The sequence below is a fragment of the Mesoplodon densirostris genome, chromosome 19 (assembly GCF_025265405.1).
Source record: "Mesoplodon densirostris isolate mMesDen1 chromosome 19, mMesDen1 primary haplotype, whole genome shotgun sequence".
Classification (NCBI taxonomy): Eukaryota; Metazoa; Chordata; class Mammalia; order Artiodactyla; family Ziphiidae; genus Mesoplodon; species Mesoplodon densirostris.
Window position 1 is genome coordinate 4,686,379 of NC_082679.1, and position 72,089 is coordinate 4,758,467.

General features: G+C 41.3%; 3 protein-coding genes across 5 annotated transcripts in view; all 3 read right to left on the reverse strand.

Annotated features, from left to right (window-relative positions):
- Positions 1-36,142: 36,142 nt before the first annotated feature.
- On the reverse strand, positions 36,143-39,055 carry ZNF525 (zinc finger protein 525). 2 transcript variants are annotated; one of them, XM_060085307.1, is made up of 2 exons: positions 37,867-39,055; positions 36,143-36,229 (listed from the first exon to the last, which is right to left on the reverse strand). In XM_060085307.1, exons 1-2 carry the CDS (start codon positions 39,024-39,026, stop codon positions 36,226-36,228), a joined length of 1,164 nt encoding a protein of 387 aa, XP_059941290.1. In that variant the 5' UTR covers positions 39,027-39,055; the 3' UTR covers positions 36,143-36,225. The 2 variants fall into 2 exon arrangements, with proteins under 2 accessions (XP_059941290.1, XP_059941289.1); XM_060085306.1 differs by lacking the exon at positions 36,143-36,229 and adding an exon at positions 37,321-37,402 and having other exon boundaries at positions 37,855-39,055.
- Positions 36,173-53,339, reverse strand: ZNF761 (zinc finger protein 761). Of its 2 annotated transcripts, none has more exons than XM_060085368.1 (5): positions 53,136-53,339; positions 47,463-47,554; positions 45,974-46,100; positions 39,066-39,157; positions 36,173-36,229 (listed from the first exon to the last, which is right to left on the reverse strand). In XM_060085368.1, exons 2-5 carry the CDS (start codon positions 47,475-47,477, stop codon positions 36,188-36,190), a joined length of 276 nt encoding a protein of 91 aa, XP_059941351.1. In that variant the 5' UTR covers positions 47,478-47,554; positions 53,136-53,339; the 3' UTR covers positions 36,173-36,187. The 2 variants fall into 2 exon arrangements, with proteins under 2 accessions (XP_059941351.1, XP_059941352.1); XM_060085369.1 differs by lacking the exon at positions 36,173-36,229 and adding an exon at positions 37,323-37,402 and having other exon boundaries at positions 53,136-53,314.
- An 8,968-nt stretch (positions 53,340-62,307) lies between these two features.
- The window catches only part of ZNF813 (zinc finger protein 813), a 12,876-nt gene continuing 3,094 nt past the window's right edge, over positions 62,308-72,089 (reverse strand). The window contains exons 2-3 of the mRNA XM_060085250.1: positions 71,518-71,644; positions 62,308-65,042 (exon numbers count right to left, since the gene is read on the reverse strand). Of these exons, the coding sequence (XP_059941233.1) occupies positions 63,325-65,042; positions 71,518-71,644 (1,845 nt within the window). The 3' untranslated portion in view covers positions 62,308-63,324. The remainder of the gene's footprint in view (positions 65,043-71,517; positions 71,645-72,089) is intronic.

Here is a 72,089-nt window from a genome sequence, read left to right on the forward strand (position 1 = left end):
CTTATTAAGGATAAAAAAATTTGGAACTTCATAGTGCAGGAAACTGGCAGAAAGTACCTGAATCAGTGAACCTCAGGTGTAATGGGATAAATTGGTATCAGGTGACTGAAGCACGCAGCAGGACACACTATCACTGCTTAGGTATTTTTGGCAAAAATAAAGAAATCGGAATCTACCAGGGAAAAATATGAGTTTTATGCAAATTCCAATCCATATATACCTCCCTTGTTCTGTATCCCTAACAGTGCATTGAAATAGTAAGTTTTTCTTACAAATAGGATAGCCTCTAATGTTTTCTTCAGAACGTTCTGAGGAATTCTGGACCATTAAAGTCAACCTGTCAATACGTGCATTTTCTTAATCCTGTTCTGAAGAGCTGATGTTGCATCCATATATCAACTAAACACTTCACTCTTCCCTTCTTCACTGAGATCCCCACCCCAGTGGGAATCTTGGCTATCAATGCCTGCCCGTGTTGATCTCTCACAAAGAGTTCTCAGCAGTTGAAAGTCATTAATTCTTGGGGAGAATTCTTCATGCTCTGCAGGGAGCCTTGATGCAGAAACCTGAGAAAAGGCTCTGGGACATGAGGGAGAAGTATTCTAAAGCACTGATTTTGACTATAATAAAAGGAAAAAAAATTAAGTAGTTGAAAATAACCACACTAGGAAACATCAGAAGTAGAGAATTAAAGGTTTGTAAGTTCTTTTTTTTTTTCTTTCTTTCTTTCTTTCTTTTTTTTTTTTTTTTTGCGGTACACCGGGCCCTCACTGTTGTGGCCTCTCCCATTGCGGAGCACAGGCTCCGGACGCGCAGGCTCAGCAGCCATGGCTCAGGGGCCCAGCCGCTCCGAGGCATGTGGGATCTTCCCGGACCGGGGCACGAACCCGTGTCCCCTGCATCAGCAGGGGGACTCTCAACCACTGCGCCACCAGGGAACCCTGGTTTCTAAGTTCCTACCCCATGATAATTCAGGACGAAAAGCAGACACAGCCTCTAATATAGGACTGGATATTTACCTGAGAAACGGCCGTTTCCTCCTCTTTCTCCTCCTGTGCTGGGTCCTTTTCCCATCAATATTATGTGGAGGAATCACATCAGCATCTTGAGAATATGCCTTCAACGGTGTCAGCACGGCTCCTTCACCTGCTCCCAGCACAGCTACAGGAGGAAGGACCTTGAAATGCTAGAAAAGCCAACATCTCCTGTCCTTCGTCTCAGGAGAGACTGGGGAACCATCAGCTCCTACGAGGAAAACAAACTGAGGTTTTTCTTTGTTGTCTACACCTGTTCTCTCCTCACACAGGCACCCAAAACTTCTTCTAACACAGAATACGTGGGCTGCACTGACATTCCCCTTCCAACCCCACGGACAGCCGACCCCGCTTCCTCTCCTAGGACTGGAGCTTGGTCTGAACTCCCACAGATGTAGCCGGGAGCCCACGTATTTCACCCAGGCCTCTCCTTAGAATCACCTGGAGCACTTAATACAAACAACACTGACGCTCCCACAGCACCAATAGCCAGACTCCGTGGGGAGGGCACAGGTGATGTGATTTATTAATATTGGTCATGCGATCCCACCGGGAAACCAGATGAGAATCACTTAGCTAAACGTTTTCTCTGAAGCTTTAAAGTGAATACAAATCCTTTTGGGCTCAGCTCCCCAATCGAAGAAGTTATGAATCAGCAGGTTTGAGGTGAACCCATGAAATGACATGTTTCACAAGTTCTCTGTTGGTGCTGATGTTACTCCCTACAAGACCTGTTTTCCATAGCACTGAGCTAGAGACATCACACACAGCACACCTGAGACCTCTGAGTAGGGTGAGCAATTTGGGGCTGTAACTTCTAGAAGCACTGGCTCTGTCAGCCTGATACCCTGGGGATGGGGCTCTTTGTGTTATGGGCATGGCCCTGTCATAGCCTAGTTCATATGCCCTTGGGGAAGGGGAGGGGAGTGACTGGCAGGAATCACATGATGGCATTGGGACTGTGTGAGACTTTGCTCTCAGAATTCGCTCAAAAGTTACCCTGAAACCTTAGGTCCTTTCACCCACTTCTCTCCCTGAGGCCACATGCATTCACAGAATGATTTGCAGCTGACCTCCTATCTGTAGGTGAGGGAGCCTCCATCTTCAGAGAGGAGGTGCATGAAGGTGTTTATATCACAGCTTTCTTTGAAAAGAAACCAAAGGCAGCAATGGAGGATGGATTAAAATGTATGTTGGAAAGGGACAAAAGCCTTTGGAAATGATGTCATAAATGTGTATTTGGTGATACACAAAGGAAGTAATGATCAATATTAAGTAATAATGCACATTATAACTGAATTAACAGATGATTTTTTTTGGTTTTTGCCCTATTGTATGTGTTTCTATGTTTTAAGAATTGTATGGCTACAGTTAGTTCTCTCCCCACTCCTTACATAATACTTATATTTTATCACATCTATAAAGTGCATTAATTGAGATAAAAATAAAACAAGGGAAACATGTCCATTTTCTAAATATTATTTGAGAGCATTAAATATTTTGAAATATCCTATTAAGTGTGCATGCACCCATGCCAATGTTTTTTTTTTTAAGTTTAAAGAGGGTTTTTTTGTTTTGTTTTGCGGTACGCGGGCTTCTCACTGTTGTGGCCTCTCCAGTTGTGGAGCACAGGCTCCGGACGCGCAGGCTCAGCGGCCATGGCTCACGGGCCCAGCCACTCCGCGGCATGTGGGATCTTCTCGGACCGGGACACGAACCCGTGTCGCCTGCATCGGCAGGCAGACTCGCAACCACTGCGCCACCAGGGAAGCCACGGTTTGTAAGTTCTTAACCCATGATATTTCAGGACGAAAAGCAGACACAACCTCTGATATGGGACTGGATATTTACCTGAGAAACGGCCGTTTCCTCCTCTTTCTCCTCCTGTGCTGGGTCCTTTTCTCATCAATATTATGTGGAGGAATCACACCAGCATCTTGAGAATATGCCTTCAACGGTGTCAGCACAGCTCCTTCACCTGCTCCCAGCACAGCTACAGGAGGAAGGACCTTGAAATGCTGGAAAAGCCAACCTCTCCTGTCCTTCGTCTCAGGAGAGACTGGGGAACCATCAGCTCCTACGAGGAAAACAAACTGAGGTTTTTCTTTGTTGTCTACACCTGTTCTCTCCTCACACAGACACCCAAAACTTCTTCTAACACAGAATACGTGGGCTGCACTGACATTCCCCTTCCAACCCCACGGACAGCCGACCCTGCTTCCTCTCCTAGGACTGGAGCTTGGTCTGAACTCCCACAGATGTAGCCGGGAGCCCACGTATTTCACCCAGGCCTCTCCTTAGAATCACCTGGAGCACTTAACACAAACAACACTGACGCTCCCACAGCACCAATAGCCAGACTCCGTGGGGAGGGCACAGGTGATGTGATTTATTAATATTGGTCATGCGATCCCACCGGGAAACCAGATGAGAATCACTTAGCTAAAGATTGTCTCTGAAGCTTTAAAGTGAATACAAATCCTTTTGGGCTCAGCTCTCCAGTCGAAGAATTTATGAATCAGCAGGTTTGAGGTGAACCCATGAAATGACATGTTTCACAAGTTCTCTGTTGGTGCTGATGTTACTCCCCACAAGACCTGTTTTCCATAGCACTGAGCTAGAGACATCACACACAGCACACCTGAAACCTCTGAGTAGGGTGAGCAATTTGGGGCTGTAACTTCTAGAAGCACTGGCTCTGTCAGCCTGATACCCTGGGGATGGGGCTCTTTGTGTTATGGGCATGGCCCTGTCATAGCCTAGTTCATATGCCCTTGGGGAAGGGGAGGGGAGTGACTGGCAGGAATCACATGATGGCATTGGGACTGTGTGAGACTTTGCTCTCAGAATTCGCTCGAAAGTTACCCTGATGGGCTTCCCTGGTGGCGCAGTGGTTGAGAGTCTGCCTGCCGATGCAGGGGACGCGGGTTCCTGCCCCAGTCCGGGAAGATCCCACATGCCGCGGAGCGGCTGGGCCCGTGAGCCATGGCCGCTGAGCCTGCGCATCCGGAGCCTGTGTTCCGCAGCGGGAGAGGCCACAATAGTGAGCGGCCCGCGTACCGCAAAAAAAAAAAAAAAAAAAAAAAAAAAAGTTACCCTGAGTCCTCAGGTCCTTTCACCCCCTCCTCTCCCTGGGGCCACATGCATTCACAAAATGATTTGCAGCTGACCTCCTATCTGTAGGTGAGGGAGCCTCCATCTTCAGAGAGGAGGTGCATGAAGGTGTTTACATCACAGCTTTCTTTGAAAAGAAACCAAAGGCAGCAATGGAGGATGGATTAAAATGTATGTTGGAAAGGGACAAAAGCCTTTGGAAATGATGATATAAATGTGTATTTGGTGATACACAAAGGAAGTCATGATCAATATTAAGTAACAATGCACATTATAACTGAATTAACAGATGATTTTTTTTGGTTTTTGCCCTATTGTATGTGTTTCTATGTTTTAAGAATTGTATGGCTATAGTTTGTTCTCTCCCCACTCCTTACATAATACTTATATTTTATCGCATCTATAAAGTGCATTAATTGAGATAAAAATAAAACAAGGGAAACATGTCCGTTTTCTAAATATTATTTGAGAGCATTAAATATTTTGAAATATCCTATTAAGTGTGCATGCACCCATACCAATTTTTTCTTTTTTTTTTTTTTTTTTTTTGTTAAGTTTAAAGAGAGTTTTTTTTTGTTTTTTTGTGTTTTTTTGCGGTACACAGGCTTCTCACTGTTGTGGCCTCTCCCGTTGTGGAGCACAGGCTCCGGCCACGCAGGCTCAGCGGCCATGGCTCACGGGCCCAGCCGCTCCGCGGTATGTGGGATCTTCCCGGACCGGGGCACGAACCCGTGTCGCCTGCATCGGCAGGCAGACTCGCAACCACTGCGCCACCAGGGAAGCCCCGGTTTGTAAGTTCTTAACCCATGATATTTCAGGACGAAAAGCAGACACAGCCTCTGATATAGGACTGGATATTTACCTGAGAAACGGCCGTTTCCTCCTCTTTCTCCTCCTGTGCTGGGTCCTTTTCTCATCAATATTATGTTGAGGAATCACACCAGCATCTTGAGAATATGCCTTCAACGGTGTCAGCACGGCTCCTTCACCTGCTCCCAGCACAGCCACAGGCAGAAGGACCTTGAAATGCTGGAAAAGCCAACCTCTCCTGTCCTTCGTCTCAGGAGAGACAGGGGAACAATCAGCTCCTACGAGGAAAGCAAACTGAGGTTTTTCTTTGTTGTCTACACCTGTTCTCTCCTCACACAGACACCCAAAACTTCTTCTAACACAGAATACGTGGGCTGCACTGACATTCCCCTTCCAACCCCACGGACAGCCGACCCCGCTTCCTCTCCTAGGACTGGAGCTTGGTCTGAACTCCCACAGATGTAGCCGGGAGCCCACGTATTTCACCCAGGCCTCTCCTTAGAATCACCTGGAGCACTTAACACAAACAACACTGACGCTCCCACAGCACCAATAGCCAAACTCTGTGGTGAGGGCACAGGTGATGTGATTTGTTAATATTGGTCATGTGATCCCACTGGGAAACCAGATGAGAATCACTTAGCTAAAGATTGTCTCTGAAGCTTTAAAGTGAATACAAATCCTTTTGGGCTCAGCTCCCCAATCGAAGAAGTTATGAATCAGCAGGTTTGAGGTGAACCCATGAAATGACATGTCTCACAAGTTCTCTGTTGGTGCTGATGTTACTCCCTACAAGACCTGTTTTCCATAGCACTGAGCTAGAGACATCACACACAGCACACCTGTGACCTCTGAGTAGGGTGAGCAATTTGGGGCTGTAACTTCTAGAAGCACTGGCTCTGTCAGCCTGATACCCTGGGGATGGGGCTCTTTGTGTTATGGGCATGGCCCTGTCATAGCCTAGTTCATACGCCCTTGGGGAAGTGGAGGGGAGTGACTGGCAGGAGTCACATGATGGCATTGGGACTGTGTGAGACTTTGCTCTCAGAATTCGCTCAAAAGTTACCCTGAGTCCTTAGGTTCTTTCAGCCCCTCCTCTCCCTGGGGCCACATGCATTCACAAAATGATTTGCAGCTGACCTCCTATCTGTAGGTGAGGGAGCCTCCATCTTCAGAGAGGAGGTGCATGAAGGTGTTTACATCACAGCTTTCTTTGAAAAGAAACCAAAGGCAGCAATGGAGGATGGATTAAAATGTATGTTGGAAAGGGACAAAAGCCTTTGGAAATGATGATATAAATGTGTATTTGGTGATACACAAAGGAAGTCATGATCAATATTAAGTAACAATGCACATTATAACTGAATTAACAGATGATTTTTTTTGGTTTTTGCCCTATTGTATGTGTTTCTATGTTTTAAGAATTGTATGGCTATAGTTTGTTCTCTCCCCACTCCTTACATAATACTTATATTTTATCGCATCTATAAAGTGCATTAATTGAGATAAAAATAAAACAAGGGAAACATGTCCGTTTTCTAAATATTATTTGAGAGCATTAAATATTTTGAAATATCCTATTAAGTGTGCATGCACCCATACCAATTTTTTCTTTTTTTTTTTTTTTTTTTTTGTTAAGTTTAAAGAGAGTTTTTTTTTGTTTTTTTGTGTTTTTTTGCGGTACACAGGCTTCTCACTGTTGTGGCCTCTCCCGTTGTGGAGCACAGGCTCCGGCCACGCAGGCTCAGCGGCCATGGCTCACGGGCCCAGCCGCTCCGCGGTATGTGGGATCTTCCCGGACCGGGGCACGAACCCGTGTCGCCTGCATCGGCAGGCAGACTCGCAACCACTGCGCCACCAGGGAAGCCCCGGTTTGTAAGTTCTTAACCCATGATATTTCAGGACGAAAAGCAGACACAGCCTCTGATATAGGACTGGATATTTACCTGAGAAACGGCCGTTTCCTCCTCTTTCTCCTCCTGTGCTGGGTCCTTTTCTCATCAATATTATGTTGAGGAATCACACCAGCATCTTGAGAATATGCCTTCAACGGTGTCAGCACGGCTCCTTCACCTGCTCCCAGCACAGCCACAGGCAGAAGGACCTTGAAATGCTGGAAAAGCCAACCTCTCCTGTCCTTCGTCTCAGGAGAGACAGGGGAACAATCAGCTCCTACGAGGAAAGCAAACTGAGGTTTTTCTTTGTTGTCTACACCTGTTCTCTCCTCACACAGACACCCAAAACTTCTTCTAACACAGAATACGTGGGCTGCACTGACATTCCCCTTCCAACCCCACGGACAGCCGACCCCGCTTCCTCTCCTAGGACTGGAGCTTGGTCTGAACTCCCACAGATGTAGCCGGGAGCCCACGTATTTCACCCAGGCCTCTCCTTAGAATCACCTGGAGCACTTAATACAAACAACACTGACGCTCCCACAGCACCAATAGCCAGACTCCGTGGGGAGGGCACAGGTGATGTGATTTATTAATATTGGTCATGCGATCCCACCGGGAAACCAGATGAGAATCACTTAGCTAAACGTTTTCTCTGAAGCTTTAAAGTGAATACAAATCCTTTTGGGCTCAGCTCCCCAATCGAAGAAGTTATGAATCAGCAGGTTTGAGGTGAACCCATGAAATGACATGTTTCACAAGTTCTCTGTTGGTGCTGATGTTACTCCCTACAAGACCTGTTTTCCATAGCACTGAGCTAGAGACATCACACACAGCACACCTGAGACCTCTGAGTAGGGTGAGCAATTTGGGGCTGTAACTTCTAGAAGCACTGGCTCTGTCAGCCTGATACCCTGGGGATGGGGCTCTTTGTGTTATGGGCATGGCCCTGTCATAGCCTAGTTCATATGCCCTTGGGGAAGGGGAGGGGAGTGACTGGCAGGAATCACATGATGGCATTGGGACTGTGTGAGACTTTGCTCTCAGAATTCGCTCAAAAGTTACCCTGAAACCTTAGGTCCTTTCACCCACTTCTCTCCCTGAGGCCACATGCATTCACAGAATGATTTGCAGCTGACCTCCTATCTGTAGGTGAGGGAGCCTCCATCTTCAGAGAGGAGGTGCATGAAGGTGTTTATATCACAGCTTTCTTTGAAAAGAAACCAAAGGCAGCAATGGAGGATGGATTAAAATGTATGTTGGAAAGGGACAAAAGCCTTTGGAAATGATGTCATAAATGTGTATTTGGTGATACACAAAGGAAGTAATGATCAATATTAAGTAATAATGCACATTATAACTGAATTAACAGATGATTTTTTTTGGTTTTTGCCCTATTGTATGTGTTTCTATGTTTTAAGAATTGTATGGCTACAGTTAGTTCTCTCCCCACTCCTTACATAATACTTATATTTTATCACATCTATAAAGTGCATTAATTGAGATAAAAATAAAACAAGGGAAACATGTCCATTTTCTAAATATTATTTGAGAGCATTAAATATTTTGAAATATCCTATTAAGTGTGCATGCACCCATGCCAATGTTTTTTTTTTTAAGTTTAAAGAGGGTTTTTTTGTTTTGTTTTGCGGTACGCGGGCTTCTCACTGTTGTGGCCTCTCCAGTTGTGGAGCACAGGCTCCGGACGCGCAGGCTCAGCGGCCATGGCTCACGGGCCCAGCCACTCCGCGGCATGTGGGATCTTCTCGGACCGGGACACGAACCCGTGTCGCCTGCATCGGCAGGCAGACTCGCAACCACTGCGCCACCAGGGAAGCCACGGTTTGTAAGTTCTTAACCCATGATATTTCAGGACGAAAAGCAGACACAACCTCTGATATGGGACTGGATATTTACCTGAGAAACGGCCGTTTCCTCCTCTTTCTCCTCCTGTGCTGGGTCCTTTTCTCATCAATATTATGTGGAGGAATCACACCAGCATCTTGAGAATATGCCTTCAACGGTGTCAGCACAGCTCCTTCACCTGCTCCCAGCACAGCTACAGGAGGAAGGACCTTGAAATGCTGGAAAAGCCAACCTCTCCTGTCCTTCGTCTCAGGAGAGACTGGGGAACCATCAGCTCCTACGAGGAAAACAAACTGAGGTTTTTCTTTGTTGTCTACACCTGTTCTCTCCTCACACAGACACCCAAAACTTCTTCTAACACAGAATACGTGGGCTGCACTGACATTCCCCTTCCAACCCCACGGACAGCCGACCCTGCTTCCTCTCCTAGGACTGGAGCTTGGTCTGAACTCCCACAGATGTAGCCGGGAGCCCACGTATTTCACCCAGGCCTCTCCTTAGAATCACCTGGAGCACTTAACACAAACAACACTGACGCTCCCACAGCACCAATAGCCAGACTCCGTGGGGAGGGCACAGGTGATGTGATTTATTAATATTGGTCATGTGATCCCACCGGGAAACCAGATGAGAATCACTTAGCTAAAGATTGTCTCTGAAGCTTTAAAGTGAATACAAATCCTTTTGGGCTCAGCTCTCCAGTCGAAGAATTTATGAATCAGCAGGTTTGAGGTGAACCCATGAAATGACATGTTTCACAAGTTCTCTGTTGGTGCTGATGTTACTCCCCACAAGACCTGTTTTCCATAGCACTGAGCTAGAGACATCACACACAGCACACCTGAGACCTCTGAGTAGGGTGAGCAATTTGGGGCTGTAACTTCTAGAAGCACTGGCTCTGTCAGCCTGATACCCTGGGGATGGGGCTCTTTGTGTTATGGGCATGGCCCTGTCATAGCCTAGTTCATATGCCCTTGGGGAAGGGGAGGGGAGTGACTGGCAGGAATCACATGATGGCATTGGGACTGTGTGAGACTTTGCTCTCAGAATTCGCTCGAAAGTTACCCTGATGGGCTTCCCTGGTGGCGCAGTGGTTGAGAGTCTGCCTGCCGATGCAGGGGACGCGGGTTCCTGCCCCAGTCCGGGAAGATCCCACATGCCACGGAGCGGCTGGGCCCGTGAGCCATGGCCGCTGAGCCTGCGCATCCGGAGCCTGTGTTCCGCAGCGGGAGAGGCCACAATAGTGAGCGGCCCGCGTACCGCAAAAAAAAAAAAAAAAAAAAAAAAAAAGTTACCCTGAGTCCTCAGGTCCTTTCACCCCCTCCTCTCCCTGGGGCCACATGCATTCACAAAATGATTTGCAGCTGACCTCCTATCTGTAGGTGAGGGAGCCTCCATCTTCAGAGAGGAGGTGCATGAAGGTGTTTACATCACAGCTTTCTTTGAAAAGAAACCAAAGGCAGCAATGGAGGATGGATTAAAATGTATGTTGGAAAGGGACAAAAGCCTTTGGAAATGATGATATAAATGTGTATTTGGTGATACACAAAGGAAGTCATGATCAATATTAAGTAACAATGCACATTATAACTGAATTAACAGATGATTTTTTTTGGTTTTTGCCCTATTGTATGTGTTTCTATGTTTTAAGAATTGTATGGCTATAGTTTGTTCTCTCCCCACTCCTTACATAATACTTATATTTTATCGCATCTATAAAGTGCATTAATTGAGATAAAAATAAAACAAGGGAAACATGTCCGTTTTCTAAATATTATTTGAGAGCATTAAATATTTTGAAATATCCTATTAAGTGTGCATGCACCCATACCAATTTTTTCTTTTTTTTTTGTTAAGTTTAAAGAGAGTTTTTTTTTGTTTTTTTGTGTTTTTTTGCGGTACACAGGCTTCTCACTGTTGTGGCCTCTCCCGTTGTGGAGCACAGGCTCCGGCCACGCAGGCTCAGCGGCCATGGCTCACGGGCCCAGCCGCTCCGCGGTATGTGGGATCTTCCCGGACCGGGGCACGAACCCGTGTCGCCTGCATCGGCAGGCAGACTCGCAACCACTGCGCCACCAGGGAAGCCCCGGTTTGTAAGTTCTTAACCCATGATATTTCAGGACGAAAAGCAGACACAGCCTCTGATATAGGACTGGATATTTACCTGAGAAACGGCCGTTTCCTCCTCTTTCTCCTCCTGTGCTGGGTCCTTTTCTCATCAATATTATGTTGAGGAATCACACCAGCATCTTGAGAATATGCCTTCAACGGTGTCAGCACGGCTCCTTCACCTGCTCCCAGCACAGCCACAGGCAGAAGGACCTTGAAATGCTGGAAAAGCCAACCTCTCCTGTCCTTCGTCTCAGGAGAGACAGGGGAACAATCAGCTCCTACGAGGAAAGCAAACTGAGGTTTTTCTTTGTTGTCTACACCTGTTCTCTCCTCACACAGACACCCAAAACTTCTTCTAACACAGAATACGTGGGCTGCACTGACATTCCCCTTCCAACCCCACGGACAGCCGACCCCGCTTCCTCTCCTAGGACTGGAGCTTGGTCTGAACTCCCACAGATGTAGCCGGGAGCCCACGTATTTCACCCAGGCCTCTCCTTAGAATCACCTGGAGCACTTAACACAAACAACACTGACGCTCCCACAGCACCAATAGCCAAACTCTGTGGTGAGGGCACAGGTGATGTGATTTGTTAATATTGGTCATGTGATCCCACTGGGAAACCAGATGAGAATCACTTAGCTAAAGATTGTCTCTGAAGCTTTAAAGTGAATACAAATCCTTTTGGGCTCAGCTCCCCAATCGAAGAAGTTATGAATCAGCAGGTTTGAGGTGAACCCATGAAATGACATGTCTCACAAGTTCTCTGTTGGTGCTGATGTTACTCCCTACAAGACCTGTTTTCCATAGCACTGAGCTAGAGACATCACACACAGCACACCTGTGACCTCTGAGTAGGGTGAGCAATTTGGGGCTGTAACTTCTAGAAGCACTGGCTCTGTCAGCCTGATACCCTGGGGATGGGGCTCTTTGTGTTATGGGCATGGCCCTGTCATAGCCTAGTTCATACGCCCTTGGGGAAGTGGAGGGGAGTGACTGGCAGGAGTCACATGATGGCATTGGGACTGTGTGAGACTTTGCTCTCAGAATTCGCTCAAAAGTTACCCTGAGTCCTTAGGTTCTTTCAGCCCCTCCTCTCCCTGGGGCCACATGCATTCACAAAATGATTTGCAGCTGACCTCCTATCTGTAGGTGAGGGAGCCTCCCTCTTCAGAGAGGAGGTGCATGAAGGTGTTTACATCACAGCTTTCTTTGAAAAGAAACCAAAGGCAGCAATGGAGGATGGATTAAAATGTATGTTGGAAAGGGACAAAAGCCTTTGGAAATGATGATATAAATGTGTATTTGGTGATACACAAAGGAAGTCATGATCAATATTAAGTAACAATGCACATTATAACTGAATTAACAGATGATTTTTTTTGGTTTTTGCCCTATTGTATGTGTTTCTATGTTTTAAGAATTGTATGGCTATAGTTTGTTCTCTCCCCACTCCTTACATAATACTTATATTTTATCGCATCTATAAAGTGCATTAATTGAGATAAAAATAAAACAAGGGAAACATGTCCGTTTTCTAAATATTATTTGAGAGCATTAAATATTTTGAAATATCCTATTAAGTGTGCATGCACCCATACCAATTTTTTCTTTTTTTTTTTTTTTTTTTTTGTTAAGTTTAAAGAGAGTTTTTTTTTGTTTTTTTGTGTTTTTTTGCGGTACACAGGCTTCTCACTGTTGTGGCCTCTCCCGTTGTGGAGCACAGGCTCCGGCCACGCAGGCTCAGCGGCCATGGCTCACGGGCCCAGCCGCTCCGCGGTATGTGGGATCTTCCCGGACCGGGGCACGAACCCGTGTCGCCTGCATCGGCAGGCAGACTCGCAACCACTGCGCCACCAGGGAAGCCCCGGTTTGTAAGTTCTTAACCCATGATATTTCAGGACGAAAAGCAGACACAGCCTCTGATATAGGACTGGATATTTACCTGAGAAACGGCCGTTTCCTCCTCTTTCTCCTCCTGTGCTGGGTCCTTTTCTCATCAATATTATGTTGAGGAATCACACCAGCATCTTGAGAATATGCCTTCAACGGTGTCAGCACGGCTCCTTCACCTGCTCCCAGCACAGCCACAGGCAGAAGGACCTTGAAATGCTGGAAAAGCCAACCTCTCCTGTCCTTCGTCTCAGGAGAGACAGGGGAACAATCAGCTCCTACGAGGAAAGCAAACTGAGGTTTTTCTTTGTTGTCTACACCTGTTCTCTCCTCACACAGACACCCAAAACTTCTTCTAACACAGAATACGTGGGCTGCACTGACATTCCCCTTCCAACCCCACGGACAGCCGACCCCGCTTCCTCTCCTAGGACTGGAGCTTGGTCTGAACTCCCACAGATGTAGCCGGGAGCCCACGTATTTCACCCAGGCCTCTCCTTAGAATCACCTGGAGCACTTAATACAAACAACACTGACGCTCCCACAGCACCAATAGCCAGACTCCGTGGGGAGGGCACAGGTGATGTGATTTATTAATATTGGTCATGTGATCCCACTGGGAAACCAGATGAGAATCACTTAGCTAAACGTTTTCTCTGAAGCTTTAAAGTGAATACAAATCCTTTTGGGCTCAGCTCCCCAATCGAAGAAGTTATGAATCAGAGGTTTGAGGTGAACCCATGAAATGACATGTTTCACAAGTTCTCTGTTGGTGCTGATGTTACTCCCCACAAGACCTGTTTTCCATAGCACTGAGCTAGACATCACACACAGCACACCTGAGACCTCTGAGTAGGGTGAGCAATTTGGGGCTGTAACTTCTAGAAGCACTGGCTCTGTCAGCCTGATACCCTGCGGATGGGGCTCTTTCTGTTATGGGCATGGCCCTGTCATAGCCTAGTTCATATGCCCTTGGGGGACGGGAGTGACTGGCAGGAGTCACATGATGGCATTGGGACTGTGTGAGACTTTGCTCTCAGAATTCACTCAAAAGTTACCCTGAGTCCTTAGGTCCTTTCACCCCCTCCTCTCCCTGGGGCCACATGCATTCACAAAATGATTTGCAGCTGACCTCTTATCTGTAGGTGAGGGAGCCTCCATCTTCAGAGAGGAGGTGCATGAAGGTGTTTACATCACAGCTTTCTTTGAAAAGAAACCAAAGGCAGCAATGGAGGATGGATTAAAATGTATGTTGGAAAGGGACAAAAGCCTTTGGAAATGATTAAATAAATGTGTATTTGGTGATACACAAAGGAAGTCATGATCAATATTAAGTAATAATGCACATTATAACTGAATTAACAGATGATTTTTTTGGTGTTGTTGCCCTATTGTATGTGTGTTTCTATGTTTTAAGAATTGTATGGCTATAGTTTGTTCTCTCCCCACTCCTTACATAATACTTATATTTTATCACATCTATAAAGTGCATTAATTGAGATAAAAATAAAACAAGGGAAACATGTCCGTTTTCTATATATTATTTGAGAGCATTAAATATTTTGAAATATCCTATTAAGTGTGCATGCACCCATACCAGTTTTTTTTTTTTTTTAAGTTTAAAGAGTTTTTGTTTGTTTGGTTTTTTTTTTGCAGTACACGGGCCTCTCACTGTTGTGGCTTCTCCCGTTGCGGAGCGCAGGCTCAGCGGCCATGGCTCATGGGCTCAGCTGCCCCATGGTATGCGGGATCCTCCCGGACCGGAGCACGAACCCGTGTCCCCTGCATCGGCAGGTGGACCCTCAAGCACCGCGCCACCAGGGAAGCCCTAAAGAGTTTTTTTAGAGAAGGTTTAGTTTCACAGCAAAATTGGGAGGAAGGTACAGAAACCTCCATATACCTCTTATTCCCACACATGCGTAACCTCCCTCATTACCATCATCCTCCACCAGAGTGGTACATTTGTTACCATTGATGAATCTATATTGACATCATAAGTAATTAAAGTCCATAGATTACCTTATAGTTCACTTCTAGGGTTGTGCAATTTGTGACATTGGAGAAATATATAATGACATGTATCCATCATTATAGTTTTCCACTTTTTTTTAGTTTTTTAAGGAACGTCCATACTGTTCATAGTGGCTATACAAATTTATATTCCCACCAACAGTGTAGGAGGATTCCCTTTTCTCCACACCCTCTTCAGCATTTATTGCTTGTAGATTTTTTGATGATGGGCATTCTCACTGGTGTGAGGTGATACGTCATTGTAGTTTTGATTTGCATTTCTCTAATAATTAGGGATGTTGAGCATCTTTTCATGTGCTTCTTGGCCGTCTGTATGTCTTCTTTGGAGAAACGTCTATTTAGGACTTCTGCCCATTTTTGGATTGGGTTGTTTGTTTTTTTTGATATTGAGCTGCATGAGCTGCTTGTATATTTTGGAGATTAATTCTTTGTCAGTTGCTTTGTTTGCAAACATTTTCTCCCATTCTGAGGGTTGTCTTTTCGTCTTGTTTGTGGTTTCCTTTGCTGTGCAAAAGCTTTTAAGTTTAATTAGGTCCCAGTTGTTTATTTTTGTTTTTATTTCCATTACTCTGGGAGGCGGGTCAAAAAAAATCTTGCTGCGATTTATGTCAGAGTGTTCTGCCTATGTTTTCCTCTAAGAGTTTTATAGTGTCTGGCCTTACATTCAGGTCTTTAATCCATTTTGAGTTTACAAACAGTGAAACTTTTAATGTCTTACACCTGTGTCTTTAGCAAATATCATATTGTTAAAATCATATATTATGTAGTCTTTTCAGATTGGCTTCTCTCACTTAGTAATATGTGTTTAAGGATCTTCCATATATTTTCATGCCTTGATGCTTACTCATTTTAGCACTAAATAGTATTCCATTCCCAGTATGTACCAGAGTATATTTATCAATTCACTCACTGAAGGACACCTTAGTTGCTTTCAAGTTTTGAATAAAGGTGCTATAAATATCCATGTACAGGTTTCTGTGGAAGTAAATATTCTATTCCTTTCAGTAAATACCAATGAGCAAGACTCCTGGACCGCATGGTATGGGGATGTTTATTATTGTAGAAACTGGCAATCTGTCTTCCAAAGTAGCTGTACAATTTTGCATTTCCACTCACAATGAATGAGATTTCCTATTGCTCCACATCCACCACAGCATTTGATATTGTCTCTGTTCAAATTTTGGTCATTCTAAGGGGTATTTAGTGTTATATCATTGAATTTTTAATTTGTATTTCACTGATGACATGTGATGTGGTCATCTTTCCATATGCTTATATGCCAAGTGTCTATCTTCTTTGGTGAGGTATCTGTTAAGTTTGTTGGCCCATTTTTAATCCAGTTGCTAGTTTTCTTATTTTTTTTCTTTCAATCTATCTTGTATCCAATCTGTATTCATTTTACTTCCTATTCTTGTCTAATTGCATTAACATGGACTTCTTATACAATATTGAAAAGAAATAGTGAAAGGAGACAACGTTGCTTCATACCTGAACTTAGTGAGAAAGCTTCTTGTTTCTTATCAAGTGTGATGTAAGCTGTAAGGTTTTCTGTAGATTTTCCTTATTAACACGAGGAAGCTTCTTTCTATCCCTAGTTTACACAGAGTTTTTAATCAAGAATGGTGTTGAAGTTTGTCAAAATTTTCTTCTGCATATTGATATTATCATACATATTTTCATCATTAGGGTGTTGATGACATGGATACAAGTACGTAATTTTGCAGTATTGAAGCAGCCTTGCTTGACTGGGATAAATCCCTTTTGGTCGATTGCACAATTCTTTTAAAACATTGTTGGATTCAACTTGCTAATACTTAATTGAGGATTTTTGCATCTTTGTTCCTAAGACATATTGGAATATTATTAATGTTTTTGTCTGGATTTGGATATTCTGGTTTGATTTAAGACATTCATTTGGGGAAATTTTCGGTCATTACCATTTCAAATACTTTGTATTCCTTTCTCTCTTTATTCTCCTTCTCATATACCCATTGTACATATGACACACTGTTTTAATTGTTGCACAATCTTTTCATATTCTGTTCTGTTTTTCTTTTCCAGCCCATTTTCTCTTTTGCTTCAGTTTTGGAGGTTTTTACTATGTCTTCAAGCACGGAGATATTTTTCCTCAGTTGTGTCCAGTCTGCTAATAAGCCTCTCAAACACATTCTTTATTTCTGTTAGTTTTTTTCCTATTGTATAGCATTTATTTCAGATTTTTATTAATTTTTTAATCTCTCTGCTTATATTGCCATCTAATCATTCATGCTGTTTATTTTATCCATCACAGCTCTTAGCATATCAATTGTAGTTGTTTAAAATTCCTGGCTATTTTCCCAATTTTTAATTCTACTTCTGTTCTTGTTTTTGTTTTTTTGCAGTACGTGGGCTTCTCACTGTTGTGGCCTCTTCCGTTGCAGAGCACAGGCTCCAGACGCACAGGCCCAGCAGCCATGGCTCACGGGCCCAGCCACTCCACGGCATGTGGGATCTTCCCGGACCAGGGCACGAACCCGTGTCCCCTGCATCGGCAGGCAGACTCTCAACCACTGCGCCACCAGGGAAGCCCTCTACTTCTGTTTTTATTAAGAATTCCATATTTACATTGTTTCCCTCTTCTCCCAGTTTACTATAAGCATTTAAGAGAAAGACGACTCCTTCAACATTTTGCTTAGACACTTCCTCAGTCAAAGTTCCAGTTTCATTACTCACAAAATCTACCTTCCAAAGAACTCTAGGAGAGGACTACAATTCAGCCAATCTATTGCCACATTAAAACAGCAATCACTTTCCTCTAGTTTCCAATAAAATGTTCCACATTTCTGCCTCATCCGATTGTTCTTCAAAGTACAGATTTCTCCCCAAATTTTGTTTATGGACACTGAAGTGTTCCTTAAGAAGCTTGAGGTTCTCTGTGGCTCTCCTCTTTTCCTTCTAAGCTTCCATCAGAGCTGTCCTTAATAGTTCTTTCGTGGTGATGCAGGGTTTTTTTTCAGCAGGCACTTCCAAACTCTTCTGTACTCTACCAAATATGCAGTTCTAATGGCACTTTCACATTATTAAGTATTCTTTATCAGATGTACTCTTACTTCTCAGTACCAATTTTTGCCTTATTCTCTTTGGGTTGCTAACAAAGAAATACCAGAGCCTGCGTAGTTTATAAACAACTGATGATTTTTTTCCTCAGTGTGGCAAAGACTGGGAAGCCCAAGATCAAGGCACCAGCAAATTCACCGTCTACTAAAGGCACCATTTCTCATTCATGGAGATGGTCCTCTAGCTATGTAGTCAAATGTGACTCGGGGCAAATGAGCTTTTCTGCGGTACTATTATGAGGGCACAAATCCCATTTATGAGGTCACTTCCCTCATGACCTTATCATTTCCAATATCACCACCTCCTAATACCATCACCATTGGAATTGGGTTTCAAATACAAAAATTAGATGGACAAAAATGTTCACACCATCAGAAGAACCAATGAGAAAATTGATTATTTCTTTACTGCTGGAAGGTATGAACGCTGTAAATTTGCTTACTTATTCCCAATAAACCTTAAATTGGTAATAGGAATCTCACCTTTGTTATGTTTTATGAGCTACTCTTACTGGCAGCCTTGGGATTTGCATCCTGAATTCCTTTACTTGCAAAAATGCCCAATTAGCTTCTGTATATTATAGGAAAAAATGCTTTTTTACAGATCTCAAATTACATGCAATTTTACCCCCGAAATCATGTATTTTAAAATTTTCAACACTCACCTGATGTCTTTTAAAAATTAGCAAAAACATGTTTTGTGCTCTCTTTCAGCCATTCTAGATCTTACTGGCCACTTCCAAATGAAAATGTTTAAATGTGCTAATGTGCATTCATAACATCACATTTCAAATGAGTGCAATCTCTTCAAAGATGAAATATAAGAAGTTCATATTTAGGCCCCCCAAAATCTTTACTCTCTGAATCTGAAATACCCTTCAGCTTAACACCACACTGTCCACTATTTTCTGGGATTTTTTTTCTTGAATGACCATCTTGGATGCTGTTTATGTCGTGTAGCTTTTCCTACAGTTCCATGCATACTTTATTTCTGAGAAAATTATTATTCCAGATTGATAGTCACACACAGAAACACTTCTCCATAAGTCTCAACTCCTGCTTAATACTGCCTAGACTCTGAAGCTCTCTTACAAGCATTAATAAAATTTCATTTACATAAGTATTTATATGATAATTGTACAATAATGTATTTAAAATTGTATTTTGATGTATTGTTTCTTCAGGAGCACAAACTTTACTGTTTTGTTTACCACCCTTGTAAGTGACTGTTTAATAATTGTGCTTAGAACTCAAAGAGGGATGAATAAACAGCTGAACAAAGTGCATATACAAGCAATTTACATATGTCTCATAAGACTAGGTGATTATTTAATCTTTATACAAGAAAAGAAGAGCCTGGATACTCTGAGGTCATGACTTGTGAGAATATAGGGGCTTACGGTTGGGAAACATGCAGTAATCAGTGCAGCAGAGTTCACCAGCCACCTGCTGGGATTGTTAAAAAGAGCCAAACAAATGTGCAAGATTGAAGAGAGAGTGTACAAAGACACAAAAGTGCTCACCAGGACAAGGGTGCTTTGGGTGGCTCTAGATTCAGGGGAGGATCTTGGAGAGATATTGGTTGTATGAATGTATAGCACCCTTTGCTTGTGCCTAGGCAAGATGAAAACCATGGAGCCACTGGACCAGATCATGAGCACCAAACATGAAACATCAAGAAATAACAATAATCCTACATTCAGTAAGACTGTGATTCTGTTATGAATTAAAGCAGAACAGAATCCCAAATCTTTCTTCTTTGTGATGTTTTTGTTACTCCAATTATCTGTCACATACCTAGTAAATATATTATTTATCAACACGTGCAGAATCCAGCAGAGGAAAATAGAGGATTCAATGTATTTGGGAAATTTCATTTTAAGCTGTGCCCACCTGGAGTTCCTGGGACTGATGTTGATGATCTGGCAGACACTCAAGAGGCAGATGTTGCCAATGGACACACCCCTGGCCTCTCTGTGAATATAGTAAACAATTTTGCATTCAATATCATTGAGAAAATGTTTCCACCCAAACGCTTCCATTGTCCTTGGGATTCCTGTAGCGAGCATGACCAAGGAGTTGGTTATAAGCAGACGCTCAACAATCAGATCTGTGAATCTTGGGCTGTATACAGTGAAGTGAGAGAAGAGATAATGGTAAAGAAGAGAGAAGTTTCCCAGGATTCCAAATATATTCTGGGATAGGAAGATCATTTTATTGCAAAATCTCTGGTAGCCATCCTGTCAGTTCTCTGTGAATGATATTTCCCTTCTGAGCTAGAGTCTCCTGAACAGAAAGATGTGTTACATGTGTTACATGTGTCATATCAACTGAAATCCAATCTTCTCAACTTATTATTAGTTTCCACTGAGATAGATTACCTTAATGTTTTTCTTTTAATAAGAGGTTTCCAAGATTTTTTTTTTTTTCCCAGTATGCGGGCCTCTCACTGTTGTGGCCTCTCCCGTTGCGGAGCACAGGCTCCGGACGCGCAGGCTCAGCGGCCATGGCTCACGGGCCCAGCCGCTCCGCGGCATGTGGGATCTTCCCGGACCGGGGCACGAACCCACATCCCCTGCATCGGCAGACGGACTCCCAACCACTGTGCCACCAGGGAAGCCCCAAGATTTTAATATATAAATTTTAAAGAGCTTTTATATGTCATATGATATCACTTATATGTGGAATCTAAAAAAAAAAAAGTTACAAATGAACCTATTTACAAAACTGAAATTGAGTCACAGATGTAGAAAACAAACTTATGGTTACCAAGGGGGAAAGGGGGGAAGGATAAATTGGGTGATTGGGATTGACATATACATATTACTATATATAAAATAGATAACTAATAAAACTTACTGTATAGCTCAGGGAACTATACTCAATACTCTGTAATGACCTATATGGGCAAAGAATCTTAAAAAGGGTGGATATATGTATATGTATAACTGATTCACTTTGCTGTACAGCAGGAACTAACACAACATTGTAAATCAACTATACTCAAATAAAAAAAATTAATTTAAAATGAAAATAAAATAAAAGCAGAGAAAAATCTGAAAAAAAAGAGCTCTAATAATGAGTGAATCACTGCTATGAAGGTCATACATGTACTTGGCAACTTCTTTATTTTTCCCAAACCTGTGAGAAGGAACTACTATTACTTTTATTCTCAAGAAGAGGAGAACTTAGATACAGAGAGATTAAGTGATCAGACTAAATTTACACCATAGTTATAGGCAGGAAAGGACTTAAACTTGACTTGTCTGGTAAAAAACCTAGCACGTTTAATCACAATGACATACTGACAAATCCAGGTAGCTGTGTTCTCCTAATAGTTTAAATATATATTTAGCTGCTTTGATAATGTGTCATAATATTTTAAGTCAGTGGTCATTTATTTTATAATTTTAGTTGTAACAAGTTTCCATTATGTGTAAAAATTTATTTCATAAACAAATAACAATTGTTCGTAAAGCTTTAGAGATCTTAACCAAACGTAAATTCTGGGATTTTTAAATACTACAGAAAGCTGCCACATGGTCAAGTTGGATTTAATAAATAAAAGAGCGGCTCAGTGTCAGGCCCACAATAGAAAGTGTCACTCACTTTTGTGCCTGAACAAAATGTAATACCACCAAACACAGGAATTATCGAATATCATACTGTGCCATAAAGTAGTGAATATGAATCTCTAATGTGTAATATAATTGTTAGTGTAGAACAATTTTTAATAATTTCTGATCACGTATTCATGAATATATTAATTCATGAGTAAGAGTATTAACAAGGTAGATTGTCTTATATTTTAACATTTAAGAAAGTATGCAAAATGGAATCTCTAATGTGTAAAACTGTGCTTTTTATTAAATTGGAATTAGACATTTTTAATCAATAGTAGAACATTTTTTAATAAGCGAAAGTATCACGATATATTTGTGTCTGACTGCGGCTATCTGAGACTCATCATAAATTTACATTTTTCTTATGTATTGATTCCTTTTCTTCAATAGGGAAAACAGACTCATCAAATTAAACAGACCAAAGACATTTTCAGGAGGTAACAATTACGGTCTCCATTAAGTACTTCATATACCCAGAGTTAGAGCAAACAGTTTTATACCAGGAACTGCCATTTCGATTCACCATTTCTGCACAGGCCTAAATGACTTGTAGATTCATCTTACTCTTTATGATAAGCAGAAGGTGTTATAGGCACACACATCTGCAGTAATCCTGAAATTTTAATATATGGTTTCAGTAAACGAGGCTGAGTTTCAGACTGCGTTCAAAACTATGGTTCTTAAGAAAATTAAAAGTCAAGCTGCATTATCACTTGGAATCAATGCTGGGAATCAAGGTCATTGTGGATTACACTAAATCATACTCTATAAGTTAGGAGCCATTATGGATTGATGTTGGATCTATAATCCTGATCTCTCTTTACTAGTTCAGCTCAAGTCTCAGAATCATTCCATCTTTTTGTGTGGCTTTGGCGCTGGACTAGGTTTGAACCCTGAAGAATTCCTCTTTCTGAGATAATCACTTACCCCTGTTCCTGATACTGGCGGACTCTTCCTCTCAGACTGAAATAGAAAATTGTTACATGACTTCTTTCAGTTCCCAGGATGCTGTGCAATGCAGTGTGATGGTTTGAAAACCAGCACCTGTGTTACATGGGGGGCAGTCAGACCCCTAGATATGGGTTTACGTTTCTGTGACCTCCCCTCCCCTCAGAACTGCATTTATCTTTTCACTTTTAGCTGCAGTGCGAAAGCAGGCTCAAGAGGATATGTGTGGAAAATTTAATTAACTTTTTAAAAGCTGTTAATTACCATTAAAACTACAATCAATTTGTCATTCCCAAGGAGACCATTGTAGTGCTTTGAGAAGCTTTTTCTTTTATATGATCTGGGGAGGCAGACAGGTTCTCATATTGAATGAGCAGGAAATACTGGGTTGACAGGTGAGAGTCTGGCAATGAAGCCCTTGTATCTTGCTGACTTCTCTGCTCCCCTGAGAAATTTTTCTACCCAACAGTGAGTTCCTTCCTAATCTTCAGACCCGCAAGCATCAGCATCAGTTAAGTATGAGCAGAGAAAAAGAACCAAAGTGTCTGAGAATTTCCAAGCCCTATAAGTAAAAGGAAGACCATGATGACAGCAATTTATATTATAAATTATTGGATATATTTGTCCAACTCAATGCCAATTAATTTGGAAGTCTAAGTGGTGATAAAGATGCTTTCTAGTAAAATGTATTTTACCAATATGGACCCATTCTCAAGTAGTCTAAATAGAAAAATATACATAGAAATATACAAATCTATAAGCCTCTCCCCTGAAAAAGCAGCTCAATAGTAAGTTTTAACAGATGCTACTATTTATTTAACAGTCACATAAGTCATTGCCACTTACTCAGTTCAAGAATGTTGAATGGTTACTACCATCCTCTACAACATTTTTCCCTGCATTTTCAGCAAAATTGATTGCTTTTGTAAATAAATAAATATAAAATGTGAGTTCAACTAATCCTTTTTTCTGCATACAAATCTACATCTTTTTTCTGGGTTTACTGTTCAAACCCTCCCAATTTCCAAGCCAGAAATAAGAGCAATATGCTAGACCTCCCCAGTAACTACTACATCTATACACACACACACACAGAATTTACATTCATTTGCTATTGCTATAAAATCAGAGTGACTAAGATTGTTGTGGTCTGATAAACGAAGAGGGGTAAGCATGAGATGGAGGCTTGGAAGGTTAGTAGGTTTATTAGTAGTAAACCTACTAGTAGGTTAGTAGGTTTCTGAGGATATTGGCAGAGGGATGCTGACCCTGTAATATGCAGGAATAGTTCAGCAGCTTTGAGTATCAGATACTTTGGGGGCACAGAGATCATTGCATTTTTCACAGCCTAGAGTAGTGACGCTGAGGATGGAGAAAATGTGATGAATAAGACAACTTGAGAACACAGTTTTTAAAAACATTTGTGATAGACTAGCTGTAGAAGATGAAGAAATTTTGAGGAAGATGTTTAGACAGGATGGACGAGCCATGTGCTATGGGTATAAACAACCCCAATATCCCAGAAGCCAAAAAACAAAACAAAACACCCTTCGAGGAAGCTGACATGCACATGGCATTGACCTCGCTCAGTTTTTACTCTTAGCCCATTGACAAAACTGGTCACATGTGTTTGGTTTATTTGAAAGGGGGTGGAAAATGTGGAGGTGCCTTAGTAAGTCAGGAGTAGTTTGCATTTCTGCCTCAAACCCAGTCCAACCAGTACAAAGAATAGAAATCACACATTTGTAAAGACCCATGCAGTCCTTATATGCGGCATATCAGGAGTGGAAAAAGGGAATGTGTCAGTTGTGGAAATAAGTGTCATGAAGTTTTGTAGCAAGTTAGCTCACACATTCAACATAAGTACAATCAAAATTATACTCAGTTCTAGTAAATTTCAGTCCATATGTGTTACTTTGTGTTTAAGTATGAAGTGACACAACTGACTTACAAAAAAGAAAGTGTTGGGGCCTCCCTGGTGGTGCAAGTGGTTGAGAGTCCGCCTGCCGATGCAGGGGATACGGGTTCGTGCCCCGGTCTGGGAGGATCCCATATGCCGCGGAGCGGCTGGGCCCGTGAGCCATGGCCGCTGAGCCTGCGCGTCCGGAGCCTGTGCTCCGCAACGGGGGAGGCCACAACAGTGAGAGGCCCGCATACCGCAAAAAAAAAAAAAAAGTGTTTTGGTTTTTTGTGTGTTTAGTTACAGTCATGGTGAATAAGACACAGCCTAGGATGGCTAATGTGACTCAGTGATTCTCTCACGAGAAAATACAACTTCTTCCTTATTTTTTTCTCCACAGCCTGTAGCAAGAAAAGGTCCAGTGAAAGATCAATCTACATGGAAAAAAAAAAAAAAAGGAAAGGAAAGAAAGAAAACTACACGTGTTGATAAGATCATTTCTGACAGGTTTTTACCACCTATTTCAGTGTTTCTGGGGAGGGACACACCACAGATTTCCCTACTCTGACATGTTCACTGATGTCATTCCCCTGATCCTCAATTTGAAAGTGGATAAAAATGTTTTCTCTGCTTTTTCTTTAAGAAATTAAAAATAAAGGCTGTGTACACATGATCCTCTAATGATTTTCAGTCAGTGGTCATCAACAGAGGAAAGGCATAGAATCTCATATACACAGAAGCATGACGTTCCTTACAGGAACCTTCTCCCTGAAACCAGAGCGTCATCTTTCCCATGTGATCAGAGGCTTTCATGGGTTTTGCATTGCTCTGCAGTCAGCCCTACCACATGGACTTAGCTCTGAGAATCTCACATCAGATGACTGATGTACATGTTACAGGACACTGATCTCTTACCAGATCCTGCCTCTCTCTCTCTCTCTCTTTTTTTTTTTTGGCTGCACCGCACAGCATGTGGGACCTCCCCGACCAGGGATCGAACTACAACCCCCGCAGTGGAAGCATGGAGTCCTAACCACTGGACCACCAGGGAAGTCCAGATCCTGCCTCTCTTAATATCTCCTGCAGGGCCACTGCAACACTCGAGGATTTTTCCTAGAGCCATCTGCCCCATGCAAGTACACTTCCAGGTTTGGACAGAAGCTTTGATTTTCACTGAGATGCCTGTTCTGCTCAATCAACCTTTCTAGAATTATGATGTTCTTCTCTTCTGAGAGCCCCCATTTCAAGATCTCTCTCTCTCTGCTAATATAATTCATTTAGTAAAATTGAACGAGAAACAGGTAAGAAGCAAACTATGCAGGGAACAATACGGAGGGTTCCTGTACCTAATTTATGTCTCTGATATAACCAAAAATTGATAAACGCAGATTCATTTCTTGATCCGAGTTCAAACAGGATGTAGAAAATGGAATTAACATTGCATGAAATCCAGCTGAAGCTCAGCTATGAGGTACCAGCCCTCCTCATAAAGAAGCAATAGTTCTCCATCATTTGAAGCACACTGTGGACTCAGACAACTGGACCCTGAGAGTGCAGCCTCCTCACTAGAATTCCATGCCTGCATCACATGAAATATTCCCAAAGAATTCTTAACGGTGAAGTAGGGGACCAAAACAATAAGATAAATCCACAGTCTGCACTATCGTCTTTTCTATCTGATATTACCAGCATCTTGGCCCAATATGATCTTGTCACTTTCCTCTGGGCCTCCCTACTTCCCACTTCCATCCTCTGATTATACCTTACCTACACTTTGGAACAACTTTAGTTTTCCATTTATCTTTATCCACAAGTAACCCAAATATCAACTGTGTGTATCATAACCCCTTAGGAATCCCAGGTCTGAGTAACTAAATCCATGACCTTAAAAGTCTAAAGTTTTCCTAATTCCCCCCCTTCTTTTTTTTTTTTTTTTTTTTTTTTGCGGTACGCGGGCCTTTCACTGCTGTGGCCTCTCCCGTTGTGGAGCACAGGCTCTGGACGCGCAGGCTCAGTGGCCATGGCTCACGGGCCCAGCCGCTCCACAGCATGTGGGATCTTCCCAGACCGGGGCACGAACCCATATCCCCTGCATCGGCAGGCGGACTCTCAACCACTGCGCCACCAGGGAAGCCCTCCCCCTTTTTTTAAAAAAACTTTATTTATTTAATTTATTTTTGGCTGCGTTGGGTCTTCGTTACTGCGCGCGTACTTTGTCTAGTTGCAGCGAGCAGGGGTTACTCTTCCTTGCGGTGCACCGGCTTCTCATTGCGGTGGCTTCTCTTGTTGCGGAGCACGGGCTCTAGGCGCACGGGCTTCAGTAGTTGTGGCTCGTGGGCTCTAGAGCTTAGGCTAAGTAGTTGTGGTGCACGGGCTTATCTGCTCCGCGGCATGTGGGATCTTCCCGGACCAGGGCTTGAACCCGTGTCCCCTGCATTGGCAGGCAGATTCTTTTTTTTTTTTTTTTTTTTTCTTTTTGCTGTATGCGGGCCTCTCACTGCTGTGGCCTCTCCCGTTGCGGAGCACAGGCTCCAGATGCGCAGGCCCAGCGGCCATGGCTCACGGCCCCAGCCGCTCCGCGGCATATGGGATCCTCCCAGACCGGGGCACGAACCCGTATCCCCTGCATCGGCAGGCGGACTCTCAACCACTGCGCCACCAGGGAGGCCCTGCAGGCAGATTCTTAACCACTGCGCCACGAGGGAAGCCCCCTTTTTTTAAAAAAATAAATTTATTTTATTTTATTTATTTTATTCTTGGCTGCCTTGGGTCTTCGTTGCTGCACGCGGGCTTTTCTCTGGTTGCGGCGAGAGGGGGCTACTCTTCATTGTGGTGTGCAGGTTTCTCATTGTGGTGGCTTCTCTTATTCGGAGCATGGGCTCTAGGCACGCGGGCTTCAGTAGTTGTGACACACAGGCTCAGTAGTTGTGGCACACGGGCTTAGTTGCTCTGCGGCATGTGGGATCCTCCCGGAGCAGGGCTCGAACCCGTGTTCCCTGCATTGGCAGGTGGACTCTTAACAACTGCGCCACCAGGGAAGCCCCCTAATTCCCTTTTTGTGGATTATTTTGTAATTTCCATGTACTTACACTCTCAGGGTCTGCACTGTTCTCAAGTTAGTCTTCCCTGCAAATCTGTCAACCTAGACATAGAATTAAGTCCCCTCTCTAATTATCTCAATAGAGAATCTAGTTTTTTAAATAAAGCCTAGTTTTTTAATAAAGTCCATATGGACTTTATTAAAGACTCTATAGGGAGTTCCCCGGTGGTCCAGTGGTTAGGACTCCATGATTTCACTGCCAAGGGCCCGGGTTCAATCCCTGGTCGGGGAACTAAGATCCTGCAAGCCATGTGGTACAGCCAAAACAAAACAAAAAACAAAAATGAGCTCAAAAAAAAAAAAAAAAAAGAACCCCCCCCCCTCTATAAGACAACTTACTGGGAGGCAGCAGTGTACCCCATAAATACCTGTTTAGTAAACTTGCACAGCTATCAGGTTTTCTTATAAAGTCCCTTCTGGGCTGCTCCACCAATGAAGGCTCTCAGCTCTTCCTCTTCAACCTATGCAAGTGTCCCACCCTGCTGATTACTCTTTATTCTATCCCAGATCCACTCCCTGTCCTAATTTTACATTCTTTACCCATTTTTTTAATGATGGTAACATACACATAACATAAAATTTACTATATTCATCATTTTGAAGTTCACTGTTCTGTGGTATTACATACATTCCACTATTTTGCAACCACCACCAGCATCCATCTTCATAACTCCTTTGTCTTCTAAAACTGTAAATCTATACACTTTAAACAATAACTCTCCATTTTCTCTCCCAAGCACCCGGAAAGCAACATTATCCTCTCCATATGTATGAATTGGACTACTCTAAGTACCTCATATAACTGGAATAAGTATTTGTATTTTTATGACTGGCTAAAGGTTATAAAATGGCATTTTTTCATAGCTAAGTATCCTAAAGATTCATCCATGTTATAGCATATTGCGGAATATCTTTCCTTTTTAAGGCTAATAGTCTATTACATGTATATCCCACATTTTTTCCACCAGTGAATGGATAAGCAATACATATACATACAGATAAGTATGTACTTATTACCATTATAATCCTTGTTTTCCAGTTGTTTTTGTAGTTCTCCTATGTTCATTTCTTCTTTTTTTCTTTTTTTGCGGTACGCAGGCCTCTCACTGTTGTGGCCTCGCCCGTTGCGGAGCACAGGCTCTGGACACGCAGGCTCAGCGGCCATGGCTCACGGGCCCAGCCACTCGGCGGCACGTGGGATCCTCCCGGACCGGGGCACGAACCCGTGTCCCCTGCATCGGCAGGCGGACTCTCAACCACTGTGCCACCAGGGAAGCCCTGTAGAGATCTCTCTTGCACCTTTGATTGTATAGGAGATCTTCTGCCAGTTTCCAGTTAGCTTTCTATGAGAACTGTTCCACATGTAGATGTATTTTGATGTGTCTGCGAGGGGAGGTGGGCTCCATGTCCTCCTACTCTGCCATCTTGATCCTCATCTTGACATTTTCTAATCTGTTTAGTGAGGTAAGGACCCAGGGTGGACAGAGCCTCAGAAAGGGTGGATCTGAGTATTTGGGAGCAGATATTAGCCCCTAGGAGTACTACTGCCTTGACTCTGGGATACCTCCAGGTTTGTAAGCCTGCTCATAGGAAGTTAACTCACAGAGTTTTTATGATCCTATTCTATTCTATTAAAACAAATTATTGTCTATAACTTAAAATAACAAAAAAATTAACATACATAGGTTTTCTGGATCAAATACGCTAGAAACTGTTTTATTTTTTAAAAGTTCAAAAGAAGTACAAATTATCATCATCACCATCATAACTTCTCCTGTGTGTTGATGGCTCTGAAAGGGGGTGACCCCAGAACTCACACACACATGTGAAAGGGAATTGGCCCAAATGAAGCCAAAGTCCCATAAAACCACCCTTTTTTTGCACCAGCCATACAATCCTGAATTCAACCATAATTCATTTGTTGTATGCTCTGTATCAGATTCTGTGAAAGAGGTCAGGTAGCAACTGCCATTCCCCAAGAGCTTCTCGTGTGTCTCCCTGGAGTACAAAATATATTAGAGTGGCCATATGGTAGAATAATGACCAAGGAGATAGAGAAGTGTAGGGAAAGATGATGTTCCCCAAATGAAAAATGAGTGGCTTCAAATCAAAACCCCTATGTTCCATCAGATTAATACTCCCTCCCTCTTGCTTCATGAAACATAATGTGATACCTCATGGTGGGTCCACTATATTGGGGTTATGAGAGTATAAAAACAGCCACAATGCCTGCATGTAGACAATGTCAAAGAGAAGTCACAAAACAGGGTACCTCATAAGGTTTCTCAGCCATTTCATCAACCATAGGCACCTACATTTTCACTATGTACATAATAGAAAATATATTTCTTTTTTCTATACATATGCGTCACTCTGTTCTTAGTATAGCAGAAGAAAAACTCCCAGCTAGAGAAAAAGACATTATTATTTTACAATGATACCAATATTAAATATGAGCATAACCTACTACCTATCACCATTTTACCAATTACCACAACTTAACAAAAACAAAAAAAACCAACATAAAACTTCTTTCCACTCCAGTCAAGATGGCTAAAAAAACAGCATGGGCTGTAAAAAACTAAAAACAAACAAAACCCCCACCAACCCCCCAAAAAACCTGGTCACTTGTAAGCTAAACAACAAATAAACTGTTTCAAAAAGAAATGTGCACTGCCTCTGACTAGTGAACTTTACCGCCAACTAATCTACACCTGTTACAGAACCCAGAGTACATAAAAAGACCCAACACTCTTGAGAAAAGGTGAAAAACATCCCTGCCACCTGTGGGTCAGCTTCCTCAAAGGTCTTTCACATATTGTAGATCTAATTTGTAACTGGAATTATAAACCTGGGACCTGGGTTTGTGTGAAACCACAGAATATTTCTTGCTGACCTGTCAATTACTGTGTCCAGCAGTCTTCTTCATCTCCATAATCTAGTTTGCCAAATGATATTATAAAGCTTTATTCACAGATTTTGTTTCACTGAAGTCCCCCTCTTCATCAAACTGCCACTGATCTAAGCCTGGGAAAGTATAATAATCTCTGTCGAAGAACAGCATCTAGTCCTCAGCGTTGCCCGGAAACTCTTTTCAATCAGGAAGACAAAATTTGATTTCCCAGATTCTCAGAAAACCACATTTGCCACGTCCCCATCTCTGTTATTTGTACATCAGAATACACCACCACTAGCGGCCTAAAACCTCGGAGTGATAGAAGGGCACTTCCTTGCAGTTTCCTCCCTACATTTCCAAAGAGCTCTCCATATGTGCTCTCAACAGGTTGTATGTTCCTCACTAAGAAAAACAGCATCTGTTTGCACATCTTGGTCAGTTATAACTGCCTGAATTAAACCTTTGCAACTTGATGCTGTTCCCCTTTTAGCTCAATTATGTGATCAGCATGTTGCATCTGAACCTGATAAGTGCCCTCAATTTCTTGTTAAAATTAATTTTTCATTGCATGAGAAAAATTCAAAAGCACTCATAAAATCCTACCAGGTCCTGCATGGATGACACAGGGTGAGAAGAACAGTGAGAACACTGTCGTTGTAACATAGACAAGGAAGGATCATGACTGTGACTCATATGTAGCAAAAATAACGAGGTAAATACAAAAACTGGAGATAGTTCGGCAATAAAACCAGCAGATTTTTCTCCTAAATCTAGAGTGTCAGTTGTACAACAATAAAAGAGGTATCTTCTCTCTACATGAAGAATTCTTCATCCTGTATATTTTCTGTCTCTTACTTCAGATTACAGCATCACTCTATTGAACTATTTTTCTTTTAATTATAGATAATCTATTACACACCAGTCAGCTTAACTGTTTGTTCAATTCATATAATTGCCTAAACAACACCATGACTTATGAAGTTTCCAGGTTTTCTTCTGATCAATTGTCAGAGTAAACTGTTTAAAACTGATGAAGTCAATTATAAGAAATGTAAGAAACAATAAAAAAAAAGATTGTCTTAATGTCCCTCTCAAATTAAAGAAGAAATGAAATGTATTAAACAAATTCAAATTAATACACTCACTGGGGAATTATTCTCATCTTGAAATTAGTTTCTAACCTCCATTAAATTTAATAAAAACTATTCTGAAAATCCCTGAGCAGATTATATAAGTAATAGTTCATGAATTTGGAACTAAAAAAACTAAAATAGATTTTTCATAATTAACAAGTCAGTACACAAGACAAGATCTGCATGGGGAGAATCTCAAAACAAGATTCATGAAATATGGGAGAAATGAATTCAATGAAAAATAAACAAATTAGATTTACTTTACCTTTTTTTTTTTAGCAAATCCTCCATTTTATTTCACATAATATGCATTGGGATTTGGTTTTTTAAAAAATAAAGTTAGCTGTATTTTTTTAAACATCTTTATTAGAGTATAATTGCTTTACCTGATACCAAAACCAGGCAAAGATAGTACAAAAAAAGAAAATTACAGACCAGTATCACGGATGAATATAGATGCAAAAATCCTCAACAAAATACTAGCAAACAGAATCCAACAACACATTAAAAGGATCATACACCATGATCAAGTGGGATTTATCCCAGGGTTGCAAGGATTCTTCAATATACGCAAATCAATCAATGTGATACACCATATTAACAAATTGAAGAATAAAAGCCATATGATCATCTCAATTGATGCAGAAAAAGCTTCTGATAAAATTCAACACCCAGTTATGATAAAAACTCTCCAGAAAGTGGGCATAGAGGGAACCTACCTCAACATAATAAACGCCATATATGACAAACCCACAGCAAACATCATTCTCAATGGTGAAAAACTGAAAGCACTTCCTCTAAGATCAGGAACGAGACAAGGATGTCCACTCTCACCACTATTATTCAACATAGTTTTGAAGTCCCAGCCACGGCAATCAGAGAAGAAAAAGAAATAAAAGGAATACAAATTGGAAAAGAAGAAGTAAAACTATCACTGTTTGCAGATCACATGATACTATACATAGAGAATCCTAAAGATGCCATCAGAAAACTACTAGAGCTAATCAATGAATTTGGCAAAGTTGCAGGATACAAAATTAATGAACAGAAATCTCTTGCATTCCTATACACTAATGATGAAAAATGTGAAAGAGAAATTACGGAAACACTCCCATTTACCATTGCAACAAAATGAATAAAATACCTAGGAATAAACCTACCTAGGGAAACAAAGGACCTGTATGCAGGAAACTATAAGACACTGATGAAAGAAATTAAAGATGATACAAACAGATGGAGAGATATACCATGTTCTTGGATTGGAAGAATCAATATTGTGAAAATGACTATACTACCCAAAGCAATCTGCAGATTCAATGCAATCCCTATCAAATTACCAATGGCATTTTTTATGGAACTAGAACAAATCATCTTAAAATTTGTATGGAGACACAAAAGACCCCGAATAGCCAAAGCAATCTTGAGGGTAAAAAATGGAGCTGGAGGAATCAGACTCCCTGACTTCAGACTATACTAAAAGGCTACAGTAATCAAGACAATATGGTACTGGCACAAAAACAGAAACATAGATCAGTGGAACAAGATAGAAATCCCAGAGATAAAGCCACGCACCTATGGTCAACTAATCTATGACAAAGGAGGCAAGAATATACAATGGAGAAAAGACAGTCTCTTCAATAGTGTTGCTGGGAAAACTGGACAGCTACATGTAAAAGAATGAAATTGTAACACTCCCTAACACCATACACAAAAATAAACTCAAAATGGATTCGAGACCTAAATGTAAGACCGGACACTAAAACTCTTAGAGGAAAACATAGGAAGAACACACTTTGACATAAATCACAGCAAGATCTTTTTTGATCCACCTTGTAGAGTAATGGAAATAAAAATAAAAATAGGGCTTCCCTGGTGGTGCAGTGGTTCAGAGTCTGCCTGCCGATGCAGGGACACAGGTTCGTGCCCCAGTCCGGGAAGATCCCACGTGCCGAGGAGCGGCTGGGCCCGTGAGCCATGGCCGCTAAGCCTGCACATCCAGAGCCTGTGCTCTGCAACAGGAGAGGCCACAACAGTGAGAGGCCCGCATACAGCAAAAAAAAAAAAAAAGAAATAGGATCTAATGAAACTTCAAAGCTTTTTCACAGCAAAGGAAACCATAAACAAGACAAAAAGACAACCCTCAGAATGGGAGAAAATATTTGCAAATGAATCAACGGACAAAGGATTAATCTCCAAAATATATAAACAGCTCATGCAGCTCAATATTAAAGAAACAAACAACCCAATCCAAAAATGGGCAGAATACCTAAATAGACATTTCTCCAAAGACATACAGATGGCCAAGAAGTACATGAAAAGCTTCTCAACATCCCTAATTATTAGAGAAATGCAAATCAAAACTACTATGAGGTATCACCTCACACCAGTTAGAATGGGCATCATCAGAAAGTCTACAAACAGCAAATGATGGAAAGGGTGTGGAGAAAAGGGAACCCTCTTGCACTGTTGGTGAGAATGTAAATTGATACAACCACTACGGAGAACAGTATGGAAGTTCCTTAAAAAACTAAAAATAGAATTTCCATATGATCCAGCAATCCCACTCCTGGGCATATATCCACAGAAAACCATAATTCAAAAAGACACATGCACCCCAATGTTCATTGCAGCACTATTTACAATAGCCAGGTCATGGAAGCAACCTAAATGCCCATCGAGAGAAGAATGGATAAAGAAGTTGTGGTACATATATACAATGGAATATTACTCAGCCATAAAAAAGAATGAAATTGAGTCATTTGTTGAGTCATGGATGGATCTAGAGACTGTCATACAGAGTGAATTAAGTCAGAAAGAAAAAAATATCGTATACTAACGCATGTATGTGGGACCTAAAAAAATGGCACCGATGAACCGATTTGCAGGGCAGAAGTTGAGACACAGATGTAGAGAACAAACGTATGGACACCAAGGGGGAAAACCGCGGTGGGGTGGGGATGGTGGTGTGCTGAATTGGGCGATTGGGATTGACATGTATACACTGATGTGTATAAAATTGATGACTAATAAGAACATGCAGTATAAAAAAAAAAAGAAAGCAACTAATACTGGGGCTTCCCTGGTGGTGCAGTGGTTGGGAATCCACCTGCTTATGCAGGGGACATGGGTTCGAGCCCTGGTCCAGGAAGATTCCATGTGCCGCGGAGCAACTAAGCCCATGCGCCAGACCTACTGAGCCTGTGCTCTAGAGCCCACGAGCCACAACTACCAAAGCCTGCACATCTAGAGCCTGTGCTCCACAACAAGAGAAGCCACCACAATGAGAAGCCTGTGCACCGCAAGGAAGAGTAGCCCCCCACCTCACCACAACTAGAGGAAGCCTGCATACAGCAACGAAGACCCAATGCAGCCAAAAATAAAATAAAATAATTAATTTTAAAAAATATATTTGATGAGATTATGGCTGAAAAATTCCTGACCCTGAAGAAAGAAACAGATATCCAGGTACAAGAGCCACAGAGAGTCCCAAGCAAGATGAACCCAAAGAGACTCACACCAAGGCTGAGAGAATGGCTTTGGAGGTGGTATGCTCTTACAAGGGCATAAATTGCTCTTAAATTGAGAATCCCATGAATTAGAATACAGTTACATGCCCTATAATGGGAAGGCTCACACAAGCATAGTGCCTTCTATTTACCAAATGATTGCACAGGAAGGTCCCCATGAGCCTCACAGTACTCAACTGAGATTTGCAGGGCTGGTACCACCTCAAAGGAGCAATCTGAGACTCACAAAGGTTAAACAACTTGTCAGGACCCAGAAGTTCTGCTACAAATCTCAACTAGTAATCCTCATACTACACCAGAACTATCTTTATACTCCTATTCTTGTCTTATGCTGTATAAAATTAAAGGAATCTCCCCAACTGTCACTACTGGAAGTGTGTGTGTTTTATTTCAGGAACTATGACATTCACCAGTATGCCCATAAAATTCTCTTAAAAGCACTAGGAATGCCTGGACCCCGCTCAGAGTTTTTGTGCAGAGACATACGGTACTAGAGAACCCTATTAGAAGACACATTCCATCCAAAAGGTAAGACCTGTGCTTGCGCATCTTTCTCCACGGTCAGGCTCTTGAGAAGCCCTGCCTTGAACAACCAAGCTTCTGATCCCTGTTTTTAAGGACAAGATTGAAGCTGTTCATTCAGAAATGAAAACAATCACAGTGGTGCTTCTAGACTTCGGTCTTCCTCTGTCTTCAGAAGGTCTGCTCACTTCATGCAGGATTGGTGGTGGTTCCAAAATGAAGTATCCACCAATCCATAATACAGCAAACACTTTAAACACCGAATTCTCTAGTTCTACCCTTGTGCTCCTGGTTCAGGAGTTCTTGGAAGTAGAGTAGACCTGTATTATGTGGGATGTAGGCACATCCACATTTACAATACTCAAGAAACAGGAAGAGGTGATGAGTAGACAGTTGTAAGAATTATTGTTAGACTCATTTATCATATCCTTTAGTCTCATATCAACAAACAGCTGGATTTGAATTTTGTAAAAGCCACAGCAAACCATATTCCCTTTAACTTTTTATTTTGAAATAATCACACATGTACAGGAAGGTACAAAGACAGTAGAGGCATTCAGAACCTTCACCTAGTTTCCTCCGATAGTTACATCTTACACAAATCCAAAATCGCTGAGAAAATGTTTCTGCCCAAAAGCCATCACTATCCTGGAGATGCTTGTAAAGATGAAGACGAAGGAGTTGGCTTCAGGCAACCTGACCATCAAATCTGTGGACCCTAACCTTCACCTAGAGAAGGAAAGCAAGATACAATGGTAAAGAAGAGAGAAATTCTCCAGGATTCTAACCATTGTCTGTGATAAGAAGATCATTTCTATTGCCAAAAAAACCTGGAGGATCTGTTAGCTCCCAATGACTGACATTTTTCTTCTGGGGGATGCTGCAGGAGAACCTGAAGCAATGGTTATACTTATCATTTCAACTGAAATTCAGTATCCTCCACTTACCATTAGTTCTGAGAAATATTTACTTAAGTTTTACTTTCATTAACAGCCTTCTAAGAGTTGAATATGTAACTCTGAAAAACCTTTACAATGTAAGAATCACTGCTAGGAAGCTCAGTAACATCTTCATTCTTCATAAATCTTGGAGATGGAAACTACTTCTATTTTTATTCTAAAGAGGAAGAAAACTTAAGCACAGGGAGTTCAGTGATTTCAATAAATTCACACATTGGTGAGCAGCAGATATGGGGACTTCAACTTAGTGGAGACGGTAACAAAGTATAGTATTTAACCATCATGATATACTGAAAAAGAAGGCTACCTACGTTCTTCCAATAATCTAGACCTATATTTAGTTGTTTTCGTAACTTGTCAGCATGGTTTAGATTAGTGGTATGTTATTTTGTAGTTCTGGCCGTGACAAGTTTCCATTTATGAGTAAAGATTTTTCTATATGCCAATACCAATTATGCATCAAGCTTCTGAGATCTTAATAAACTGCAGATGCTCTGACTGCAACACAGAGTAACAGGAACCTGGCCCATGACCAATTCGGATTTAGTGACTGTGAGACTGCGTCAACATTAGTATGGTAACAGAGAGGCTCTTTACGCCATGAACAAAACGGGGTGGCGCCTATCACTGGAATTGAACAATTGCATGATACCCTAAAGTGGGGTACATAAAACACTACAGTACAATACACACCCTACAATACAATAATACCCTAAAGTGTGGTACAATAAAACACTACAGTAGGGCTGCAGGATACAAGGTTAATGTATATATACCACCAATGAACAAGTGCAATTGAAAATTAAAAACAAAAACCAAAAATAAAGGAAAGAAAATTTAAAACAAATCACCTTTTACATTAGGACCGCAATTTTTAAAAAGTTCCTTTACAGGTGTAAAGTTCCTTTACAGGTGTTTTTCATCATGGCGGCACATGAGAGGTCTGTGATGAAGATATAACATCATTAACAGATTCTGAACCTCAGATTGAAAGTCACTAAAAATAGAGCCTTATCAAGAAATCTAAGAATAAAAACATTTCATCACTTGATAAGTGGGCCTTTTCACATATCCTTGATCCTCTGACGCCCCCTGACACCATCTCATGAATTTTAAATGATTTTAACTTTTAATTACTCTGCAGAGTGTAACAAAATTTGACTAATCTTCAAGGACTAGACTTAGTTCTCCCTACTAATGATTCCCTGATGCACGGTACATTCTGAAACTTGCTTCACTCATTATATTTGTAAGGGTTTTCTCCATTATGAAATCCTTGGTGATCCTGAGGCCAGGTCATTTCCTGAAGGCCTTAGTATATTCTCCTGTAAGGCTTCTTTCCAGTATCAATTCTCTCATCACTCCAAACATACGAACATTTAATACAAACCTTACCACACACTGTACCTCTGTGTCTTCACTCCATGTATATTCTGGTGTCTGTTGAGACTTGAGTACTGCTTAAAGGCTTTGCCACACTCATGACACTTGTAAGGTTTCTCCCCAGTATGAATTCTCTGATGAACTGTAAGGCTTGAATTCTGACTGAAGGCCTTGCCACATACATGACATTTATATGGTTTCTCTCCAGTATGAACTTTCTTATGTTGAGTAAGGTTTGAACTCCCAGTGAAAGCTTTGCCACACTCATGACATTTGTATGGTTTCTCTCCAGTATGGATTCTCTCATGGCCCCAGAGGTGTGAACGTGTGGTGAAATCCTTACCACACTCATTACATTTATAAGGTTTCTCTCCAGTATGGATTCTCTTATGTTGAGCAAGATTTGAATGCTCAGAAAACGCTTTGCCACACTCATTACATTTGTAAGGTTTCTCTCCAGTATGAATTCGCTCATGACCCCAAAGGTGTGAACGTATCATAAAGTCCTTACCACATACATTACATTTATATGGTTTCTCCCCAGTATGAATTCTCTGATGCCTTGTGAGGTTTGAGAATCTGTTAAAGGTTTTGCCACACTCACTACATTTGTAAGGTCTCTGTTCAGAATGAATTCTTTGATGATTAGCTAAGACTGAGCAATGGCTAAAAGCCTTCCCACAGTCATTACATTTGTAGGGCTTTTCTCTAATATGTGTTTTCTGGTGTTGTGTAAGCAATGAAGGATGCGTTAAAACCTTCCCATTTTTGTTACAAATGTTGGTTTTGACACTAGAAGAAATTATTTGAAGTGGTGAAACTGAGGAACAGTTTTTGATAGACTTCTCAACTTGATTACATTCATAAATTTTCTCCTCAGTTTGAAAAACCTGCAGTTCAGCCAAATGTGAATGAAGGCTTAATCCAAGCCTATTTTCCAAACATTTCAAAAACTTGTTTCCTGAATAGCCTACGTGACTTTTTAGTTCCTTATTCCTCATATATGACTTGTAATATCTGTAATATTGAGACATACTTCTTACAGAAACATTCTGCTTTAAAGGAAAATTATTCCAGGATTTATGTTGTTGATCTCTACTACCAGTGAGATTTTTGCAAGGGGTTGTAGTCACTCCTTTGTAACTTTTTTCTTCATATTCCCACTGATTTGCAAACTTGTGCATATTTTGGTGGACTTCACTGAAATCAAAATCATGACTTACAAGTCTTTCAAAACCAAATGTCTGAAGTAAGTCTCCATTATTAATGTCCTCTTTTGGTGATAATTCTTTGATCACACATCTGGTAGACATATCTGTAAGATATAAGGCTTCCTTTTAACCAGATTGGAAGATAGATATTTTATGCTGAAAAATATAATATTACACCAAAGGTAAAACTCATGATTAACAGACTTATCAAGCTTTACAACCATGGTCTGCAAACGTTTAGGAACACAAATGAATAAGATTCCTCTAAAAAGAAAGGGTGAGTACACGCAATTCAAATTATTTTCAGGGAAGCCCATTTTCAAATGCTCTGTTATCAAAAGTTACAATAACCTTGCAAGAAAAGGAATTTCCCCACAGGTACCCCAAAGCACACACCAACTCATTGGAGGCATACAACTGTCTAACATTTGAAAAATAAAAGATATTAAAAATAATCACTGGGGTCCAGTGGTTAATAAGACTCCATTCTCCCAATGCAGGGGGCACAGGTTCAATCCCTGGTAGGGGAACTAAGATCCCGCATGTTGCATGGCCGGAGGAAGGGAGGGAGGAAGGAAGGAAAGAAGGAAGGAAGGAAGGGAGGGAGGAAGGGAGGAAGGGAGGGAGGGAGGAAAAGTTTCTTAAGAAAATTAATATTAAAAAAAACACTCCTCGGGACTTCCCTGGTGGCGCAGTGGTTAGGAATCCGCCTGCCAATGCAGGGCACAAGGGTTTGAGCCCTAGTCCGGGAGGGTCCCACATGCTGCAGAGTAACTAAGCCGGTGCACCGCAACTGCTGAGCCCGTGTGCTGCAACTACTGAAGCCTGCGCACCTGGAGCCCGTGCTCTGCAGCAAGAGAGACTACCCCAATGAGAAGCCCGTGCAACACAGCGAGGAGTAGCCCCCACTCACCACAACTAGAGAAAAGCCTGAGCACAGCAGCAAAGACCCAACACAACCATAAATAAATAAATAAATAAATAAATAAATAAATAAAACACTACTGAATACTTGTATACAACACTAAAACAACACTGTAAGAATAGCAAAACATTATTTTGAATACTTGTTATACAACTATACCCATGAAAAATAGGCATACTGCAACATTAACGATTAGTTCACTGTGCTTATATTACATAACATATGCTAAATATTAATTATGTTAATAAAAATAAACAGTAATAAACATTTTAGTAATGTGAGACATATCCAGCCATAAATCATAAATAATAAGCATTTACATTTGTTAAACACACACACACACACACAGTGTCTGTGGAATTCTAAAGAATTCACCTATAAGACTAAAAGAAAGGACATATTTCAGAAGGAGCACACAATATGAGAACTGGAAAATATGTTAAAAATCACTGATTTTGAAATAAAAGGTCCAGGTAAATATGTAATATTACAGAAATTAATGGGGAAATATGACAACAAAACTGACAAAGCAGGGAATGCAAAATGTACTTCTCCGTACAAAACAAGAAATGAACTCACAAAAACTGTCAGAATCAACTTTATAAGAACTCTGGAAATTAATCAAAGGATTCCAGCTACCAGGAACACTCTTAACCAAGAAAAAGGCAGCTGTTTTTTCTTACCTTGACCCATCCCTGTTCCTCAGCTAGGCAGTGGCCTTGAAGATGAGAGCCCACAGGCTGGTACAGGTTTCCAGAACCAGAGGTGACAGAACAGACCTTATAGAGAATTTCAACTGGTTGGGTTTTGGTTTTTTGGTTTTGTTTTTCTTGTTTTGATCTGCCTGATGGATACATAAAGGACTGGCTCAAAGTACTTGCAAAACTATACCTAGGTGGAACTGCTAACCTGAGGGCTTGGTCAAAAACATTTAAAGGTAAATATACTAGCCAGTGCCACCTAGAGCAAGGGATAACAACTTGGGCAAACAATGGACAAATCAAAAACCCTGAGAAAAAAGTGGGGAGTGAGTTGTACTGGGAATTAAGGACTTTGAAAATCTCCCACATATTCCAGGGAATCTAGATAGATTTGGGCATGCCTAGGACTGGGAATATAAGAAAAGACCTGAGAAGTTCCTAAGCCCTCATGTCCAACTGAACATCAGATTTTCTGCAAATAGAGCTGCAAAGAAGTGAATGCTAAGGCAGAGTTGTAAACTCCTTGCCTTAGTGCTTAAGGAATTCTCCAACACAAAGAGCTCATCTACAAAGAGTATAAGGTGGTTTTGTTTTGGTTTTGGTTCTAGGTGTTTAAGGAAATCTGTCAAATCACTAATTGACCAATAAGTCAACAAAGACTTCAGTGGCCACACACAGCAATGAAAACACATCACACCAAATTAGTTGAGAGAAATAAAGACACAACAGCAGTCACAAGAAACAACAACAAAATCCAGGGTGGGGTGAGCATGGGGGGAGGAGTGGATTATGATTTCCAAGGTTTCAACGTACTCAAAATATCCCAATTGTTAAACAAAAGGTTACAAAGCAGGCAAAGTAACAATAAAGTATCAATATAACCCATATAGAAAAATGAATAAATAAATAGCATAAATTGTCCATAATGGAGCCTAAACTTTGGACTTAATCAACAAACACTTTAAATCAACTAATTAAGCTAAAGGGAATGATGGACACAGAATTAATGAAAGTAAGGAAAACAGTGTTTAAACAAATAGATAATATCAATAAAATGATAGAGATTATAAAAAAAACTAAACAGAAATTCTGGGGCTGAAAGGTAAATTTATCAAAATGAAAAATTTCCTAGAGAGGTTCAGCACCAGATTTGATTAGGCAAAAGGGAGTATCAGCAAACTTATAGGTAGATCAGTCAGAATTACCTAGTCTAAGGAGCAGAAAGAAAAAACGACTGAATATAAATGAACAGAGCCTAGGAGACCTGTAGATACTATCAGTGGACGAACATATGAATAATGGGAGTCCCAAAGAGAAGGAGAAAGAAGGCAGAAAGAATATCAGAATATGGTCAAAAATTTCTTAAATGTGAGTAAAGGCATGAACCTGCAAATCTAAAAACTGAATGAACCGCATGTAGGAAAACTCAAAGAGAATCACATGATAACAACTTATAATCAAACTGTTAAAAGACAAAGGGAAAGAGAGAATCTTAAAAGCAGCAAGGGAGAAGGTAGGTATTTGTCATATACAAAAGATCCTCAGTAAGATTAAAAGCTGATTTCTTGCCAAAACCATGGAGTCCAGAAACAATGGATGACATATCTGAAGTGTTGACAGAGGAAAAAAAAACTGTCAGCCAATTCTATCTCTAGAAAAACTGTCTATTAAAAATGAGGGAGAAATTATGACTTCCAAGATAAACAAAAGGTGATGGATTTTCTTACGACTAGACCTGCCCTATAATAAATAAAAGAGAGAACACTTTTTTTTTCCTTTTCCATTATGGTTTATTACAGGATATTGAATATAGTGCCCTGTGCTATACAGTAGGACCTTGTTGATTATCCATTCTATATATAATAGTTGCATCTGCTAATCCCAAACTCCCAATCCATCCCTCCCCCACCTCTCCTCCCCATTGGCAACCACAAGTCTGAAAAGAGAGAACATTTCTTAATTCATTCTATGAGGCCAGCATTATTCTGATACCAAAGCTAGACAAAAACAGCTCAAGAAACTACAGACCAACATATTTTATGAATATAGATGAAAAATCCTCAACAAAATACTAGCCAATTGAATACATAGCATATTAAGATTATACATCATAAACAAGGCGGCCTTGTTCCAAGAATTCAAGGGTAGTTGGTTCAACATACAGAAATCTATCAATATAATAGCCCACATCAATAGTAGGAAGGGGGGGGGAACCTACATAATCATCTCACTGTATGCAGAATAGATATTTGAAAAAAATCCAGAAACCGTTCATGATGAAAACAGTCAGCATACAGAAAGTGAACTTCCTCAACCTGATAAAGATAATTTATGAAAAACTCACAGCTAATATCATACACAGTCAATGATGAAATAATAAAAGCTTTCCACCTAAAATAAGAAATAAGACATGATGCCCACTTTCACCACTGCTATCCAGCTATTCAGTGTTGTACTGGAAGGTCTACCCAGAGCAACTAGGCAAGAAAAAGAAATTAAAAGTATATAAATTGGAGAATAAAAAGGAAAATTATCTCCATGAGCAGATGACACAATCCTGTATAACGAAAATTCCATAAAATACACACACACACACACAAACAAGTCCTACTAGTCTTATAAACGATGTCAGCCAAGTTGCAGGATACAGTATCTACATATGAAAATCAGCTGTGTTTCTATACATCAACAATGAACAATTTGAAAAAAGTTTTTTTAATAATTCCACTTACAATAATATCCAAAGAATAAAATACCTAGGAATGAATTTAAGCAAGGAGATGAAAGACATATAGACTGAAAACTACAAAACACTGCTGATATAGATAACTATTAAGGACCTACCGTATAGCACAGAGAACTCTACTCAATACTCTGTAATGGCCTATACGGGAAAAGAATCTAAAAAAGAGTGGATATCTGTATATGTGTAACAGATTCACTTTGCTGTACATCTGAAACTAACACAACACTGTAAATCAACTATACTCCAATAAAAATTTAAAAAAAACATTGTTGATAGAAATTAAAGAAGACCTAAATAAATGGGAAGACACTCCATATTTATGATAATATTTACCAACATGGTCTATAGATTCTATGTAAACACTATCAAAATTCCAAGAACATTTTCTGGAAAAATGGAAAAGATGATGAAATTCATAGGGAACCGCAAAGGGCCCTGAACAGTCAAGACAATATTGCAAAAGATATGATATACACAGAATAGATAAATCCAGAGAGACAGAATGCAGACTGGTAGTTGCCAGGGACTGGGGACAGAGGAAAATGTTGAGAAACTGCCTAGCAGGGAATGAATGCTAATCATACTTTTCTGAACAATAAACAATGGCATACACATGTAATGAACACTGTTGCAAGAACAACAGTTTGGCCAACGGTCTCACTGATATGTGGTTATGGACTTGCAATTTTCTCCCTGGAATAAATCCCTGTACTTGAGACAACCCCAAATCAAACAGGATGATCATTAGTATACTTAATCAACATTGCCACACTGCCCTTGAGAGACACTTTCGTGATGATCCACAAAACCCAGAAGGACAACAGGAACCATTTGTTTCAGGCTCTCATGAAACTTTCTAGCTCAGCATCCTGGAACATACTGACCTTTCTACTCAGTTACTTCAGAGGGCACTTCCCCATGAAGCAGGATGATACTGTAACATCTAAATCAAAGCATTCTGCACTCAGAATTTTACCCAGTGAAACTCCTCGTGAGAGAGTTCACTAGAGCTTGTCCAGCACCTAAAGGGTGGGTTATCACAGCAGAAAAAAGAGAATAACATTTCAGACACCAAGTAGGTGTATTCCAGAAGCAAGTTTCAGAGGCAAAATCACACACACTCAAAAAAATATGAAATCAGGTAGAGCCCAAGTTTTTCCACATTTGCATACTAAGTAGGTACTGCAAGAGAGAGAAAAATAAAAGATACGAGAGTAAAGCAAAGGATTCAGATTTTGTGGGATGTTGAAATGGGCCCTGGGTCTGCCTACAAACCCAAAAATGTGCCTGAGATATGCTCCCCCTGAAGGGCTGGGGATCAAAGAAAGGTTCTCTCTGTTCACTGTCTTTACAATACTGCTGAGGAACAATCTCCAAAGATTCATGCTAGTCCCATGATACATGCTCCTTAAGGCAAAAACAAAAACGAAGAAACGTCTTGAGGCACCTGAAGGGGCACAGAGGGCTTGAGACAGGCCCCTGTACTCGCCTGGGGTCCCAGATGCAGTGGATGAGCAGCCAGTGTCCCCCATCCCCAAAAGAAGGTCTCTCACGTATGTGAAATGGGGATGGAAGCTAGAGAAGAAGAGGAGCCGGGACAAGGGAGACCTCAGCTCGATGTGTATGGACTGAGAACTGAGTCTAGAATGAGAGGCTGGTCCCCCAAAGTCCAAATACAAAAACAGTCACAGACAGCAGGTAACAGAAAGTTGTGAGTCAGGATAAAGACTTTGCCTTTGTCTTTGCAACGAGATGGAATACCACTGGGATGGGAGGAAACTTATTTTAAGACACATGAATAAGAGGAGGGGAAGTTCAATTTCCTTCGAGAGCTCACAGCAATAAACTTCTGTCTTCCCAAAGACCTCTCACATTTAGGAAGAATTTCCTAAAAAACATTTGATGAAGTAGCCACCTCTTTGCCATCTGAGTTCTTCCGTATGTTCGTATCGTTGATAATTTCCCACCCACCTCTTTTTTTTTTCCTCTATTTTCACCTCACTCTTCAGAGGCCAGGGCTCTCTCCCCTGCTCCAAGATGAAAATAATATTCACCTCAGAAAGACAGATTCCTGCTTACATGAAAAAAGGTGAATGATGTGCTGTGGCTTTTCCATAATACAATTCCAGCCCTTTGCCCAGCTGAAAAGGACACTACAGATGGGATAGAATAATATTTCACAAATTTGTTCAATGACGGTCTTCTTCCAAATGCTTAAAGAATATTTTAAATATACAGATATGTAGCTTTCTTCCAAGAACTACTAAACCAATAGTGCAGAAGTAAAAGCAGGCAGATAGCTTAAAATTTCACCATAAGATTTTGTGCTTACTCAACTTCCAGAACCACCACCACGCAGCATGTCGTGGACAGATCAACTGAAGAAAGAGGAGGTTTAAATTCCAGACACTCCATTATAAAGCCTCTCATTTCTGAATCAACATGGTTTCAACCTTAGGTGAACAAAGCAGAGGTTCCCAAGAGACTCAAGATAAATGCAAAGACACCCGAGGGCAGATCCCAATTTCTGGAGGGAAACTATCCTCACCCAGGGAGACCAGGTTCCTGTAGTTCTCCACCATCACGTCCCTGTACAAGGCCCTCTGAGCAGGGTCCAGGCATTCCCACTCCTCCTGAGAGAATTCTATGGCCACATCCCTGAATGTCAACAGTGCCTGAAATGAAAACACATTTCACCAAGAGGCTATCAGGAGAGTACTTATCTTCACACAAAATGAGAAGAGGAGAGAGGTGCCAACGTCAATTAGATAGAAGTGAGTGTTCTGATAGAGCCACAAAGAGAATCTTGAACAATATATCCCTACTTTTGCTTTATTACACTTTTCTATCAGAGGATGTCAAATCTACTAAATTACTGAGGAATTTAAAATTGCATGCAAAAAAATATACATATATATATACACAAATGAAAAAAATTCAACAAAGGGTTGTCTATACACAGGTTCCAGACATTATACACCAAATGATAACTAACTTCCAGATGAGGTACAGTAATGTCTTTGGGGGGATGACAAAGTCCACAGTAGCTTTAAAGAAAGGTGAGAACTGAAAAAATGGGATAATGATAATTACAGTAACAACCAAAAGTTACCATACAGTAAGCATTACTCCAAATGTTTTATAAGTATTAACTCATATAACGACATAGCATCCAATTTATTCCCACCTTACAGAGGACCCAACTCTGTTATTCAACAGCTAATAAATGGCAGCCATCACCCAAACCAGGTGGTCCAGCTTGACAACAGAACCTCCAGCATCATACATTTAAGTATCAGATATGACATTAAAAGTACGATGACACCGTTGTTTCCTAACTGAGAAAACCTGAAACAAGTTCAAGGCTGAAAACACAGAACTGGCTGAAAGGTCAATACATATACACGTACACACACATGCATACATACAATGAGCACTATCCTTACTGCTCTTAACTCATTAACATGGCACGGTAGGAGAAAACTTAAGGACGTGGAAGGCAGGTAAGACACACTTTCAAAGTTAAGATAAATATAAGACTTATTTATGAAATGATGGTGTTGTTTATACACACTATGGGTTCCTGCTCACATACACAAGTGGGTGCCCTATAAACATACACCCCAAAATTAACTGAAATAAAAGTGGTAGTGTCTAAAATGACATTTTTAAAATACACCTTCATTTTCTATTATTTTTTACTTGTGTATTTCAGCATTTCTGGTACAATGAACATGTATAATTGTACTAAATTTAATTGATTGTCAACATTATTCTATAGTAGCCTGGTTATTAAAAAACACTGCAAAAATTGAGGGAAGAATACATTAGAAAACTTAACTTTGATCTCCATAACTACACAGAGTGTGTAAAAATACAGAATAGAATCTGTGGGGCGATGAGAGAAGATTGAAGGAAGGCCGTGGGGCGAGTCCGAGCAAACCTGTCAGGCAGGATACTTGAGAGTGGGAGATTATCAAGTCCAAATGGCATTTCAGGACAGAGGACTGAACAGTAAACTAAGAGTATGACTTTACCTGAGAAAGAGTCATTCCTGACTCCTTGTCCTTTCCTCTTCTTCCTCTCCAGGGCTCCTTTCTCAGGCAAGGCGAGTCCTGAGATGTCAATCCTGAGTGTCAAAAGATGCTGTTTAATGCTTGGAATCGACACACCCCCTTCCTGTACCACAACCACACACAGGGAGGACCTCAGCATGTGGAACAGACAGTCCTCTGCCGTTAAGGTTTTTGACCCCTTTCTTCGGAACTCACTCCCCTCCTGGTTAAGCCACACACAAGCTGCAGCAGTGGGGACCTAGGAAGGACTGACCCTCCCCTTCAGGTCAGAGACCCAGTCCTGACTGAAGGCCATGCAGAGGACAGCACCCCCTCCGCCCCTCTAGTTTAAGGGCTGGTCTCAGTCCTCAGAAACAGATGAGCCAGAGCCCTAGTGCTCAGGGCTGGATGCAGATTCGATCACCTGAGGCTACTCAGTCAGCCATGACCTAGAAGAAAACTCTACGGGAACTGGGCACAAAAGAGGTATCTGAAAATGGCTCAGCAATCTAATGTAAAGTCAGGGTTGAGCATCATTCAGAGGGGTCAACCCCAGCACACCTCCCACTCTGTGGCCCTGCTCTCTCCTCGGGCCCTGCCCCCTGTATCTGGATAGTGGAAGGGGAAAGAGCAGAGAGAAACACACAGAGCAGGCATTATGGGCTAGGGCGGGGAGAGGGGTGTGGCTGCAAAGTTAAACGAGAGACTCGGAAAAGGCGCCACGGAGAATGGGGGCAGGTGTGTTATCAGACCAAAGATCTGGGGGAGGAGGTTCGCCATGTGCATCTGAGGGGTCAAAGAGTTCTAGGGATCCCTGAGGCAGCGGTGACCCCGAGCCCGGGAAAAGCAGAGACATCTGTGTGGCTCAATCTCAGTGAGGAGGGAGGAAGCAAGCAGGAGATGATGTCACACAAGTACTGCAGGAAGCAGGTCAGCAAGGCCCGTGGTCCTCAGACATTCTTCCACCTCAGCCCAAGTGAATTTTGGAAACCACGTATTGTCTCATCCATCTTAACATCTAATTCTTTTGTATCTCAAGTTAAAACACATATGAATAATGTAACATCCTGTATATTTGAAAAGCAGCCAAGATGGTCACACTGGCCCCAGGATGCATGCCACAGCTCTTAACGGAAATGTGGAGGGCTGCAGGGTCCAGGAGGTAATGTCTGGACAGTGTGGCAAGAAGACGCCCGTGAGATGCGCCAGCAGGGATGTGAAGGGTACAGCTGGACAACAGGAGTCTGGAGTTCAGGGCTGAGGTCTGAGAAGGAGATGTGGAATTGGGAGATGTCAGGGTGTCTAAAGCCATAAGATAGGATGATATGGAAAGTCACTGAGTGCGGCCAGAGAAAAGGTCCCAGATGGAGCTTGGGGCCCTGCCCCCATCAGCGACCAGGGGTAGAGGCAAAACCAGGAGAAGAAAATGAAAAGTGAACAAGGAGAAAAGAAAATTGAAACAGATGGCCAGACTTAAAATGATAGTTTATGTTTATTTTTAAATACTGGGATGTCCTGCAAGCCATGAGAAAAAAAAGAAAAAAAAGTGTTTAATGGAAGAGGGAGTGATCAACAGTTGCTGATAGGACAAGACAAAGACTGTGAATTAACCAGTGGGTTTAGAAATAGGGAGGACATGGGCTTCCCTGGTGGCGCAGTGGTTGAGAGTCTGCCTGCCGATGCAGGGGACACGGGTTCGTGCCCTGGTCTGGGAAGATTCCACATGCCGTGGAGCAGCTGGACCCGTGAGCCATGGCCGCTGAGCCTGCGCGTCCGGAGCCTGTGCTCCGCAACGGGAGAGGCCACAACAGTGAGAGGCCCGCATACTGCAAAGAAAAAAAAAAAGAAAGAAATAGGGAGGACATTACAGCCTCTGACAAGGAAAGTGGGATGGTAGATGGGAAAGCTTGATTGGATGGGGTTCCAGCAACAGCTGGAAGCAAAAGTTGATGAACTATGTTTGACAAATGGTGCCATCATGTCCTGTTACTTGAGGACTAATCACTGTTTATCTTGAGAACACATACATAATGGGTTGTGTCTCCTTGGCTATAAAAAAGGGTGAGGTTTCTTTCTGCCATTTTAATCTTTTTGGTGGAGTCCCTATGATGCGGGTATATGTCCAGAAGTGCAATTGCTGGATCACACGGTAATTCTATGTTTAATTTTTTGAGGAAATTACCACTGTTTTCCACAGCTTCTACATCATTTTATCCTTGTAGACAATGCACAAAGGTTTCAATTCTCCACATTCTCTCCAATACTTGTTTTCAGTTTCTTTTGATAACAGCCATCCCAATGGGTGTGAAGTAATATCTCACTGTGGTTTTGATTTGCATTTCCCTTACGATTGGTGATATTGAGCATCTTTTCATGAGCTTATTGGCCATCTGTATATATTCTTTGGAGAAATGTCTATTCAAGTGTTTTGCCTATTTTTCAACTTTGTTTTTCAGTGGTAGGAGTTCTTTATATATTCTAGATAATAATTCTTTATCAGATATATGATTTGCAAAATTTCCCTCTTATTCTGTGGGTTGCCTTTTCACTCTGTTGATAGTGTTCTTCGATGCACAAAGTTTTTTTATTTTATTTCATTTTTTTTTGCGGTACGCGGGCCTCTCACCGTTGTGGGCTCTCCCGTTGCGGAGCACAGGCTCCAGACGCGCAGGCTCAGCGGCCATGGCTCACGGGCCCAGCCGCTCCGAGGCACGTGGGATCTTCCCGGACCGGGGCATGAACCCTTGGCCCCTGCATCGCCAGGTGGACTCTCAACCACTGTGCCACCAGGGAAGCCCAAGTTTTTTAATTTTTGATGAAGCCCATTTAACTATTTTTTCTTTTGTTGCCTGTGCTCTCTGGTGTCACATCCAGGAGCCTGGATTTTGTCCCAAAGGCAATGGGAAGCCAGTAGAGGGGTTAATGCCAGGTACTGAAATGGTCTAACTTCAGATTTACTTCCGATGCAGAGACAGAACTCTGAGACAGACTCTGTCTCTGAGCCCTGCATCTTTCCTAGTAGTTTTCATCATCGTTGTTGGCCTGGCACTCTTTTAAGCTTATAATTACAATGGTCACCGTCTTGCAGAAAAATGCCCCATAGATATCCATACAATATTGTCAATCATTTTAGGGATCGCTGTCATTCAGCAATCCTGATCTTGTTCATCACCTGTGTTGTAGGTAGGTTCACAGAGACCCAGAAAGGAAGTTACCTTGAGAACATCTGAGCTGAGTGAGAACTGCATGTCAAAGGGTGGCCTAGTAGAGACAGTGAGCAGTTTGTCCTTATCACCTCATTCCCCTTTGAAAAATTCCAGGATCATCTTTAATACACCTGAGCAAAAGACACCTCTTTTGTGGTTTTAATCCCATTGATCCCAAGCATTTACTCCCTCTTTTGCAGAAATCACAGTGAAACACTGAAGAAATATGATGAACACAGATTTTGGTGCTGAAACGTTTAAAGAGGGTTTGCTATGGGAATAGGATCAGTGCAAATTTCTTTACCATGAACAGATGGGCTCCGTTAGAACAAAGTTTCAAGTCAATCCAGCCCATCCCTCAATATTTTCACAGATTGGACAAAAGGGACTTGAGGGGAACATCTACTTTGTAGCTCACAGCTCACTAATTCAACAAATCACACAAAGGGGACAAAAGAGGCTGCTGAATATTAGACTAACTCACTAAACTAAGTTCTAACCATTAAGATGCTAGACACCCTTACCAAGTAATATTGAAACAGTCTAAAATTATTTACTAAGTACTACAGAATGTTCCAACATATGACAAAGGGTAGAAAGAATGCAGGGCTTATAATCTGAACTAGACACAATATATTCAAAAGGTAAAACTATTGGGGACTCTTTTTTTTTTTTTTTAAATCTAATGACTTCTGGGGTCAAATTTTTTTTTAATTGAGACTACCTCATATTTAGAATAGAATGATGACAGCTGCTTATCACATGTCACCGAAGCTTATTTCAGAAGCTGATGATTATTTACAGAGAAGGGGGAATTCGGTATACTAAAATTTACCTCAATATGCTTTTTAAAAAAATGAATTAAATGTACGAGGGGTGCAAAAATGCATGCCCATTTAAAAGAAGAAAAAGCAACGGTTTTAATATTCCCTTAAAAAGCACCACGTAATGACGGACTCAGTAATTTCTTGTCCCAGCTCACCTCCCTCACACCATTCCAAGCAAAGATGGCAACCCACAACTCACAGACAAGTCTCCCCTCGTTGTCAAGAGTAAAGGGCTGCAAATGGAAGCTACACTGTGAGGCGAATAATTATAAAAGGCACAGCCTTATAAACAGGAGTTTTGCAACTCTCATTCTCATCTGTAAAATTAAAACAATTAAGCAAATTTTAAACTAAATATATTACCAAGCCACAAGTCAATATATCACACCTTAGCCATATCCCATCAAGTCACCACTCACGTAAAATCAGGTTCCCCTTCTTTCACTCTACTCTGTATTTCTGTTAATCCGTTTATGTGTCCCTTTCCTTGTTTCTCTGAATCGTTCTCCTTTTCTGTGTTTCCTCTCTCCCGCTGCTCTTTCTCCCCTTCTCTCTATTCCTTTCCTTACACTTGTTTTGCACAAGGCTTGAAACCTATTTCAACTTCAGTTTCTCCTTCTCCCCAGTCTGTTCCCAATCTCTGTATATGTCTGCCTTTTTCTCCCCGCATTTCTGTGTTCCCCCTGCTCTCCATTACATTGTCTTTCCTATTACACGCCCTCTGCCCCGCCTCACTGCATCCCTAGCCGGGTAGGTTCTCTCCGCGCTGTTTCTCACTCTGCCAACCCTAAGCCCTCGTCCTGTCCCTGCACTCAGCTCCCCCAACTGTTTTTCTCCTAACCACTCCGTCTGAAGTGCCTTAACCTTCGTGGCTGGAGCGCCTCCCTTCCCTCTGTGTTTCTATTTTCTTTTCTCCTCTTGCTACTTTGCCGAGTTATTCCCTTTCACTTTGTCTCTCTTCAAGTCCTTCCCAGATCCTCTATTTTTGCCTTTTCTTTATGCGCCGACTCACTGATCTTTTTCTCCCTCTCACTTTTCTATTTCTCTTCATTCTCCCTCTGTCTCTCTTTCTCCTGATCCCCCTCACTCCCTTGTCCGGCCGCTTTCCTGGTTTCCCCTTTGCAATCATCACTTCCACAAAGCCCCAGATCCCCGCGCGGGGGAGGTGACTTGCTCTTGGGGCACCCCGAGGTCTTCAGTCCTAAATCCCATCCTTCTGAAAAGTGTGCTCTTCCGAGACACTGGGCTCCTTATTAAGGGGCGGGGGGGGGACGGGGGGAGGTTCCCAGGAAGGCGGTGGGGTCTGCTGAATCCCAGGGCCAGGGAGAGAAGCCAGGCCGCTATGGGCCAAGAGGGACGACGATGAGGGGAGACGCGTAAAGTGTTTGAATCTATCTCAAAAGCCCATCTGCCATGACGCTGAACAGCGCGGGGCGGGAGGAGTGGTCAGTGAAGGGTTTTACAGGACAACAACGCGGCAGGCGGGTCTAATGGCCCAAAGGTCCAAAATCCATGGGCGGGGAAGGCCTCGGAACGATTTTAACCGAAAATGAACGCGGACCCCCGACCCAGCAGCGAAGCTGTCAGGCTTCGGGAACTCTCGCCGGGACGCCAGAACTTACCAAAGGTAAGAGGCACGGGTGCAGAAATGTTAACGTCCGTAGCAACCCCAAGATTCCAGGCGTATAGGACTGTGGACTGAGACGCTCAGGTTTAAACTCAAAAAGACGAAAACTCACAAGACGCCGACGTAACCTTATCCACACGCTAGCCTCTGCCGGTCTGCGAGATACTGCGCGTGCGCGCTCCTTCCAAGGAATGCTGGAGGCGGGGCCTAGGCGGAGCCCCTTCGGAAAGGGGCGCGAATGGTGGCCAGGCGTAGGCGGGGACCGCGGGGGGGCGGGGCGGAGCCGAGCCGGGGCGGGGCCGGGGCGGAGCCGGGGCGGACAGGGCGCCCCTCGGCAGCTCCCCAAGGGCATGTTTTCTTTCCGAGTTTGGATCACTGAATTTCTTTCCTGTGCCGCGGAGCCAGGCTGCTCCTTGCCTGTTTTAAGTTGGTTTCAAACAACTTAAGGGGAAAACTTAAGAGTTGAGAGGCCACTTGTTGAAAGCTAAGATGTTTACGTTTTAAGTAGTTGAAAACGAGTTTAGTCAAAAATCGTTTTTGCAAAGGGGTGCCGGGTCCTGAGAGAGAGGCGAGGCGGACTCTGCGGTCTGGGAACCCGGACCTGGATTCGGAGTCGATGTGGGGAGATAGCTGGATCCAGGAACGCCTCCTGCAATTAGAATTTAATTTAAGCGATATAATTAAGCAAAGAGTGCAGTTGTCTGTGCAAGAAATGCAAACGTGAATGTGAAATGCAAAATTCTACGGGTGGGAAATGGGCCACTTCGTACGGACGTCCATCAGAACATCATATCCATTTACATTCCCCATTCACCCTGTGCTCACCCCTGTGCTCAGTTCCAAAGGCTTTCATAGGTACAAGACCTGGGCAGGGGGAGGTAGAGGCATGAGGCATGTGATGATTTAGGTCACCAACCACTGCTTTAAAAAAATTAAAAACCAAAAATTAATATAAACTGCATTGTTCTTTATAGTACTTATTCTATTCCACACCTGAGGCGAATGATAAGTACCTCTGAGATAAATTTTTGTGACGTCACAATTCATTTGTCAGTAATTTCCAAATATAACAATTTCTAATTCACTTTACATTTATCCAAGAGTAACTAGGAAGAATATTTTTAATAAAAATATTGTTTTACATTTTAGCTCTTTTGTTTATTTTCTATTTCTCAGTGTTCTGTCAGGTGTGAATAACAAACCCTATATGTACTCTTTAGAAGACTACTGAAGTTGTTTCCACCTTAACAATACTATTGCAATATTTCCAGGGGCGTTTGATAGGGATGTCTATATTATTTTATATGAACCCTAAAGGAAGCAAACTAGATTTATCGAATTTCCAATGGTCTCTTTTATAATCTTTAAGGCAATTTCCATGAGTTAATATCCACCATGAAATATGTTTCTTTCAAATCCCTAAACGTAGAAGATTTCTCTCCAGTAAGAATTTTTTAATGCGATAAAAGCATTTTGAATAAAAAGTCTTTTAAAGTATATTTAATCTGTAAGGTTTCACTGCAGTATATATTATATGATCTTCCACAAGTTTTAAGCATTGATTATAGCTTTTCGATGTTCATTACATTTGAATTAACTGATATTTAAGAAGGCTTCAGCATCATTACTCATAAATTGAAAAGATTTCCCTCCCAAAATAATATTCCTTTTTTTTTTTTTTTTTTTTTTTTTTTGCGGTACGTGGGCCTCTCACTGTTGTGGCCTCTCTCGTTGCAGACCACAGGCTCCGGACACGCAGGCTCAGCGGCCATGGCTCACGGGCCCAGCCGCTCCGCGGCATGTGGGATCTTCCCGGACCGGGGCACGAACCCACGTCCCCTGCATCGGCAGGCGGACTCTCAACCACTGCGCCACCAGGGAAGCCCCCAAAATAATATTCTGACAATCCCTACGGATTGAATTTTGGACCAGAACTTCACCACATACATTATATTTTTAAAAATTACTCTTGTGTATTTATTTCCTGACGTTTAGTGATGTTTGGCTTTTGGTTAAATACGTTGCCCCATTCATTATAATTTTAAGATATCCCCCAGTATGCATTTCTGATGACCAATGATGATTCATGCTGCCTAAAGACCTTCCAAATTCGCTGCATTCGTTAAGCTTTTTTCTAAATTGTATAACTCTGATATTTTGTTATCAATGAAGAATGGATCAAAACTTTCCCACCTTTATTGCAAATATTGGTTTTGACACATGGAAGGATTCTTCCAAGTAGTGAAACTAAGGGACCATTTTGATAGATTTCTTATCTTGATTATATTTATTCTATGCATGCTCAATTTTAAATCTCTGCAGTTCACTAAGATTTAACTGAATGCTCAACCCAACCCTATTATCAAATTATTCCATGCATTTGTTTCCTACACTAGACAAAATTTTTTTTTTTTTTGGTACGCGGGCCTCTCACTGTTGTGGCCTCTCCCATTGCGAAGCACAGGCTCCAGATGCGCAGGCCCAGTGGCCATGGCTCACGGGCCCAGCCGCTCCACAGCAAGTGGGATCTTCCCGGACCGGGGCACGAACCCGTGTCCCCTGCATCGGCAGGCGGACTCTCAACCACGGCGCCACCAGGGAAGCCCTAGACACATTTTTTATTGAAAAAAAAAAAATATATATATATATATATACAGTGTCAGGGCTAGATTTTCAGATCTTTAGAAGGTAGATTGTGTAAATTATGCTGTATTATGTATTATTGCCAACTAGCCATGTTGGCACAAAAGAGATTTCAGCATGGACTCCCATGTTCTCATGCAAATAAATAAATGGATGGTGAAATTTTTCATCAAACAGAACATCTGGAGAGAAGCCGATCATAGGTGAAATTCATGAATCCACATTGCTTAAGGGAAGTTTTGTTGCTTGTAAAATTTACAAGGGAGCAAAACAAACTAATTCACAAGGAAAAAAAAGGATATTTCCTTAATCACAGGAAGATTTTGACATATGTCTCCCAGTAGTATTATAAAAACAGATGCAAATTATTAAAGATTATTAATGACTTCAAAATAAAGGCTTCAAAAATTTGAGAAACACAGGAAGTAGTTTGACCTACTGCATTAAACTCTGTGTCAGAAAAATAGACACTACATTTTTTTTTTTTTTTTTTTTTTTTTTTTTTTTTTTGCGGTACACGGGCCTCTCACTGTTGTGGCCTCTCCCGTCGCGGAGCACAGGCTCCGGACGCGCAGGCTCAGCGGCCATGGCTCACGGGCCCAGCCACTCTGCGGCATGTGGGATCTTCCCGGACCGGGGCACAAACCCGTGTCCCCTGCATCGGCAGGCGGACTCTCAACCACTGCGCCACCAGGGAAGCCCGAGACACTACATTTTTAAAGCACACTGTAATATACAATATTTACGACTGCCAAAATTTTAAAAAATATCTCGACTTAGGTAAGGAGAGACTTTATACAAAAGATGATTACAAATAGACAGAATGCTCTGACCACAGATCTGCACATCTATAATGGGTCTTTTAAAAAGGAACATTAAAAACTTAGGCTAAAGTGGGGTTTATCCCAGGAATGCAAGGATTCTTCAATATATGCAAATCAATCAATGTGATACACCATATTAACAAATTGAAGGAGAAAAACCATATGATCATCTCAATAGATGCAGAAAAAGCTTTTGACAAAATTCAACACCCATTTATGATAAAAACCCTTCAGAAAGTAGGCATAGAGGGAACTTACCTCAACATAATAAAGGCCATATATGACAAACCCACAGCCAACATCATCCTCAATGGTGAAAAGCTGAAATCATTTCCACTAAGATCAGGAAGAAGACAAGGTTGCCCATTCTCACCACTATTATTCAACATTGTTTTGGAAGTTTTAGCCACAGCAATCAGAGAAGAAAAATAAATAAAAGGAATCCAAATCAGAAAACAAGAAGTAAAGCTGTCACTGTTTGCAGATGACATGATACTATACATAGAGAATCCTAAAGATGCCACCAGAAAACTACTAGAACTAATCAATGAATTTGGTAAAGTAGCAGGATACAAAATTAATGCACAGAAATCTCTTACATTCCTATACACTACTGATGAAAAACCTGAAAGAGAAATTAAAGAAACACTTCCATTTACCATTGCAACAAAAAGAATAAAATATCTAGGAATAAACCTACCTAAGGAGACAAAAGACCTGTATGCAGAAAGCTGTAAGACAATGATGAAAGAAATTAAAGATGATACCAACAGATGGAGAGATATACCATGTTCTTGGATTGGAAGAATCAACATTGTGAAAATGACTATGCTACCCAAAGCAATCTACAGATTCAATGCAATCCCTATCAAACTACCAATGGCATTTTTCACAGAACTAGAACAAAAAATTTCACAATTTGTATGGAAACACAAAAGACCCTGAATAGCCAAAGCAATCTTGAGAACGAAAAACAGAGCTGGAGGAATCAGGCTCCCTGACTTCAGACTATACTACAAAGCTACAGTAATCAAGACAGTATGGTACTGGCACAAAAACAGAAATATAGATCAATGGAACAGGATAGAAAGCCCAGAGATAAACCCACATACATATGGTCACCTTATTTTTGATAAAGGAGGCAAGAATATATAATGGAGAAAAGACAGCATCTTCAGTAAGTGGTACTCGGAAAACTGGACAGCTGCATGTAAAAGAATGAAAGTAGAACACTCCCTAATACCATACACAAAAATAAACTCAAAATGGATTAATGACCTAAATGTAAGGCCAGAGACTATCAAACTCTTAGAGGAAAACATAGGCAGAACACTCTATGACATAAATCACAGCAAGATCCTTTTTGACCCACCTCCTAGAGAAATGGAAATAAAAACAAAAATAAACAAATGGGACCTAATGAAACTTAAAAGCTTTTGCACAGCAAAGGAAACCATAAACAAGACAAAAAACGCCTCAGAATGGGAGAAAATATTTGCCAATGAAGCAACTGACAAAGGATTAATCTCCAAAAATTTACAAGCAGCTCAATATCAAAAAAACAAATAACCCAATCCAAAAATGGGCAAAAGACCTAAATAGACATTTCTCCAAAGAAGATATACAGAATGCCAACAAACACATGAAAGAATGCTTGACATCATTAATCATTAGAGAAATGCAAATCAAAACTACAATGAGATATCACCTCACACCACTCAGAATGGCCATCATCAAAAAATCTAGAAACAATAAATGCTGCAGAAGGTGTGCAAAAAAGGGAACCCCCTTCCACTGTTGGTGGGAATGTAAATTGATACAGCCACTATGGAGAACAGTATGGAGGTTCCTTAAAAAACTAAAAATAGGGCTTCCCTGGTGGCGCAGTGGTTGAGAGTCCGCCTGCCGATGCAGGGGACACGGGTTCGTGCCCCGGTTTGGGAAGATCCCACATGCCGTGGAGCGGCTGGGTCCGTGCGCCATGGCCACTGAGCCTGCACATCCGGAGCCTGTGCTCCGCAACGGGAGAGGCCACAGCTGTGAGAAGCCCGCGTACCACACACACACAAAAAAAAAACAAAACAAACAAACAAACAAAAAAAAAACTAAAAATAGAACTACCTACCATATGACCCAGCAATCCCACTACTGGGCATATACTCTGAGAAAACCATAATTCAAAAAGTCATGTACCACAGTGTTCACTGCAGCTCTATTTACAATAGCCAAGACATGGAAGCAACCTAAGTGTCCACTGACAGATGAATGGATAAAGAAGATGTGGCACATATATACAATGGAATATTACACAGCCATAAAAAGAAATGAAATTGAGTTATTTGTAGTGAGGTGGATGGACCTAGTGTCTGTCATACAGAGTGAAGTCAGAAAGAGAAAAACAAATACCATACGCTAACACATATATATGGAATAAAAAAATGATCATGAAGAAACCTAGAGGCAAGATGGGAATAAAGATGCAGACCTACTAGAGAATGGACTTCAGGACACGGGGAGGGGGAAGGGTAAGCTGGGATGGAGTGAGTGAGTGGCATGGACATATATACACTACCAAATGTAAAACCGATAGCTAGTGGGAAACAGCCACATAGCACAGGGAGATCAGCTCGGGTGCTTTGTGACCACCTAGAGGGGTGGGATAGGGAGGGTGGGAGGGAGGGAGGCAGAAGAGGGAAGAGATATGGGGACATATGTACATGTATAGCTGATTCACTTTGTTATAAAGCAGAAACTAACACACCATTTTAAAGCAATTATACTCCAATAAAGATGTTAAAAAAATAAAACAAAAACAAAAACTTAGGCTTATACTAACAGTGAACTTGTTCAAGAACTTTGAGATATGTCTTTGAATGGCATTGAACGGCCTTGCATCTTCATTAAGGCTATTGTATCTGTCCCTGTCACATACAAGAGACATTAAGTACTATACTGAAAGACGTTGCTCTAAATTACCAAAGTCAGAGGTCTATGTAACTGTTATATAAACAAGGAGAATCCAGCTGTTATAATAGGAAAAATGTTTTTTCCTTTGCCATGTATCTGACGCTCATGGAAAAAAAATCTGCAAACACCGTCAACAATTTTTAGGGTCGTGATTAGACAATAAAAGCAGTAATTAAAATGTCAGATGCAGGTAACATTCAAAAGTTTAATATGGGGGCTTCCCTGGTGGTGCAGTGGTGGAGAGTCCGCCTGCTGATGCAGGGGACACGGGTTCGTGCCCCGGTCCGGGAAGATCCCACATGCCGCGGAGCAGTTGGGCCCGTGAGCCATGGCCGCCGAGCCTGCGCGTCCAGAGCCTGTGCTCCGCAACGGGAGAGGCCACAACAGTGAGAGACCTGCGTACCGCAAAATTAAAAAAACCTTTAATATGTCCTAGCATCCTCTCTCCTATCAGCTGAGGCCTGTTAGAGACAAGTAGGAGAGGAAATACTCTCACTTCCCCTCAGATTCCCTTCCTCTTTCCCATTCCAAGGTTTCTATTGGCTAATTTGGTTCACTAGCTTCACTACTCACTGGTCTTGGCTGGTGTATAAAGCTGCAACACAGTAGTAGTTTTAAAGATATTTTAATTCTTATCCCTAGAGAATTTGGCAGGACGATTTACCATGAAACATATAAATGATCACCAGTCCCGGAAATGCTCTGGAGGTGGGGTGTAGTGAAGTCCATATCCCTCCCTTTTCTCAGATCCCACCCCCGTATTGGTCTCCAAGCCCACCCCAGCAAGCCACCTTGGGATACCTGGCCACAGTCTAGGTGCTGCACTTGATGGCCATGGCCACGCCCAGAGCCCGCCCCCTGCACCGACAGGGAATGACAGCGCATGCAGTTTCCAGAAGACCTGGAAGAAGATGGAGAGGATGGGGGCGGTGTTCATACCTTATGCAAGTGTTTCCGTCTTTCTGGTTCAGACTTGACATTTGTGGCCCTCATTCACAAACTGTCCACATGGGTAACGGGGGATGTCTCCAGACGCTAAAATTCCCACAGTAGTTTGTCCCGCAAGAGCCCCAGCTTCACCATGAGATGTTCTCAGCTGCAGGTCCTGGAGGTCTGCATCCACCTCATGTTAAATCGCTCTGAGGTTGATCCCCTTTGGTGGCCTTTCTACCTTGAGGCTGTGTGGACACTGCCTACTGTTGGGGAAATATAATTTTAAATGAAATATTTTTCCAGATCAGAAAACCTCTTCGCAAAAGCAGTAGAGAAATAGAAGGGTTTTTTTTAAATTGAATAAACATTAAACCAGAATGTGATGCAAATCACAGGCAATCTGCTGACACTAAAGAGTTTGCAAAATCAGAAACAAATCACAAAAAAATAAAAACAAATCACAATTTTAATTGTAATAATAATGGCAAGAAGGGAAATAATTTGAGATAATTTTAAGGTAAAATAAGCATATTTTTAACCAAAATTCCAGTATGAATTCTAGGACAGCAATAGGTCTCCTGCCTCCAAATTACAAGATTTCAATTCATCATCCTGTATCATTCCAGTTCTTTCACTGCACTAAAGACATAAAAGCCCCTCTTTCTTCACGTTCATAGATCACCTACTTTGTACCTAACGTTGTTACATAAGCACTATCTTATGTTGTGAAAGTTTCAAAATAACTACTTTGTCGGACTTCCCTGGTGGCGCAGTGGTTAAGAATCCGCCTGCCAATGCAGGGGACGTGGGTTAGATTCCTGGTCCGGGAAGATCCCACATGCTGCAGAGCAACTAAGCCCATGCACCACAACTACTGAGCCTGCATTCTAGAGCGCGTGAGCCACAACTACTTAAGCCTGTGCGCCTAGAACCTGTGCTCCACAAGAGAAGCCACCACAACAAGAAGCCCGCGCACAGCAACAAAGAGTAGCCCCCTGCTTGCTGCAACTAGAGAAAGCCTGCGCACAGCAACGAAGACCCAACACAGCCAAAAATAAAAGTAATAAAGTAATTAATTAATTAAAAATAAACACTTTGTCTATGTATCCTCCAAATGTTTTACTGACTGTAGAGGTGAAATGTAAACTAGATATATAAATTAATTTAAAAGGTGTGAGGAAAAAAGTGGTAAGGAAAAATTTTATAAGAACATAAAAGTAGGGCCTCCCTGGTGGCGCAGTGGTTAAGAGTCCGCCTGCCGATGCAGGGGATACGGGTTCGTGCCCCGGTCTGGGAGGATCCCATATGCCGCGGAGCGGCTGGGCCCGTGAGCCATGGCCGCTGGGCCTGCGCATCCGGAGCCTGTGCTCCGCAACGGGAGAGGCCACAACAGTGAGAGGCCCACATACCGCAAAAAAGAAAAAAAAAAAAAAAAAAAAAAGAACATAAAAGTAAATTTTTAACACAATTGAAAAAGAACTATGAACCATAAGCCTTATTACCATAATCTCAAATTGAGATTTTTATAGCTTTTGAAAACTTGCTCTCCTAATAAAATTATTAAATCATATTTGTTGTCTGATAAACATATCTACACATTACTTTCATGAAACTACCATAAAAATACCACAGGCAGTTTACCTAAACAGTATTTCACAAACACTTTCAACAATTATATTGTATAAAGGATCCTATATGTGCAACAGAATAGAATGTGTACACAGTTATTAACATGAGGAAAATTGTGGTCTTTCCCAACCAAGGAGTAAGAAACTTCAGGAGTAAACATTCAGTGTTGAATTAGTCTTGAATTCATTTATTATTATTTGACTACTAACAGCTTTTAAGTCTCCCACCCCTCTTCCCATTCTACCTAACTTAGGCAAGATGATTAGAAAGCCTGGGTCTCCTTTCTTTGGCACTGGTGGAAAGTTTAAACCACATTCAGATACCCTCTCTTCAGCCCCACCCATATCACCATAAAAACCCCGTACCAACAAAACTGAAGAAGAGAGCCCATGATACATTAATCACGACGACTTAGATCATAGTTTTACATCTATTATATGCCACTCAAGCCCTCATTCAAATTTATACTGTATTGTCTCATAAATTCAGTGTTCTTGCTCTTTCAGGAAACTTTAAACATGAACCTCACCCAAGGAAGGATGTTCTTTCATCTGATTAAATCCTTCATGGTGACATATGAAACAACAGTAACGAAGGCATAAAATAAAGATTTCAAAACTCAGGTTGCAAGCCATCAGAAAGTAAAGTAGCCTTTTCAAGAAATCTCAAATAAACACTTATTAAATTAAGATCACAGAACTTTTCCACAGGTATCCTTGTAACTCTGACAGCCATTAAAGGCTTTATGATTTTGATTTTTCATTACTAAGCAGAATTTAACTTGAATAACCTCTGATAAGAACTTAGTTTCCTCTAGTATGAATCTGATGTGCAGCCTGTTGTGAGAAAATGGTGAAACAGTTTATCATATTCATTACTTCTAAGATTTTTCTACAATATAAATTCTGTGGTGAATCCTGAGGTCAGACCGTATGTTTTCTCTCTGATGTGAATGGCCTCATGACCCCAAAAGTGTGAACATTTCATAAAAGCTTAACACATTCATTACATTTATAAAGTTTCTCTCCAGGAGGAATTCTAACATTACATAAGGCTTGATCTTTGGATAAAAGCTCTGCCATACCCATTACATTTATGTGCTTTCTTTCAAAGATGTATATTCTGTTGTCTAGTTAAGTGTGAGCCCTACTTAGAGGCTTTGCCAAATCCGTGACTTTTATATGGTTTCTATTCAGTGTGAACTCTTTGATGTCGAGTAAGGCTTGAATATGCATAAAAGGTTTTGCCACACACATTACATTTGTGAGGTTTCTCTCCACTATGAATTATCTGATGATCTCCAATGCATGATCTTTGGATAAAAGCATTACCACATATATTAGGTTTACAAAGTTTCTTTTCAGTATGCATTTTCTGATGTCTAGTAAGGTTTGCAAATTGGCTAAATGCCTTGCCGCACTCATTACATCTGTAAGGCTTCTCCCCTGTATGGATTCTTTGATGTCGGGTAAGGCTTGAACACACATTAAAGGCTTTGCCACACTCATTACATTTGTAAGGCTTCTCTCCAGTATGAATTACCTGATGTATGACAAGGTTAGAGGACTGGTTAAAGGCTTTGCCACATTCCTTACATTTGTAAGGCTTTTCTCCACTATGGATTCTCTTATGTTGGGTAAGGCTTGAACGTTCCATAAAGGCTTTGCCACACTCATTACATTTGTAAGGTTTCTCTCCTGTATGAATTCTCTGGTGAATTACAAGATTTGAATGTTGACTACAGACCTTGCCACATACACTACATTTATATGGTTTCTCTCCCGTATGGATTCTCTGGTGTCTAGTGAGATGTGAGACTCGGGTAAAGGATTTGTCACACTCATTACATTTGTAAGGTCTCTGCCCCGAATGAATTCTCTGATGATTAGTGAGACTCGAGCTTCCTCTAAACGCCTTCCCACATTCGTTACATTTATAAGGTTTCTCTCCAGTATGGATTCTCTTATGTCGAGTTAGGCTTGAATGCCCAGAAAAAGCTTTGCCACACTCACTACATTTGTAAGGTTTCTCTCCAGTATGAATTTTCTGATGACTTACAAGAGCTGAATTCTGACTACACCTCTTGCCACATACATTACATTTATAGGGTTTCTCTCTGGTATGGATTCTCCGATGTTTAGCAAGGTTTGCAAATTGGATAAAGGCTTTATCACACTCATTACATTTGTAAGGTCTCTGCCCAGAATGAATTCTCTGATGACTGGTGAGGTTTGAGCCATCTCTGAAAGCTTTCCCACAGTCATTACATTTGTGAGGCTTTTCAGTAATATGTGCTCTCTGATGTGTAAGTAATGAAGGATGTACAAAAATTTCCCCAGATTTATTACAAATGTTGATGCTGACACTAGGAAGAATTCTTTGAAGTGGTGGAGCAGAACAACTATTGTTGATCAACTTCTCAACTTGGTTGCATTTATAAATTTTCTCTTTGGTTTGAAACTTCTGAAGTTCAGCCAGATGAGACTGAAACCTTAATCCAACTTCATTCTCAAAACATGTTATGTATGTGTTTTCTGCACAGGTTATGTTAGTTTTTAGTTTTAACAAATATCTTATATATGACTTCTCATGTTTATAACATTGATAAGTACTTTTTCTTACAGATACACTCTGCTTTAGAGGGAAATCATTCCAGGATTTGTTCTGTTGCTGATCTCTTCTACTAGTGAGATTTTTGTTATAGGTTGTAATAACTCCTTTGTAATTTGTTTCATCACATCCACAATGACTTTCAAACTCATGCATATTTTTCTGGACTTCCCTGAAATCAACATCCTTGATGTCATTTCTTTTGTGTCTTCCCAACATCAATGTTCGGAATAATTCTCCTTTGTTAATATCCTCTTTTGGTGACAATTCCTTGATCACATATCGAGTAGAGATATCTGAAAGATATAAACAACCATAGGTTTCCTATTAACTAGAGTTGTAAAATAAATATTTTATACTGAAAACATCGTATTAGACCAAAAGTAATACTTATAGTTGTAAAACTCCTCAACCATAGTATGCAAATATTAGGAATACAAAGAGAATAGGATTCCTCAATAAAGAAAGGGTGATTACAGGGACTTCCCTGGTGGTCCAGCAATTAAGACTCCATGCTCCCAATGCAGGGCCCAGATTCGATCTCAGGTCAGGGAACTAGATCCCACATGCTGCAACTAAAAAAAGATCCCAACTACCACAACTAAAGATCCCACATGCCACACTAAAGATTCCACATGCCACAACTAAAGATCCTGCACACCACAACTAACACCCAGCACAGCCAAATAAATAAATATTTTTAAAAAAAGGGTCATTACAGGTAGACAAAATCATTTGTAGGAAAGCCTAGTTACAACACCCTGGGATCAAACCACTCACAGTATGAAAATTTACATAGGCCCTGAAACAGGTGGTATCCTTCTTTTATCACCTCAAAGTACACACCAATTGTCAGTAGACACATGGGTGTCTCATATTTGAAGAAAAGCAATATTATATTAACATTTACTGTATAATAATTGTACCCAAATAAATGTTAAAGCAGAACATTATATACTGTAATGGTAAATAATCTCTAACAAACCTATTTACGTTTGTTAAATAAGTGGCTATTCACAAGTGCAAAATAAAAATAGCACTGGGAAAATAAGAAAGAACTTGATAGAAAATCATTGTAAGAATAACATAATATTGTTCTGAATTCCTATAATAAAACTATCTATACTCACGCAGAATAGGCATTTTGAAAAATGAACCACTCGTGTATGACAGTCATAATACATAAAAGATACCGAAAACCCATAAATCATAATTAAAAAAAATCAAATATTTTAGAAACCCATGATAAATCCAGAAGATAAATAATAAGTAAAAAAAAAATTATAAAACAATGTAATCTGTGGTATTCTAAATACTTCTTCCTTCAGTACAAAGAAGGGACTTCTGTTCTAGAGGAGTACATAATATGAGAAGTGGAAAATATGTTAAGAACCACTGACTATTGAAATATCCAGTTCAGCTAAATACATAATATTTTAAAGGCTAAGAATTGGGGAAGTAATCAGAAATAAGAATTATGATTTCATGCCTGCAGTTAAATAACAGTCAATAAAAAAGAGCAATTTCCTAACTATGGAGAAAGCTTTAAGTATGCAATTCTGCAGTCACACAATACATGTACTACAGAGTATGTGCTTTGAAAATGTATTAACTAAGGTCAGAGACAACACTGATAAGGAATAAATTACAAAGTGAATACAGACAAAATATAATGCAAGCAAAGGTAAATCTCACAGTTTTAAACATAAGAAAGTTTAAAAATCTTAGGAAATAAAGCTACATTTTCATTTCTTACTATATACCATGCAATGTTCTAAGGCCTCTAAAGTCATTAACTTATTTAAATATTCTTGAGGTAAATTATCATAATTTTTCAGATTAAAAAAAACAATGGCCCGTGGGGTTTATACAGCCAATAACAATTTACACAGAAAGTTAACTTGAGAACCAAGGTTTGAACCTGGGCTGCAGGCTCACGTCACACGCTCTTAGGCACTAAACACCACTGCCCACTCAGGAAGTTAGCACAAAGGTCACAGCAAATCCCGGCAGCATAGAGAAAGGCTTGAAGAAAATCACAGGAAGGCAGCTGTGTTACTAATAGTGCTACTGAACTCTCTCTCCTGGATAACGGCATCTGAGCCATCACTTGCTGAACATGTTGGTTTAGACAGCTAGTAGACCATGGTGTTGTCCTGACCAAGCTGTCCTCTGGACGAGTAGAGATCTTTATACAGGGTGGAGGAAGAGGTAAGGGGAGGGAGTTCTGAAGCAACTTGGACATTCAGCGGCTAAAATCAATATGCTAAGGAGGTAACAGTATGCTCCATCCAGATCAATAAACAATCTGAGGAAAGGTGGAAGAACAGAGCTTGTGCCTACAACTGTGCTGGGACAGTGCAAAAAAGAATACACTGACCCATTCTGTGGGAAATATACTATGGGTGTGGGGGAATAATGGAAGAGGTTAAAGAGGGAGTCAGTGTGAAACAGTGGGACATTTACCACTACTCTGCTATTTGCCCTGAAATGTACCAAAATGAATATCCTTGGATTCCTATATATAGTCATATATTCAAGAGTCTTGAATATTGCATGAGATATGGACAAAAATGTTAATAGGTATTATAAGCAAAACTGTAGAAATGGCCATCAAAAGGAGAATGAATAAATCCACTTTGTACATACATGTGCAGATGCAATGAAACTGTCAAGAATCCAGCATCTGGGCTTCCCTGGTGGCACAGTGGTTAAGAATCTGCCTGCCAGTGCAGGGGACACAGGTTCAAGCCCTGGTCTGGGAAGATGCCACATACCGCGGAGCAGCTAAGCCCGTGTGCCACAACTACTGAGCCTGCGCTCTAGAGCCTGTGAGCCACAACTACTGAGCCCGCGTGCCACAACTACTGAAGCACCTAGAGCCCGTGCTCCACAACAAAAAAAGCCACCGCAACGAGAAGCCCACGCACCGCAACAAAGAGTAGCCCCTGCTCGCCACAACTAGAGAAAGCCATGCAGCAACAAAGACCCAGTGCAGCCAAAAAAAAAAAAAAATCCATCAATGGAGGGTAACCATGAGTGCAAGGTGAGGACAAAGAGTTGAAGGGAAACAAAGTTAGCAGCAGGCTTTTGTCAAGGTTTGAACTTTAGGGAAGAAGTGATTATTTTAGCTAAAAAGAAATAACATACAAACCAAACTATTAATTACATAACATATTTTCTAAATAGAAATTCACCAATTTTGGCATGTTAACCTTTTTGAGGCTGTGTCCTTAGATTTGTTATATAAAGATAATAGTGTTTATTTTGCTAGCCTCCTCTAATTATCTGAAATCATATATTTGGATCTCTTAATACAATCAGAAACATAGAGACATGAGATGAGGAATGCTCTTAGTATACACAGCAGTGGATATATAGTTATTATGAATCAATGGAAATTAACATGTACTTATCCAAAATTAATAAATTTGGACTTCATAGTGATCATCAGAACATAAGCAACCTCAAGGGAAAAACAACTCAATGACTCATAGTGGGGAATGGATTCTACTGATTCTACTGAAGGGCAATTGTTAGTAGCAGGAGATTGTAGAAACAACTTTTGGTAGTGCCATGGGAGAGGTCGATGTGGGAAGAGGTGGTCAGTAACATAAGCAGTTGACTGTAGCCAGAGAACAAGAGAGCACTGGGATGTGGGTGAACAAGGACCAGGTGAACTTTTTATGGAATCCAGTTTAAAACATGAGGATCAAAATAGCCATCAAGTGTTAACTGAAGAATGTAATTTCCAAAACATTAGAAATTTTGTGGAAAACACAAGTGTTACAAGCAATAGGGGTGAGGACGTACATGGAGTGGAAGAGATTGGCTAAGTTCCCAATAAAATACAATGAGATATTTAAATATTAGTTTAACATACCAAGATGTACAAAATGAATCTAGACAGGGAGATTCATTATTAGAATAAAGCATTTGAACCAAAATATAGAAACTCAGTAAGATTCAAATAAAATCCAAGAAGTTGTATTTAGAAAACTTAAGGTATACTACAGAAAAAGAAAAGAAAAGTGTAATATACCCTAGACAAATTATGGAAAATCAATTTAATGGTATTTCTGGGATAAACACAGTAACTTAATTAAAAAAAAGTATATTCTCAAAATATGCAATAGGCCCAGTTTTAAAAACCCAATCAATTTGAGAAAAAAGGTACTTTAATAGTAGCTAGTACATCAGGTGAAAGAAAAATAAAGGGGCTAAGACAATTTTTTCACAAAATTCAGTAGTGAATAAACTTGGGGGAAACTGCTGCTGAGCCATAACTTTCAATGCTCAAAAAGGAAATATTGTAAAATATATTAAAAATATTTATTACTCCATCCAACAGCCCCATGAATTGCAGATATAAAACAGAACTGAGTGTTGTCAAAAATATGTAATTAGGGCTTCCCTGGTGGCGCAGTGGTTGAGAGTCCGCCTGCCAATGCAGGGGACACGGGTTTGTGCCCCGGTCCGGGAAGATCCCACATGCCGCGGAGCGGCTGGGCCCGTGAGCCATGGCCGCTGAGCCTGCGCGTCCGGAGCCTGTGCTCCGCAACGGGAGAGGCCACAACAGAGAGCGGCCCGCGTACTGCAAAAAAAAAAAAAAAAAAGTAATGATTAAATAAAATTTTTAAAGTTCATTCATAATACATGGAAATGTGCATAATGAAAAACAGCAGTGGCTTAAACATAACAAATTAGGGTAGACTTAAAAAATGGGGGTATCATTTACCTTCCTAAGTTCTGTCAATATGACGCATCACAATCATATTTGTTTGAAGGAGACTGAACAATGGTGCATGCATGGGATGAACAATTTGGCATGAAGAATAGTTTGACCAACGCCTCACAGATACACAGCTGTGACAACGTTCTCCCTGGGATAAATGTGTATGCCTGTGATTGCTGGTTCAAAGGTAATGGTCACTAGATATTTGATCAACAATGCCACTTTCTCCTTCAAACACAGTGTAACACTCCACAAAGAGCAGAAAGACAACTACAACCACTTATTGGTCAGACTCTCCTGATACTTTCTATCTCAGCATCCTAAGACTTGGGATCACTCAGTGGCTTAAATGGGCACTTCTGTAAGTAGCGGGATGGCACTGTAGTATATTAATCAGAGTGTTCTTCAAAAATTTTGTTACAAAGTAAATTCCCTCCATAGGTAACTTCACCAGTTGTCCATCATCCAAAGTGAGTTATCACAGCAAAAGAAGAGGATGATATTCCAATTTCAGAAAAGCAAAATTACACAAACTTAGGAGAATGTGAGATGTGGAAGAGCCAAGGTTTGTCCACATTCCCAGACTAGGTAGAGCATTAGAAGGAGGACGAGACAAGATATGGAAGTAAAGCAAGGAGGTCAGATTTTGCAGGGTCCTTTAAAAGGAGCTGTGTGCTCTGCCCACAGACCCCAGGCTGAGTGCCTGAAAGACAGATATGCTTCCCATGTGGGACTGGGTTTCAAAGAGACAATCTCTGTGTCCATGGTCTTTACAGTGCTGCTGAGTAACAATCTCAGAAGATCCACCCCACCTGTTATACACTTCTGACATGTGGCAAAAGCACGCCTAAGGAAATGGCTGTGCAGCCTGATGAAGCAGAGAGGCCCTGAGACCATCCCATGCAGTTGCTCGGGGACCCAACTACAATGGAAGGGAAGACGGTGTTTCTCCATCTCCTAAGAAGGTCTCCCAAATACGGGAAATGAGGATGGAAACCAGGTCAGGGCCTGGAGCCAGGACTACAGAGGAACTGAAGCATCAGTTGGAGTCAGATGGAACTGAGTACAAAAGGAGAGGCCAAAGGGGAAAGAGGGTCCCTCTGAAACAGCCCTCCTCATCCCTCTCAAAGCCAAGGGACCAAAAAGGTCACAGGAGCCAGATAATACAGTGTTGTAGGGCATGAAAAAGATTTTGCCTTTGTCTCTGCAACAGCTGAAATGCCACTGGAAGGTTGGAGGATAACTTTTTGCATGTCTGCAGAACAGAGTAATAGGAGATTTCCTTTGGTTGCTCACAAGTACTTTTCTTTTCCCACAGACCTTTCTTATTTGGGGAAAGCTTCTCAAACAATATTTGATGAAGTAGCTTCCTCTCTGACCATCTGAGCTCTTAGCTGTGTTGACATCTTTGAAATGTTCCCCCCATCTGTTTTTTTTTCACTATTTTTACCTCACCCTCCACAGCCCAGGGCTCTTTCCCTTTCTTCAAAATGGAAAAAAATATTAAGATCAGAAAGACAGATGCCTGCTTATAAGAAAGGAGAAACATGATGTGCTGGGGCTTTTCCAGAATATAAACCCAGCCCTTTGTTCACCTAAAATGAGAGAATATTACAGGTGGACCTAAAAAAATATTTCACTAATTTGTCCACCGACTGCCTTCTTCTGAATGCTTAAAGAATATTTTACATATAGACATCTAACTCTCTTCCAAGAATTATTGAATCAAAAGTACAGGGGTAAAACCACGGAATCAGATATTTTTTATTTTACTACAAGGTTTTGTAATTATTCAGGTTGTGGAAGCATCACTAATCTAGTGTAAAGTGGGCAGATCATCTGAAGAAAGGGGAAGGTTAAAGTCCAGATCCCACATCATGAAGCTTTTCATGTCTGAATCAACACAGCTTCAAAATTCCCTGAAAACCAAGGATCTAAAACTCAATCAGCAAAGCAGGGCTCCCCAGAGACTCTCAAGGGAAAAAAGTAATGATATACAGGGAAGATCCCAACTTTTAGAGGGAAGTTATCCTCACCCAGGGAGAGGACGTTCCTGTAGGTCTCCAACATCACGTCCCTGTACAAGGCCCTCTGAGCAGGGTCCAGGCATTCCCACTCCTCCTGAGAGAATTCTATGGCCACATCCCTGAAGGTCAACAGCACCTATAATGAAAAACAACGTTTCACTAAGGGACCATGGGGAGAGTTCTTATCTTCACACAAAATGATAGGAGAGAGGTGTAAGGATTGACTTTTGGTTGTAGAGAGCATTTTGACAGATCAGTGTAAGACAATTTTGAGCAAGTCATATATCCCTAATTCTGTGCTATTACACTTTTCAACCACAGAGCATAAAATTCACAAAATCAGGGCTTCCCTGGTGGTGCAGTGGTTGGGAGTCTGCCTGCCGATGCAGGGGACTCGGGTCCGTGCCCCGGTCCGTGAGGATCCCACATGCCGTGGAGCGGCTGGGCCCGTGAGCCATGGCCGCTGAGCCTGCGCGTCTGGAGCCTGTGCTCCACAGCGGGAGAGGGCACAACGGTGAGAGGCCCACATACCGCAAAAAAACACAAAAAAACACAAAAAAAATCACAAAATCACTATGCAT

What these genes read in the sequence shown, in the direction of transcription:
- ZNF525 (XM_060085306.1), bottom strand. Translation starts at nt 39,026, where the DNA reads ATGCACAAGTTTGCAAATCAGTGGGAATATGAAGAAAAAAGTTACAAA.
- ZNF761 (XM_060085368.1), bottom strand. An exon ending in CAGGAACCTGGTCTCCCTGG is followed by an intron (nt 39,158 to 45,973) that starts GTGAGGATAGTT and finishes TATATCTTACAG; the next exon opens with ATATGTCTACCAGATGTGTG. An exon ending in CATTTGGTTTTGAAAGACTT is followed by an intron (nt 36,230 to 39,065) that starts GTAAGTCATGAT and finishes TTCCTTCTCTAG; the next exon opens with GTGAAGGTTAGGGTCCACAG.